Below are 72,089 nucleotides of genomic sequence, written 5' to 3'. Positions count from 1 at the left end.
GGTTTTCACGTGAATAACATGCGTAACATGGATGGAATATGGATAAGAAGGTTATTATGGTTACTGTGTGCTAAAATATGGTGGGGTCGTGAAGAAATGCATTGCGCTAAAGGTGATACAAGCAGGGTTCTTATTTTATTTTTCTTTCTTTTTTATGAATGTGAGAGAGGGATACCAAATGTGATTGGGCGGCTAGGTTTTTCTTTGGCAATACAATCATGCTATACATGTTAGGGTTTCTATTTTAATAAAATTCCAACATTTCCTTTAATGAGTTTATCAATGAAAAAACTAATAAAAAAATAAATTGAATCAAATCAAATTACATTTAATTTAAATAATTAAAATTTATTCGAAACAAAAACATAAAAAAAAATTTATTTATTTCAAATATTTTGACAAAAAAAATTAAAACAAAATGACTCAAAATGAATAAAAATCAAACGCAAAAATGCTAGAAAAAAAATTGAATGCACCAAAATGATCAGCGCAAAATAAACTTCTCAAAAACATATAGGTTTTGATCAAAGTTTAAAATAAAAATGATCGATTAAAAAGCTCAACCTAATCAAAATACGACCGAAAAAAGGATTTTAAAAAATAAAACAAGCATGTCATGTTAAACTATGAGAATCATAGATTAATAAAATTGAAGTCTGCAAACTCGATCTCAAAAAATTTTGCATGCTTATTTCACCTACATTTGAGGATCGATTCGACCGGTCTATCTGTAAATCTGAAAGTTTATTCTAGTCGATATTTTAGGCATTATACAAAATGAAATGCATGTTATGCTATGCAGGTGATGTAAATGTTATGGTAAATATATCGATTTATTGAATGAGGGACAAATGGGGGATGGCAGTTTTCCTTGTTTAAGTATCTTCAACATAGAACACAAAGAATGTGACTTTTCATATGATTGCAGTGGAAGATAGTTAGTTAAATATTAGAAAGACCCGAATTTGGTCCCTAGATGCAGATGAAATGATATAAGATCCTATGAATGCATGAAGGACTTCTTTCTTTTTTTGTTTTCCAGAGATATGATGTGATACAAGATGAACCCTAGCATGAAGTTTTATGATGGATGAAGAATGAACGATGAACTTGTGGGGAATAATGAAAATATGGTAGCAATGATCCTTAGAAAATGAAAAGGGTGGAAATGGTGAAGGACTCACGGGGGGTAACAACATTTCAACTTGGAGGTTGAGAAAATAAATACATCATCGACTCGGGGGGGTCTAAGACAAATCAAGGTAACAAATTAACTCAGAGGTCAAAGAAGCATCAAGATAAAATAACATCAACTCAGGGTTGGAAGATATTTAAAGACAAATAGCATCGACTCAGAGGTCGAGAAAATAAGGACATGATATTGACAACTCAGTGGTTGGGAAAGGTAAAGACAACGACATTGACTCGGGGGTCGAAAATAAAGACAACACCAACTCGGGGGTCGAAAATAAAGACAAAACATCAACTTGGTGTTGAGGAAATAAAGACGACATCGACTCGGGGTTTGAGAACAAATCAAGACGACAAATCAACTTGGGGGTTGAAAAATAAAGACAATAACATCGACTCGGGGGTCGAAAACAAATCAACTCGGGGTTGAGGAAACATCAAAACAACATCGACTCGGGGTCGGGAACAAATCAAGAAAACATCAACTTAGGGATTGATAGGCATTGATAGTCAGTTGTGAAAACATCCTAAAAAGGAATTTTTTTAGGAGAATATTTACTATGGGAGAGTTCTGCAAAGGAAAAGTTATAAACAAGATCTTTTAAGGTAACCTCTGCTTGGGGAGGAAATCATCAGACGTGTTGGGGAATATCATCATCAGAAGGTCGATGGAAAAGATTCACTAGGGGGATCCTCGGAATCTATATGGAGAGCTCAGTAACGGCCATGACATAACCTTGCCTATATCCACCCCTACCATATTGAGGGTATTGCACACCCGCACGTTGCATATACTTTAGCAGATCATCCATCCCTAAATGCAATCGTGTCATTTGTTCGCTAAGGTCCGCTATTGCTAGCTGGAAAATTTCGGCTAAGGGAAAATGCCAATTTCGACCAGGGGGATCCATCGAAAGCTCATTGACAAAAGGTTATAAGAGGGTGTCAGTCGACACGGGTAAGCTTCGGTCGAAGTCGAAAGGTTTTTAAGGAGAGTGTGAGAACGTGAGCACGTAAAGAAGACGTGGGTAGTTATACGCTGAGATTGGGGAAGTGGACTGATACGTGGCACCTAAAGAAGGTTTTGTAACCCCCGACGGTTACTTTCTAATTAGTATTTAAGCCAATGTTAGGTGAGAATTCAAAAGGTGGCAATTTGAACATTTGCAGTAGGGGTAAAGCTTGAAGTACCAAAGCGTTTACGAGAAAAAAGTTACTCTCCTCACAAACAATGTATTTTTCCTCCACTTTATAATTACAAGTCATTTAATCTTCGTAAAGTTTACCTTTTGTCTTGTTTTAACTTTACTATTTATCGTTTCTACCTGTCATTTTATCTTTGTTATTTCATTGACTCGTCAAGACTCTCGTTTACACCCTTTTCAACCAGTCAGAAACATTGTTTACCAAATAGCCATACACACAAAACACTAAGTTCGGGACTCTTTGGTCGGTCCCGCAAGTAACCCTTATATAGGAAGGCTATAGATTATTGCGCAGAATAATAAATTGGCATACCTGGTGGGACCTCAACAGTGTTAAGTTATATGCGATTGCGCAGTGGAAATATGACATCTCCTAGACCCCACGAAGAAACGTCTTCGGCGGGAGACACAACGACGCCCCAGGCCGTGGACACCGGCTCTAGTACGACATCGACAGGTTCAACAGAATTTGTGGGACCAACTCTGATGCTATTGTAAGACCTTAATTTTGACCCTAAGATCCCTCATGGCATCATATTATTGCTCATTGCATTTTTCCTCAAGGATCATAGCATCTTGGTTCCTTAACCCTTGGGTTGGGACTTGTGTGAGTTGGTTTGATACCACTAAGCATGCTTGAATTGTATATTATTGCTTTTCTTATTTTGTTTACTAACCAAAAGCACAAAAATATGTCACTAACTCTTTTTGTTTTGAAGCCCAAGTAATCATGAGATCCCTTGCTACTAGGAGGCTCCTATGCTCAATGAAATGGCTAGAGGAAGATGAAAGCAAGCATGAAAATGGTCGACAAAGTTCCTAATCATCATATATGTCTCCCAAGTATCTCAATTTGCTAATTTTATCAAGATAACCCAAAGGGCTTGAGGATTGTTTCCCAAGGAAACCCTAATTCAGCTGTGCATTGACTGTGCCTTGCTCATGAAGCAACCTCAACCTATGATCAAATTCAATCAAGTTAAGTTCTTTAATTTATTATTTTATGCATATATAAGCCTATGTGAGTATCCTAAATCATTTATTCATCAAGATTTGAAGTTTGGACTTGAGAAGTTGACCAGTCAAGTCATCTAACTATTCTGAGATCCACTGAGACCTAACTTTTGATGTGTTTGTCAAATGAAGATGAACCCAAGAGACAAAATGTTCTTAAGAACCATATGAACAACTTTCATGTTCATCAAAAATCCATTTTAAACTTTTAAGGTCATCATTCATTTCAAACATTATAGGTCATTTTGATTGAAACCCTAATTTTGGGTCAACTTCCCAAGGACCTAACTCCTTCATTTTGTATGATTTTGAGGTGATACCAATTGAATTGGAAATCTTAAGATTTCTACTTCAAATGTTATTTTGGACAAAATTGCATAATCCTAAAATAAACACATGTGATAATACAAAACATTATAGGTCACTTTGGACCAAAACCATTGAAATGTGAAAAATGTCAAACTTCAAGTGCCCATAACTTTCTCATAAAAAGCCCAAATGATGCAAATTTTGAGTTTAAATGGATCATATTAAAAAGATATACAACTTTGATGTTGGAGGTGTTTCCATTTGAGGCTTGCATCACTGTAACATAGGGGCTTGAAGTTAACCATTTTGGCAAGTTTTTCAAAGGCATGTTTTGTACCTCAAACTTCATGACCAGTTTTCACAAATTTCCAAACTCCAAATGGATTTTTTCCCAACTTAACTTTTGTTCCTTGTGTCAAGACCTTTCCAACCATTACTTACATGCTTATGTTTGGATTTTCCATGAGTGACTTTCGAAGAGGGAAACATTTAGGCCCAATTATGAAATTCACATTGAATCTTGAAATGCAAGCTATTGCAAGGCAAATTACACGTCTAAATCAACTCATTGTGCTATGAGCTTGCAAATCCACCAGCTTTTGGGCCTCACATGCGCCTGTATAGGCCCATGCATGGAGGACCCAATGATCATGCACACGAGTTTGGCACCTCATTGCTTGCACTTCAGCTATAAATAAGAGCCTTGCCTCATTCATATTTCACCCAAAAATTCAACCTGAAGCTCTGTAGAAATTCAAACCCAACCACACTAGAGGAATTCTGATTTTATTTTCTCAAATTCAAACTTGAATTTCAACTTCCTTGGTTGATCTTCAGGTTCCAATTCCTAAACCTTACATCATCATCATCTCAAGATCAAGTTGGAAGCAAGAATTGGAGCAGATCGTGTTGTTTAAAGCTGCGCTTCAAAGGTTTATGATTAAACTGTTTTGATCTATATCTTATCATATGTTGTGAATTGCTTGTGTTCATTTGGTTTTCTGAAGTCCTCATGTGAGAGGCAAGCCAGTGGTGGCTTTGATTTCATGTTTTAGAACATTTCAGTTTGAACACCTGGAAATTCAAGCTCAGATTTCTCATTCCATAGAGATCTTGAGAGAAATCCAAGGTTACAGGGGTGATGTACATCACCCTAGCTTCATTTTGGTATAAGGATCATGCATTTTGGTTGAGGTTTGAAAACCTGCAACTGGTGGCCGGAAACAGTTAGTTCACTGGAGAAGACGGTGGTTTCCACCACCGTCCCCACGTGGAATCATCTGGCCCCTAGAATCTCCTTCCAGCGTTCTAATCCTGGCCTTTTGTTTATTTGACTTTTTTAAATCCAATGTGTTTCGCGCTTGACTAATGCCTACCATGAGCGTGCGCTTCTAGACCATTAGTTGTTACCACGTCAATTAATGAGTTCCATCCAACACTCCCCGTTTTTTCATATTTTTCTAATTTCTGTTTTATTTTCTTTTATTCCATTTATTTTCAAAAATTCATAACTCTTTTATTTGGAATCATAAAAATATGGGACCAATTGCAAAAAAATTCTTAAAAAATATAGTTTCATAATCTGATTTTTAATTATATTTGTGATTCCACTTAATATTTTTGTGAATTATTTTGTTTTTAATAGTTTTTAATTCATTTTAAATACTTTCTGATATTCAAAAATTCCAAAAACATTTTCTTAACACATATGGATGATGATAAGTCTATGAAAAATATTCTCATCAATTTCTTAATTGATTTGAGATTTATTTGAGATTTTAATTCATTTGTGTTATTTTTCTTTGTTTTTAATTGTTTTAAAATAGTTTCTGTTTTCAAAAAATGTTGAGAAAATTTGTCAAACCTTGTTTGACCATGTTAGACTTTTGATGATTCAATTGGACTTATCCAAGTTAATTTGAATTGAATTTGAAGTTTGACCATATTTTAATCATTTTAATTTTGCATTTATTTTAATTCCAAAAATACCAAAAATATGTTTGACCTTTATTGACTTCTAATCTTCATTTCACTTCTGTTTACCATTGGTTGATGTTGATTTCATTCACATTTGATCATTGTGTTTTGTTTATGACATTTGAATTCTCATTTTGTCCATTTCATTTCATCTTCATCTTCTTCTTTTTTTTATTTCGGCCAATGAGTTAATGATTTGTGGTTAGCCTTGACATATGAGAGGCTTAACCTTCTTTGATCCAAATCAAATTCAACTTGATCAAAGATCAAGTGAGTTGCTTTGTGTCCAAGATAGGTTTCTTCTTGGTCAAGCAAAAAACCTAAAATCCATACAAGGTCTTTCTTCTTTTCTTTTGGCATGGCAAGTTGTAGGAGCTTGTCTTCCTAGTCATGATCTCTAACTTGTGTTTATTTGCCTATAGTTTTATTGATCGGCCTCAGATAGGTGTGACTACAACATTAGTCCACTTACGATTGCTTAACATAGCGCTAAATTGCCTTATGGCACACTAACACTAACTACTAATTACTAACTTTTAATTCAAGCATTTAATTCTTGCAATTTACATTAATGCAATTTAATTTCTTGCTCATTTATTCATATTATCTTTTCCCTTTGCTCACTTGAGCTCATATTTTATGTTTATGCTATTTCCCTTTTGCTCACTTGAGCTCATGATTGTGTAAATACATTGTGGCTTTGTGCTTGTTTTGTGATTGTTTGTGTGAACCCAATGCAAAAAGGAGAAAGGACTTAGAATTAGGATATTACCTATGCTTAATGGAGTTTAAGAGCAACTAGGCCTCATGCCTTTAGAATGCTAAACTTGTTGAAGAGCAACTAGCCCTCATGCCTTTAGAATGCTAAAATCTTGAAAATTGACTTCAAAGGACTTCTAATCTAAACTCATTCTTTGTCCATCTCTCTTATTGTGTTGTGAACCTTTTGATTGTTTGTTATTGTGTGATAGAGATTCCAAACATGAGATAGTAAGAAGGACCATTGTCATGAATAGCCAAGTTAAGAGAGACAAGCCAATTGGAAGATCCTAAGAGCTTGATTGAATATTTGTTTGATTCCTTGAGTTGATTGCTAAGTCCAAAGGAAAGGAGCATCTTGAATCATCTTTATGATCTCAAGAAAGGAACTCCAAGGGTTTTATCTCTTCTCTTATCTTTGCATGTTTAGGAATAGCACTTCTCTTCTTCTCTCCACTCTAACCCAAGTCAAACTCATTTGGTGCAAACATTGACATTGTTTTGAAGTTAGAAACCTAGGAATTATGCCTTTGATTTTTCAAACTCTTTTCATTAATACTTATTTTGAATGAACCTTAAGTCAACTTTGACTTCTTTTTGTGAATACTTCTAACTTGTAAATAGAATTCACTTCAAGTGATTTTTGTGGTTCCAATGGCCACCTTTGTTAAAACTTTTCATAAACATTAGTCATAGGTTTGAGTTATCATAGTGGTTGATGTAAACCTCACTTTATCCTTAGTGATTGGACTATTAGTCTTCCATACTTATTATAGGGTGGATCCCTCACTAGTATGTTGAAGCTCTCCTCACATGGTGGATTGTTGGTTTAGGTTGAGTTTTCTCCCTTTGATAACAAAAGACCTTAAGGCTTTTGATCAAATCAATACACCAATCTTTTGAGATTTTTACCCCGAACTACGAGGTTTTGATCCTACCTTTGTGATGGTACGTAGGCAATGGGTTCATCCATTCAAACAACAAAATTGTAAATAATATGTATATTCTTTTCTCATCTCCCCAATCATGTTCGCACAAATATTTTCACAAATACCAACCTACAATACACACTTGCAAAAAGGGCTCCCTTAGAGTACTAAGGATATTTTGGGTGCGCAAAACCTTCTCATTGCATAACCAACCCCCTTACCCAGATCTCTGACATTTTTATTAGTTTTTTATTTGATAAAACTTCTTACTTGGTTTTTGTTCGCTTTCTAACCTTTCCTTTGGATAAATAGAAGTGCGGTGGCGACTCGAATTGTATGATTTACTTTTGATTTAGTCAATAAATCTAAAGGTAACAAATACCCCGCTACAGTAAAAGTGGCGACTCTGCTGGGGAGTAGTCTTCCTAGTGGGTTTAGGCTACTTTTTGCTTTGGTTGTATTGTATGTTTATATTTATTTTTGACATATTTTTGTGCAAATTTGGGATGGTTGTATTGTTTGTAATGTATGAATTACTTGATATATATCAATTGCTTGTGTGCTTGGAGGTCTCTTCTGAGATGAGTTCTATACCCGAACTCGAGTGCACTTATGATAGGAGAATGGGATAGTCTTGTTGACTTGTGGGGAGTTATTCCCTAGCAAGTTGACTTGCAAGCCCAATCACTTGGTGGAGGTCTTGTTGGGATCAATAATGTCACACGAGTAATCGTGGTTAGGCATTACTCTTTCCAATATATACCTTAGAAGCCAAGGACCTTAGATTACCTAGCCCATCTTGGCCTATTTTAGGACGTAGTGCGAAGGTCGTTCAAGTGTAAGATTTGATACGATTGTTACGCAATACTACACTCATAAGAGTCTCTCTTGAGAATATTTTTTGGAATACGAGTAGTCGCTTATCCGAAAGATGAGATGATGACTATGGGAACCTCTTGTAGAACATGATTGTCAGGTTTAACCATAGTACACTACCTTTAGGTGGTTCTTAACCGATACTCCATGCTCGTGACTTGCAACAAACCCTTGATTCGCGGTCGATCCGTTCTCGTATATCCTTAATATCAATGGAACTTGGATGTTGATAAGGTGTAAACCATAATCCACCAAAATGGATGATTGATATTAAGGATGACGTGATCCATCCCGTGACCTTTGTGTGGCGTGACTTGCTTGATCCTTGAGTGTGATTGCTGCATCCATGCATTCATGCATTCATTTGCATCCACATCATCAACAATGAGAAAATTTTCAAGGAACTTAAGAGGTCTATTTGCAAATTTTCATACATGGATAAGCAAAGAAGGAATACGAAGAAGTACAGTTTCAGACAACCCGACATGAAAGAGTTAATGAGTTTGGCATCTTATGTTCAAAGCTCGCCATGGGAAGCTTCTGTCTACTCAGGTGGATGAAGGTCTGATGAGTGTGTTGGTGCAGTTCTATGATCCTCTATACTGTTGCTTCAGTTTTCCGGATTTCCAGCTTTTGCCTACACTTGAGGAGTATGCCTATCTTGTGGGTATACCTATCCTAGATCTTTTGCCGTTTAGTGGCTTGGAGAGAGTTCCTTCTTCTCAAGAGATTGTTGATCTGCTTCACATAGATGTATCTGATATTGGTGCTCATATGACTACCAAAGGTGGAATTCAAGGTCTCCCATCTGATTTTCTCATTGCCCAAGCTACTCTGTTTGGGAAGGCCATGAGTGAGGACGCCTTTGAAGCCATATTCTCATATGTGGATGTGAACGCTATTAGGATTTTCTCTACTCTTAATCCCGTTCCGACTCTTTTGCGTGACACTTATTTCTCTTTGCATATGAGGAATGCAAAGGGTGGTGGTACCATTGTGTGTTGTTTGCCTCTGTTGTATAAGTGGTTTATTTCGCACTTGCCTCAGACGCTCGCCTTCAAGGAGAACAAAGGATGTCTACGATGGTCCACGAGACTTGTGTCTCTCACTAATGATGATATCTTTTGGTATAACCGTGTGTATGATGGTGTCCAGATTATTGATTCTTGTGGTGAATTCTCCAATGTGCCTCTTCTTGGTACATGTGGTGGAATTAACTACAACCCTGTTTTGGCTCGCCGTCAACTTGGGTTCCCCTTAAAGGATAAACCTAACAACATTCTGTTGAAAGGTGTGTTCTTTCAAGAGGGTAAAGATCCCCAGAACTTGAAGGGAAGGATGGTCCGCGCTTGGCACAAGATTCATAGGAAAGGAAGGAAAGAGCTTGGTCCGAAGAATTGTATTGCTTTGGAACCCTACACCTCTTGGGTGAGGAGGAGAGCGCTTGAGTACCTCATGCTCTACGACTATCCAAGACCTACCCCTATGGTTATGGTTGGTACTTCAACCCTCCCTTACCAAGGAGTAGAGGAGTTTAGAGATGAAGACCGTTCGCTTGCTTGGGTCCGTGAGCGAGAAGAACTACTTCAACAGCTTAGGGATAAGGATGTTGTGATAGAATTTCTGGAGCATCAGGTTATTGAAGAGTCTGATGATGTGGTTACCTCTCTTCTTCCTCAGTCATCCAAGTTTTGAAAGAGGAAGTATGATCGACTCGCCAAGGAGAAGGCAGATATGGAGGCAGCCTATGAGAGAGAGGTGAAGAGGCTTCGTGCAGCTTATCTTCCGGTCTCGAGAGCTTTGGACGATTATTTCTAGGGTTCCATAGGATGTCATTTCTCCTTTCCTCTTGTATTATATTTGATTACCAAGATTGTACTTCTTTGGTGCAAAAAAAAATTCCCAAATATTATTGATATGAATATTCCATTATATGTCTAAAAGATTAATATTTCCAAATATTTGCAAATAGATCTCTATAAAGTTCCTCTGATTAAAAATAAATCATATGCACAAGCATTGCATGCATCATGTGCACAAGCAGGTTTCGTTCAGAGCTTCTTGATTAATGGTCTAACTCTGTGTTCTTCATTTATTTCAAAGACAAGTTGACGCACCGGTATAACACCAGGGCAAATCTTCCAAAGTTGATGGATCATCTTGAACAAGAGAATCGTGAACTGAAAGAGGAAGTAGCTAGGCTGACTGCCATGAATGGAATCTGTGCTGGCTGCTCAGAGTCAATCGTCTCCAACTCCTGCAACTCCTCCCATGAGGACGGTTATTTTAGAGGTAGCTTCCTCTACTGTGCCTGCCGCCACAGCTCACTTTGCGCCGACTATGCTAGCCGGGTTCCCCTGGGGAATGCCTACCAACTTCATGCCAGAAGGTCTTGCTCCAACCTTCGCTTCTCTGCCGGCATCTAGCCCGGTCCATGCTGTGCCACCTGCTGTTGTGCACACTTTACCTAGAGTCGAAGACACCATCTACCATTCTGAGCCATCTGAGGGCCCAGATGTTTATGAGAAAATGGATGCGATGAACGACCAATTCCTTGAGCTGCGCAAGGAACTGAAGACTCTATGAGGGAAAGACCTCTTCGGTAAATCTGCTGTTGAGTTGTGCCTTGTGCCCAACGTCAAAATCCCTGTAAAATTCAAAGTGCCTGACTTTGAAAAATATAAGGGAAACACCTGCCCTCTCATCCATCTTGTGATGTACGCTCGTAAGATGTCAACACAAACTGATAATGATCAACTTCTCATCCACTACTTCCAGGACAGCCTGTTCGGTGCCGCTCTCAGATGGTACATGGGTATGGACAGCGCGAACATCCGCTCCTTCAACAAACTTGGCGAAGCTTTCGTCAAGCAATATAAGTACAATGTTGATATGGCTCCTGATAGGGACCAGCTGAGGGCGATATCCCAGAAAGAGAGGGAGGCTTTTAAGGAGTACGCCCAGAGGTGGCGTGAGTTGGCCGCTCAAATTGTGCCACCACTCGAAGAGAAAGAAATGACGAATATCTTTTTAAAGACTTTAAGCTCTTTCTACTACGAGCGGATGATTGCCAGTGCTCCCTCGGACTTCACCAAAATGGTGAATATGGGGATGAAGCTAGAGGAAGGAGTCCGTGAAGGACGCCTGACCAGAGGTGAAGGCTTTTCTGCAAAGAGATATGGGGGATTTGAAAAGAAGAAAGAGGGAGAGGCACATGCCGTGTCTTCCCATATTAAACAAAGACCCTCTATGAAGAGGAAGATTGCTCGTCCTGCCATCAGCCAACACCAGGTGGCTCATATAGCACCTGCCTTCTGAGAAGTTCAACAATGAAATTCTGGTATAAGATATAAGATGTCGAAGGTAATGTCACGACACTAATATCTGTTAACACACAATGGATAAAGATACAGAATGGTAAAGCAAATAACACAAGCAATTGTTAACCCAGTTCGGTGCAAGTCACCTACGTCTGGGGGCTACCAAGCCAGGAAGGAAATTCACTAAAATAGAATTAGTTCAAAGACTCTCTGTATACTTCAACAAGTTACAGTCTTTCTCACCTGATCTCTACCCGTGTAATTTCTACCTAAGCACTCTTAGATATGAGAACCCTCTCACTTCCCTACAATATCACACTAGTGATTTTAAACAACAATCCCTTGAGAAAAGAAAATACTTTTCAATTACACACTCTTGATTTTACTTCACATTTTCAATCAAGAAGACACACTCTTGATCTTGCTTCACAGCTTTGATCAAGAAGACACATACTCTTGCTTAACAGCTTTAGAGTGACAAATTACAACCACAAATCAGTCCAATTCAATCATCAATGGATGACTTGAATGACCTACAAGGCTCACGACTAAACAGACACAAACCCTAGCTCTCTCTCTATATTTCGCTCAGTATTGGTTGTGTGTTCAAACAGGTTTTCTAAGTCCCTTTTTATAGAAGCATCCAGCTGGGCTTGGACATCTTGAAAACCCTAAATCTATTTTCCAATCAAATCTTTTTATAACAGCTGGTTAGATCTTCTTTGAAAATAAGTAAATCTGGTTGTAATCCATGATTGAATGCTCCAGCTAATCAGATCTTCAATCATACAAAGATTGCCATTAATTGTGCAATCACAAAACACCAGACATTCATACTGAATGTTTTGTGTACAGGATGTCATGACATCGGGTCTGACATCCTGGAAAAATCCTGCATAATCCAATAATTCCTTTTATAACTTCCAGCAGGTACAGCCATATTAGATGCCATGACCTTGTGTATGTCATATGAAACAATCCTGCATGAACATGTCTTTCATTTAAGCTTCAGCAAGTACATCCAATATCAGAAGCCATGGCATTATATGTGGCATTCTGAAACAATCCTGCATGAACATGTTCTTGAACTCCAGCAGGTACATAGGATATCTCATGTTAAGACATCACACATAACATCTTGTGAACACTCTTTGTTTTACCAAAATTGCTGCCAACACTTAGAATCAACAAACTCCCCCTTTGGCAAATTTTGGCTAAAACATATATCTGTCCTTTTTGTTCACAAGGTAAACTATCAGCAGTTAAACAACATAACAGTAGTTTAATCAGCAGCAGAAGCAAAACAATTACTAGCTATGGCTACTAGTAATGCACACATGCACAAGGGTACTTCTCCTCCCCCTACTTCTGTGCAACAGAAACATAATTACTAGTTATGGATGCAACTAGTAAGATACACAAATGCACAAAGGTACTCCTTCTCCCCCTAAGTCTGTGCGCACAAGAAACAGTCTCCATGAACATAACAGCTATTGTAACTCCAGCACCTGTACCAGCCAGAATGTCATTCTGACATCTACTTCAACAACACCACCTGTGCACCATGTCAGACATCCTCTTTGACATCTGTAAACAGAACAACATTCTATTTTAACACCTGTGCACTTCCTTTAATAATAGCTGTCCTCCAGCTATATACATCTCACAACTTCCAGAACAGGTTCCATATCAGCACTTCTCCCCCTTTTTAGTCAAAATTGACCAAAGGTGACCCATCAGACAAAATAAATGTTTATTAGCCTAGCAGAGAAAGTTAGATCAGATGTTATAACATTAAGCATGTTAAAACATAATATTCAGGAAGTACAAACCATCATTATACACAGTTGTGATAGCTGAGATAATGAACAAATCCAAGGAACTCTTGAAGAGCCCTAAATATTACACAACAGGCATCAATGAGGACTGCCACAAATTACATTTTCCAAAAAAACAATAAAAACATCAGCCTTCCAAACAGCAGACCAGCTTCCATCAATCTTTCCAGCACACCTCACAGACTTCACCTTACCAGTCTTCAACACAGGCAGGAACCATTAATCAGAAGAAGAAGTATCACCTTCACCTTCACCTGTATCTTCACCTTCACCTTCAGAGTCTTCAGAGCTTCCAGAGCTGCCATTGGATTGGGATTTTGATCTTGCATTTGAATCCTTACCAGCCTTCTCTACTTCTTCCTTTTCCAGGCTACAGATAAGAACTTCTAAAGCTTCTTTTCTATCCTTGGCCACCCTTATACCATTATCCAATTCCTTGCAGGTTTCTTTTAGTTGATCAACCAAGCTCCCTTGAGATGTAGGCTCCCTTCTGGCAGATGTCATGACATCATTGACATGACTTCCCTCAAACAGCTTATAATGAATGGATAGAGGGGACTTTCTCTTGCTTGGAATGTCACTTGTACTCAGGATGCCTGGTTGTTGGCTCACGATAATGCCACAAATAAGGGAGGGGAAGGCAATGGGTAACTTCACAGCATTTGTAGAAGCATGTCTGATGGTTTGATCAAATATGAACTTGCCAAAATCATAGTTAACCCTTGTTCCAATTGCATGAATGATTCTTCCAAGACTAATGGAGATGGTAGAGACATGATTAGTAGACACCCAATTAGCTGAACCAATCTTGTGTAAGATGGCATATTTAACAGTGAGCTTCCCAGCTGATAAGTGATTCCTACTAGGACATTCCTTAACTTGGCCAGCTGTGATAACCCTACATACCTCATTGTCTGTAGTCTCTAGGTCCACTCCTTAATTAGTTCCTCTTCCTAGGAACTTGTTGATAATACTTGGCGAGAATTTCACACATTTTCCCCTTATAAACACCTTGCAGAACTCCTTGTTGTTCTTTTCATAAATATCCTCAGGGATATTAACAATAAACTCTTTTACCAACCCCTCATAACATTGGGGTAGAGCTACCACAGTCTTCATTAGTCCAGCATTTTGGATCAACTCAATTACTTCCTTTACCTCTACAGCCTCTTTCCCAAGCTCTCTTTCAATAGCTACTCTCCTCTGAATGATGAATTTCCATTTTGCTGCACCATCCTCTAAATGAAAGGAGATATTGTCTAGGTGCACAGCAGCAACCTAGCCAGGAGACTTCTGAACAGCCTGCCTTTTTGCAGGGGAGATGTCTGGGACATCGTCTTTGAAATCTTCCTTAGAGTCAAAGCTATCTCTTTCTTTCCTCTTCCTAACCTCAACTTTGCTCCAAGATTTTGACGGTCCTATACCAGCAGTCTTTTTCACTCTTCCTGTTCTCATTTTAGCCACACTTTTCCCTTTCCTAGTTCTCAGTTTCTCAGCTACACTAGGTTTTACAAGATTAACCAAAGGATCATCCTCTTCTTCAGAGCTTTCTTCCTCTAAGTCAATAACCTTCTCCTGAGACATATTCGCTGGTTTCTTGCTAGGTAGGGTTTTACCTAGAGAGCATAGCCCTTCAGCAGAAACTTCCTTTTCTGATCTAGATGAGTCATCATCTTTATCAGCATGAGGTTCCTCCTCAGAAGAGGGGTCCCTTCTGGACAGAGGAGTAGAAAGCCCTTTGACTTCATGCCCTTCACTTAGAATCCTAGTGACTAGGTTCCTTATGGCACAATCAACATAATGCATGTCTTTTGGAAGAGAGGAGTTACCAGAGGTATTACCTTGCTTATCTCCAGCCTTGGAGGAGGGACCTGGGGTGTCGCCTGGTATCATGCAAAGTGGAGTAACGTCCATCACGTCTTCATCTACAAACTCCATGGAGGGAGTCTTTGCATGGTGAGAGGATTTTGAACCAGATGATGATGGATGTTGAGACATGTTGTAGAACTTTTGAGAAAAGTTTCTTTGCCCTAGCTGAGCTTCTCTGAGAAGTTGAATGGAAATGGAGGTTGTTGTGTTTAGGTAGCGTGTGCTAAGGGAATAGATACTATTTTCAATGCTAGGGAATGATTTGTCATTAATGTGGCTCTTTTTAAAAAGGCAGACACTATTTTTATTTCTTTTATTTTTCCATTTTAATTGCCATAATTTCACAAGAGTCCAAATCCCTAATTTTCCTCCCTCATATTCAATTTGAATTTCACCCAAATTCCTTGCAACCCTGTCTGCTAGTTCCAGCCCATGCTTTAGACCTCTGAATTTATCTTCCACGAATTTTCTAATGAAGTGATAATGGCAAAAATAGTACTTTGTCCATCTGTGCTGAGTCTGATTTTTGGACCTAGTTTCAGCATTCAGGTTGTCATAATACAATGTCATGACATCGTGTGTGACATTGTATGCAATCATCAATAGTTTCATCCAACCCAGTTGAGCCCAACTGCTTCCATCTTCTATACCTTTCATATGTGTAGAAGCAGGTGTCATTCCAATCTTCTCCATATTTTTCTTGGCCTTTTTGTTTCTAGATAAAGTCACATGTGGCCTAGTCCCAGCAGTTCCATTCTGCCTATGACTGGTCATATGTCCACCTATTTGATCTGACCTCTCAGTTTTTTGAGCCATCATAACCTTTTTTCCTCTGAGCTTCTGGTGTGACATCTTTGTCTGACATTTCCCACAGACTTGTTTTTCATCACTCTTGAGAGCATCTATACTCATCCAATACTTTAAGGATAATCCATTTGAGAGCTCCACCTGTAGCAGTTGTCTTTGGTCCTGATTCCTTTCATAATCACTTCACTATTTTTGTCAAAGATTAGACATTCAGTTTTGGTGAAGTTAACCTTCAGACCTTGATCACATAGTTGACTGATGCTTATTAGATTTGCAGTCAAGCCCTTAACTAGTAGAACCTTGTCAAGTTTAGGAACTCCAAGACCATCAAGCTTACATGTTCCCTTGATTTCACCTTTTGCTCCATCTCCAAAGGTTACATGGCTTATGGCATGATGATGCAGATCAGTTAGCAGGTCTTAGTTTCCAGTCATGTGTCTGGAACATCCACTATCAAAGTACCATTCTTCTTTGGCTGAGATTCTGAGGGGAATGTGAGCTATCAGACTAGTAACATTAGTCTTAGGAATCCATTGTTTCTTAATTATAGGCCTGTGCTGTTTGGGTCTGGATTGATAGTGATCTGATGATGAGTATGCCTAGGATAACCATACAGTTTATAGCAAAATGACTTCAGATGTCCAAACTTCCCACAGTGATGGCATCTCCATCTCTGGTGTTTCTCTTTCTGTTGTTTTCTCCTCTGATGTTGGAACATATGATGTGACACCACAGGTTTACTTTTATTATGCATGCACTTAGGTTTGGCTTGAGATTTGGCACCAGTGTAACTGCTCTCAGGTTTTGAGTCATTATACCCAATTCCAGATTTGTCTCCTGTTACTTGTCCAGTTTGGAGAATCTTGTCTAGAGAGTCAGATCCATTGCTTAACATCCTTACATACTTGGTCATCTCTTCTAGTTTAGAATTTAGAAACATGACTTCAGTTTTAAACTTAGAGATGGTTTTCACATGGTTTGCCTTCTCTCTTTCCAGTTGTGCTATCTTCTGACTTTCAACTTGTGGATTTTCAACTAGCTTGGCATTCAGACCCACTGCTTCTGTTTGTAACTTGGAGATGGTTTCCAAGTATTCTACCTTCTCATTCTCAAGTTGAGTTATTTCTGTCTTCTGGTTTAAAACTTGTTTGCTCAGCTCTACACTTTTATGACACATCTCTCTGTAGGTAGAGGCCAATTCTTCAAAGGTTACTTCACCATCACTTGAGTCTTCATCAAATCCTCATCTTCCTGTCAAAGCAGTCACAAGATTTGCAGCCTCCTCTGTATCACTCTCATCTGACCAGGTGGCAGCAAGACTCATCTTCTGCTTCTTGAGGTAGGTTCCACATTCAGTTCTAATGTGTCCATACCCATTACATTCATAGCACTTTACTTCTTTTCCTTCTTTGGGCTTCTCCTCTGACCTTACTCTTCTTTTATTGCTGATGTCAAGTGAGATGTTCTTGACATTTGCCTTGAATTTTACATCCATTTTCTTTAACAATTTGTTGAATTGTCTCCCCAACATTGCAACTTCATTGGCCCACTCTTCATCCACATCTTGACTGTTTTCCTCTTCTGTGTTTGATATGAAGGCAATGCTTTTGGTTTTCTTTTCAGTTCCATCATTCAATCCCATCTCAAAGGTTTGGAGGGAACCAATTATCTCATCTACCCTCATGTTGGAAATGTCTTGTGACTCTTCTATGGCAGTCACCTTCATTGCAAATCTCTTAGGAAGTGACCTGAGTATTTTCCTTACCAGTTTTTCATCTGTCATCTTCTCTCCTATGGCTCCTGAAGCATTAGATATTTAAAGGATACTCATGTGAAATTCATGAATGTTTTCATCTTCTTTCATCCTTAAGTTTTCAAACTTGGAGGTGAGCAGCTGAAGTCCAGACATCTTTACCCTAGAGGTGCCTTCATGAGTGGTCTTGAGAATGTCCCAAGCATCTTTGGCCACTTCACAGTTGTTTACCAGCCTGAAAATATTCTTGTCTACCCGATTGAATATTGCATTCAATGCTTTAGAGTTTCCAAGAGCAAGATCATCCTCCTCCTTGAACCATTGTTCTTCAGGCTTATTCTCAGTAGTGGTTTCTCCTTCTTTAGTAATGACAAGATGTACCCAACCTGTTAACACAACTTTCCAAGCCTTGTTATCAAGGGATTTCAGAAACGCTACCATTCGAGGTTTCCGATAGTCATAGTTAGAACCATCCAAAATTGGTGGCCTATGAACAGATCCTCCATCTCTCTCCATTGTACCAGAAAGTATTGTCCCTAGATCTCACCCAGAATCAGAGCAGGATGCCTGCTCTGATACCAATTGAAATTCTGGTATCAGATATAAGATGTCGAAGGTAATGTCATGACACTAATATCTGTTAACACACAATGGATAAAGATACAAAATGGTAAAGCAAATAACACAAGCAATTGTTAACCCAGTTCGGTGCAACTCACCTACGTCTGGGGGCTACCAAGCCAGGAAGGAAATTCACTAAAATAGAATTAGTTCAAAGACTCTCCGTACACTTCAACAAGTTACAGTCTTTCTCACCTAATCTCTACCCGTGCAATTTCTACCTAAGCACTCTTAGATATTAGAACCCACTCACTTCCCTACAATCACACACCAGTGATTTTAAACAATAATCCCTTGAGAAAAGAAAATACTTTTCAATTACGCACTCTTGATTTTACGTCACAGTTTCAATCAAGAAGACACACTCTTGATCTTGCTTCACAACTTTGATCAAGAAGACACATACTCTTGCTTAACAGCTTTAGAGTGACAAATTACAACCACAAATCAGTCCAATTTAATCATCAATGGATGACTTAAATAACCTACAAGTCTCACGACTAAACAGACACAAACCCTAGCTCTCTCTCTATATTTCGCTCAGTATTGGTTGTGTGTTCAAACAGGTTTTCTAAGTCCCTTTTTATAGAAGCATCCAGCTGGGCTTGGACATCTTGAAAACCCTAAATCTATTTTCCAATCAAATCTTTTTATAACAGCTGGTTAGATCTCCTTGGAAAATAAGTAAATCTGGTTGTAATCCATGATTGAATGCGCCAGCTAATCAGATCTTCAATCATACAAAGATTTCCATTAATTATGCAATCACAAAACACCAGACATTCATACTGAATGTTCTGTGTATAGGATGTCATGACATCGGGTCTGACATCCTGGAAAAATCTTGCATAATCCAATAATTCCTTTTATAACTTCCAGCAGGTACAACCATATCAGATGCCATGACCTTGTGTATGTCATCTGAAACAATCCTGCATGAACATGTCTTTCATTTAAGCTCCAGCAGGTACATCCAATATCAGAAGCCATGGAATTGTATATGGCATTCTGAAACAATCTTCCATGAACATGTTCTTGAACTCCAGCAGGTACATAGGATATCTCATGTTAAGACATCACACATAACATCTTATAAACACTCTTTCTTTTACCAAAATTGCTGCCAACACTTAGAATCAACAAACAACAATAACATCAACAATATCAACAACAGCATCGTCCACAACAGCAGGCCTACCAGCCTCGAAACAACAACAATACCAGCACCAACTACGATAGGAAGAGGGTCACTTTTGATCCAATTCCAATGACCTATGCTGAACTCTATCCGTCTCTGATAGATAGAAAAATGATTACTCCATGCGACCCTCCTGCTGTACCGACCAACCCTCGGTGGTGGTATAAGCCTGAATTAGATTGTGTATATCATTCCGGTGCTCCCGGACATAATGTGGAGAACTTTTATCCCCTGAAGACTAAGGTGTAAGACCTTGTTATAAGTGGGATTTTGTTTTTCGAGGACGTAGGTTCTAATGTCAAGAAGAACCCATTGCCCGAGCATGGGAAAGCTGTTGTAAACATGGTCCAGGGTTTCCCTGGAAAATATAAAGTCCTGTATGTCAGTCATATCAGGAAATCTTTGGTCGAGATGCACAGCCTGTTATATGGATACAATCATTACGAGCATGACCATGACAGGTGCCAAGTGTGCACTGTCAATGAGAGAGGATGTCGCCAAGTCAGGAAGGACATCTAAGAGATGCTGGATCAGGGTATGATCGAGATACTTCAGAATCGTAATGAGGATGAAGTTGATGTTATTTCACCTGTATTCAGAATACCAGAGCCTGTTGTTGTCAAATATGACAGCAGTAAGAAGAAGGTTTCTCCTACTCTTGTAATCAAGCCAGCGGGCCCTGTCCCGTATTCTTCAGATAAAGTAGTGCCATACAGATACAATGCAGTAATGCTCGAAGATGGAAAGGAGGTGTTGTTGCCTTCCACCTTTGTTGTGAGTATATCAGACGTTAGTGGTGTGACCCGTAGTGGTTGTGTTTTCTCGGCGCAGCCGAAACCCCGTGAAGACGTTGTAAGAACTACTGTTACTCCTGCCGGTCCTGTGGGGACTTCTTCGAATCCGACACTTATTGTTGATAAATATGCTAAAGCTCCTGTCCCTGTTGGCCAGCATGACATTTTGAAAGAGGACTGTGATGAGATGATGAGGCTCATCAAAAGGAGCGAGTATAATGTTGTTGATCAGTTGCTTCATACTCCATCAAATATATCTGTCCTATCTTTACTGATGAATTCTGAGCCACACCGTGAAGCTTTGCAGAGGGTGTTGGACATGGCATACGTGGATCACGATGTCACAATTGAACAGTTTGATAGAATTGTTACAAACATAACTGCTTGTAACAATTTGATCTTTTGCGATGCTGATCTTCCCGAGGAGGGAAAAGACGATAATTTGGCTCTACACATTTCCATGAACTGCAAGGATGATGCCTTGTCTAATGTGTTGGTAGACACTGGATCATCGCTGAATGTGTTACCAAAATCCACTCTGGCCAAACTTTCTTACCAGGAGCCTCCCATGAGGCAGAGTGGAGTGGTAGTGAAAGCTTTTGATGGATTGAGGAAAACTATGATCAGTGAAGTTGAACTCCCGATCAAGATTGGACCTAGTGATTTCCAGATCACTTTCCAGGTCATGGACATCCATCCATCATATAACTGCTTGCTTGGCAGACCATGAATTCACGAGGCAGTCGCCGTGACATCCATCCTACACCAGAAATTGAAGTTTGTCAAAAACAAGAAGTTGGTGGTGATATGGGGAGAGAAGGCTCTCTTGGTTAGCCATTTATTTTCCTTTTCCTATATAGATGTTGAGGATGAGGTTAGGACTCTGTTCCAAGCCTTATCTATTGTTGAGCCCTCAAGGAAAGGACCTTCTTCATTTGCTTCCTACAATGATGCGAAGTTGGCCATTTAGCATGGTGCAACTACTGGTTTAGGACAAATGATTAAGCTGGAAGATAATAGATCCCGGGCTAGCATAGGGTATTCTTCAGGCATTTCCAATGAGCGTGGGTTGTTCCAAAGTAGAGGTTTCATCCACACTGTTGAAGACCAAGAGGCTGCAGCCATAGTGGAAGATGATGAAGAGGAAGATTCTGGCAACTTTGTCATCCTTGGAGGAATCTGCAATAATTGGGTCGTTGTTGATGTTCCAACAGTTATCCACAAGTCCATGTAATGTGTTCACTTTTGTTTAAAAACCCTTCTCCCATGCCAAAAGGAGAAGTGATGACATTGTTGGCACATTAATACAATGATATTCATTCAAAATTACGTGTTAAATGTTTGTTTTTCCAAGTTATTTTCCCTTTTTGCTTTTTTCATGAAATTGGTGATCACCAAAAAACCCTAAAAAAGATAATAAAATCAATCTTTCCATCTGCATAATGCTTTGCCTTGTTTGAATTCTGAAATCTCTTTTTACTCAAAATCATTATGCAGGTTGATCAAACCCATTGAACATAATGATCCAACACCATCTCCCAACTTTGAGTTCCCTGTATTTGAGGCAGAAGAAGATGATGGTGAAGAGATTCTTGATGAGATTACCCGTTTGCTTGAGCACGAGGAGAAGATCATTCAGCCGCATCTTGAGAATCTGGAAACAGTCAACTTGGGGTCTGAAGATTGCATTCGTGAAGTGAAGATTGGGGCACTCCTGGAAGAGTCTGTGAAGAAGGGGTTGATTGAATTACTACGAGAATATGTCGACGTCTTTGCCAGGTCGTATGAAGACATGCCTGGTCTAGATACTGATATCGTGCAACATTTCCGGCCTTTGAAGCCTGAGTGTGTGCCTGTGAAGCAGAAGCTCAGAAGAACTCATCCTGATATCGCAGTGAAAATTAAAGAAGAAGTTCAAAAGCAAATTGATGCGGGGTTTCTGGTGACTTCTACATATCCTCAATGGGTGGCCAATATTGTGCCTGTGCCTAAGAAAGATGGAAAAGTCCGAATGTGTGTGGATTATCGAGACTTGAATAAAGCTAGTCCGAAAGATGATTTTCCTCTACCACATATGGATATGTTGGTAGACAATACAGCTAAATTCAATGTCTTCTCATTTATGGATGGATTTTCCGGTTATAATCAGATTAAAATGGCACCCAAGGATATGGATAAGATAACATTCATCACACCTTGGGGAACATTCTGTTATCGATTGATGCCCTTTGGTTTGAAGAACGCCGAAGCCACGTATCAACGAGCTATGACTACCTTGTTTCATGATATGATGCATAAGGAGATCGAGGTTTATGTTGATGATATGATTGCAAAGTCGAGAACGGAAGTTGAACATGTAGAGCACTTGTTGAAGCTTTTTCAGCATTTGAGGAAGTCCAAACTCCGTCTCAATCCGAAACAAGTGTACATTTGGAGTTCGTTCCGGCAATTTATTGGGCTTTATTGTCAGCGAGAGAGGTATTAAAGTTGATCCTGCCAAGGTCAAAGCAATACAAGAGATGCCTGCGCCCAAAACTAAGAAGCAAGTCTGAGGTTTTCTTGGCCGCTTGAATTATATTTCCATATTAATATCCCACATGACTGCCACATGTGTGTAAGAACAAAAATAGTTCTACAACAGATTCCAGGATTTTGATGATAACAAAGGATGAAACCAAAAATGGCACTCTAACGAAAAGTCTCTAAGTGTGCAGGACTCTAAACAAGAAGAAAGGAATTTGATCGCGTCATCAGATACAAAATCAAATCAGATATAAATTACCATAAGATCAGAAGCATCTGAAGTAGAAACGCGCTCTAGAAGTTCTGACTCTGAGCAAAACAACATATCAGATTATCAGAAGCATCTGAAGAAGAAGCGCGCTCTAGAAGTTCTAACTCTGAGCAACGGTATATCAGAAATTCCAGAAGTCTCAAGATCAACTGAAGACAACACTGGAAATCTAAAAGATGAGGACTATCAGAAGCTCTGAAGCCACATCTCAAGATCTCAGTCTAACAGAGTAACACAGACTCTGATAATGGTTTTCCTTATCCAGAAAGAGTAACGGCAACTTCAACTTCAAATGGAAAGAAACTATAATTGGAAAGAAGTTATTCAGGGAGACAAACTTGTTCTGGCAAGAAACAACGAAGTTATGGCATTAAACTCTCATCAAGACTAAATATCTGCCATTACTACAAACGGTCGTTTTTCACCTCTATATAAAGAACGGCGAACCTCTTTGAGAGATACACCTGAACGCACAGAATTACTCTACTCTCTCTCTAATCTTTCACGAGCTTTTGCTCATAACGTGAAATCTCTTATCTGCTCTAATTGTTGTAATACTTGCTTTATCCTAGAAGCACTCTAGATTACAAATTCTGTTTTTACCTTAATTGTTTTAAATCCTCAAGTGACTCTGCGCAGTCTGTATACTTGAGAGTACTAAGAGATCTTTCTCTTAGACGTTGGTTGTAATAATCTTTCAAGATTAGTGGATTAAGTCCTTGTTGAAGGCGAAATCACCTTGGCCGGGTGGACTGGAGTAGCTTTGTGTTATAAGTGAACCAGTATAAAATCCTGTGTGATTTTATTTTGCAAAAAGCGCTTATTTTCCAAAACAATTCAAACCCCCCTTTCTTGTTTTTCTCACCTTCAATTGGTATCAGAGCTTCGGCTCTGTTATTGATTTTCCAATCAAACACTTAACCGTGTAGAGAGATCCATAACGAGAAAAACTATGGCCCAGACAAACGAAAGAGACAGTTACAATGTTAAGCCTCTTGTCTTTGATGGAGAGAAATTCGATTATTGGAAAGATAGAATTGAAAGTTTCTTTCTAGGCTATGATGCTGATCTCTGGGACATTGTCACAGATGGATACAAACCTCCTGTAACAGATGCTGGAGTTGAAGTTCCAAGAGGTAAGATGTCAGATGATCAGAAGCGTGTTTTCAAAAATCATTACAAGGCCAGAACCATACTTCTCAATGCTACATCTTACAACGAGTATGAAAAGATCACCAACAGGGAAACAGCTAAAGACATACTTGACTCTCTGAGGATGACTCATGAAGGAAACTCTCAGGTCAAAGAAACAAAGGCTCCGGCTCTTATCCAGAAATATGAAGCCTTCAAAATGGAGGATGACGAAGCCATAGAGGTAATGTTCTCTAGATTCCAAACTCTTATTGCAGGTCTCAAAGTTCTAGACAAAGGATACACAACTGCAAACCATGTTAAAAAGATAGTCAGAAGCTTGCCAAAGAAGTGGAGACCCATGGTCACTGCTCTGAAGCTTTCAAAAGATCTGAACAACATCAGTCTTGAAGAGCTTGTCAGTTCCCTCAGAAGCCATGAGATAGAACTAAAGGAAGATGAGCCTCAGAAGAAGAACAAGTCTGTAGCATTAAAGTCCAGATCTGAAAGACGCAAATCTGACAGAAACAAAGCATTCCAGGCCGAAATAGAAGATGCTGATGACTCTGAACAGGAAGATTCTGATGATGAAGAAGAATTGTCCCTCCTAACCAGAAGAGTTAAACAACTCTGGAAAAAGAGGAATAATAACTTCAGGAGACCAAGACCCAGAGGGGATCGATCAGAATCAACGTCTAAAGGTAAAACTAACAAAGATGTTACTTGTTATGAATGTAAAGAAACAGGTCACTACAGGAACGAATGCCCAAAGTTAAAGAAAGACAGCTCCAAAAAAGAGAGCTTCAAGAAAAACTCCCTCAGAACCAAGAAGGGATTAATGGCCACCTGGGATGATAGCGAATCTGACTCATCAGAATCTGACTCTGATGAACAGGCCAATGTGGCGTTCATGGCTACCACATCCAGGAACACTTCAGATGAAGAATCTGAATCAGAAGAGGTATTTTCTGAACTCTCTCGATCTGACCTAGAATCATGCTTGTCAGAAACTCTTAGCTCATATCAGAAACTAAAACAAAAATTTAAAGCAATAAAAGGCTGTCTTGAAGAAAAATTTGAAGAATTTGGCAAACTTGAGATGACAATTCTAGAACTAAAAGATGAAAACAAAGTTTTAACATCACTAAAAGATGCAGCAAAGAAAAATTGTTTAAAACAAGAAGAAGCATTATCTCAAGCACCACAAACTTCAAATACGATAATTTATAAATACGAAAAAGCCTTTCAAAAGTTTCTGAAAAATGGGATAGGAAGGAGTGTAATGGCATCCATGATTTATGGAGTCAGTCAGAACAATAGAAAAGGAATTGGGTATGATCCTAAGGAAGATAAAACTTCTCCTAGTGACCAACTTAAATCTCCATTTTCATATCACTATACACACACACAAGAGCAAAAATTTGAAAATGCTAGAAAACCCAAAGTGTTAAGAAACTCTGGGAAAACTAATCAGAAAGGACCCAAGAGACTCTGGGTACCAAAAGATAAGATTGTTTATGTTGCAGATATCTTATGCAGCAAAGTTCAAACACCAGTCATGGTACCTGGACTCTGGATGCTCGCGACACATGACGGGAAGAAAGTCTATGTTCCAAAGCCTGGAACTTAAAGACGCTGGATTCATAGGCTTCGGAGGAGATCAGAAAGGAAGGATCAGAGGCTCCGGAACTATTGGTAATGGTACTCTTCCCTCTATATCTGATGTCCTTTACGTAGAAGGATTAATGCATAATTTGTTATCCATAAGTCAATTAAGTGATAATGGTTATGATGTGATCTTTAATCAAAAAATATGTAAAGCCATAAATCAAAACAATTGTTTTGTCCTATTCACAGGCAAGAGGAAAAACAATATTTATAAAATTAATCTTTCTGATTTAAAAGAACAAAATGTGAAATGTCTGATGTCTGTTCACGAAGAGCAATGGGTATGGCATAGACGCTTGGGTCACATTAGCATGAGGAAACTATCTCAGCTAAATAAACTCGAGTTAGTCAGAGGCCTACCTAAACTGAAGTTCTCTTCAGATGCTCTATGTGAAGCATTTCAGAAAGGAAAATTTTCAAAAACATCTTTCAAAAAGAAAACTATTGTTACTACCTCTAAGCCTTTGGAACTTCTTCACATTGATCTATTTGGTCCTGTGAAAACAGCATCAGTCAATGGAAAGAAGTACGGACTAGTCATTGTTGATGATTTTAGTCGCTGGACATGGGTGAAATTCCTAAAACACAAGAGTGAGTCTCACTCTGTATTCACTAGTTTCTGCTCCAAAGTGCAAAAAGAATTTGACTCTAAAATTGTCAGAGTCAGAAGTGATCATGGTGGGGAATTCGAAAATAAATCCTTTGAGGAATTATTTGACTCTAATGGAATATCCCATGATTTCTCCTGCCCTAGAACTCCACAACAAAATGGAGTTGTAGAGAGGAAGAATAGGACACTCCAAGAGATGGCCAGAACTATGATCAATGAAACTAATGTGGCTAAGCACTTTTGGGCCGAAGCTGTAAATACAACGTGTTACATTCAGAATAGAATCTCCATAAGACCTATTCTGGAAAAGACTCCCTATGAACTGTGTAAAGGAAGGAAACCAAACATTTCATATTTTCATCCATTTGGATGTTCTTGCTTTATTTTAAACACTAAAGAACATCTGAACAAATTTGATTCCAAAGCACAGAAAGGTATCATGTTAGGATACTCAGAACGCTCTAAAGGCTACAGAGTATACAATACAGAAACCAAAATTGTGGAAGAATCAATTCATGTCAGATTTGACGATAAGCTTGACCCTGAAAAGTCAAAGCTAGTTGAAAATTTTGCAGATTTAGAAATCACTCTTGCAGGATCTGACAAAGCTCCAGAAACAACTGCCACTCAGAATTCTGAGGAAATTAATCCTCCATTAATCCCAAAGAAAGCTAAAAGTCGCCACAACGTATCCGAAGAATTGATTCTGGGCAACAAGGACGAACCTGTCAGAACCAGATCTACCTTCAGGACTTCTGAAGAGACTCCTCTGGGACTAGTGTCTCTGATCGAGCCTACGTCCTGCGATGAAGCACTTCAAGATAACGACTGGGTTCTAGCCATGTAAGAAGAATTAGATCAATTCACAAAGAATGATGTCTGGGATCTTGTTCCCAAGCCTAGAAGCACTCACGTTATCGGAACCAGATGGGTATTCAGAAACAAGCTGAACGAGAAAGGAGAAGTCGTCAGAAACAAAGCTCGACTAGTAGCTCAAGGTTACAGTCAACAAGAAGGTATTGACTACAATAAAACCTTTGCTCCAGTCGCAAGGTTAGAATCTATTCGTCTTCTTGTATCTTTCGCTATAAACCATTCTATTAAATTATATCAAATGGATGTCAAGAGCGCATTCCTTAATGGTTATATATCAGAAGAAGTGTATGTCAACCAACCTCCAGGTTTTGAAAATCCAAATTTTCCAGAACATGTTTTTAAACTTAAAAAATCTTTATATGGACTTAAAAAGCTCTCAGAGCTTGGTATGAACGTTTAAGTAACTTTCTTCTGGAACACAATTTTATCAGAGGGAAAGTTGACTCCACACTCTTCTGTAAGAACCTTAACAATGATCTCATGATATGCCAGATATACGTTGATGATATTATTTTTGGTTCAGCTAACGCCTCTGTTTGTCAAGAATTCTTTGAGTTAATGCAGGCAGAATTTGAAATGAGCTTAATGCAAGAACTAAAGTTCTTTCTGGGAATTCAAATTAACCAAACCTCAGAAGTCACATATGTCCATCAAAGCAAATACATAAAAGATGTTCTGAAGAAATTTGACATGGCTGAATGCAACTCTGCAAAGACTCCAATGCATCCAACATGCATTCTTGAAAAGGAAGAAGTCAGTAAAAAGGTTTGTCAGAAGCTCTATCGTGGTATGATAGGCTCCCTTCTCTATCTGACTGCTACTCAACCTGATATTCTCTTTAGTGGTTGTCTATGTGCCAGATTCCAATCAGATCCTAGAGAAACTCACTTAACAGCAGTTAAGAGAATTTTCAAATATCTGAAAGGAACTCCTAACCTGGGCCTGATGTATGAGAAAACATCAGAGTATAGACTCTCGGGTTACTGTGATGCAGATTACGCAGGAGATAGATTGGAACGAAAAAGCACATCTGGAAATTGTCAGCTCTTAGGAAACAGTCTGATATCCTGGGCCAGCAAAAGACAATCAACTATCGCTCTATCCACAGCAAAAGCTGAATACATCTCAGCATCACTGTGCACAACTCAGATGCTCTGGATGAAGAATCAGTTAGAAGATCTGCAAATCTTCGAGAGTAACATTCCTATCTTTTGTGATAATACTGCTGCCATTTGTTTAAGTGAGAATCCCATTCTACACTCCAGAGCCAAGCACATTGAAATAAAACATCATTTTATCAGAGACTATGTTCAGAAAGGGATAGTAACATTGAAGTTCATTGATACAGATCATCAATGGGCAGATATCTTTACTAAGCCTTTAGCTGAAGATAGATTTCTCTTTATCTTAGAAAATCTGAACATTCAAAATTGCCCTGAATAAATTGTGCCTCTGAAGATGTAAAATGAGACTCTGACATAAACAAATAAAATTCTACCTCTGACTCTAATACTTCTACCTAGTTAAGAAGATATCTGAGTTAGAAATCTCCAGGAACCATTCGTTTGGTATTCCTGAAGATCAGATAAAGCAAACACGTGGAGTGACTTGCGTCTAACCTTGGAACTTCTAGACAGCTATCTAGCAGTAATCAAGGAACAGACTCTTGAGATCTCCTCGAGCAGTGTGCAAACTGTTGGGATTAGACATTCATTAATGAGCCATAATCATTTCTCCCTCCAAACGTGCTAACTTGGTTTTTGTGCTAAACTCTGATTTGCGTGTCGTTTTGCATGCGTTTCTTTTGGGTATTTAAACACTCCTCTCACACTTTGCACACACTTCACTCTCACTCACTCGTTCAAACCCAGTTCTCTCAGGCATTTCTGCAAACAGTTCATCTTCATCCCAGTTCTTCATCAACAATGGATTCTCAACAACAATCTGTGTTCAACTACTCTCAACAAATGAACTCCATCAACGCAGCTCAAAGCACAAGCAATACTACTCCAACCGTTACAGGCGTAACTACTACACCAGTATACAAGGAGCCTCACATTCTTGACTGTGAGCCTCATATTAATCTTGCAACTCCTTTCGAGAAACTGGATGTGCTGTGTGAATCCCTGGTGGATTTTAACAACATGAAGAGAAATGGAGTAGACCTCACTGAAGAACTTCATCAACAAGGTTTGGGAAACTACTTTCAACGCCTCTACAGTCCAGTTTACCCAAATCTTATTAAGGAATTCTGGAGGTTTGCTGATGCTGACGATCATTTCATCGTCTCCTACGTCTTGGGTGTAAAAATTGTGATAACTGAAAAGTCAATCGCTGCCTTGCTGAACATGGAAAAAGCTGGAGGAAGAAGAATTTACAACATAAATCCCAGGGCGAAATACATTGCTCATGAAATCAACCCCACAATCTTCAAACTCAACACAGAAGGCAATCCCTCAAAGTACAAGGAACTACATCAGAATCTCCGGGTGTGGCTCAAAATCATCCTGGGAACTATTCATCATCGCCCAGCATCAAACTCATCAGATTACATCAATACAAATCAGAAATGTATTCTGTATTGTATTCATAAAGGTCTGAAGCTTTGCCTCCCAACACTCCTCTTCAAATACCTCAGAGATTCTGTACGGGAAACCAGGAATAACATGAAACCCAGAACTTACATTCCTCTGGGAAGACTCCTCTCAGATGTGCTGATAGAAAATGGTCTCGTGGACCATCTGGTAAAACACAAACTCATGGAAGACTTGGCAATAGAAACTGGAAGGCCTCTGAACTCTAGGAATCTGAAGAGCATGGGGATTCTGGAGAAGATTCACGTTAAACCTACTCTGGACACCACTTGGGAAGCCTTAAAAGATCAGAGGGATATGCCAAATGGTCTATGTAGGTTCTACAGGGAAGAACCCAAAGAGGCAATTCTCCACTATCTCCAACGTCTGAAGGATGAAGGAGTGGACAACTCAGATTTCAGATTAAGCGAACTGCCAGATTCAGCTCTAGACTTCGTGAGGTTTAAAAGAGGTCCATCTGAGAAGACATCAAGGGCGAAGAAAGTGAAGCTAGGGGAAACCTCTGAATCAAGATCTCCAGCACCTCTGCAAGAGTCTTCTGGTAAGTCTGCCTCTCCTGCTCCCTCTATACAGCAATTTGCTTCATCTTTTCCTCTACCAACACCCATCTACACCACATCTGAAACCCCTCCTTCAACAAGCAGAACATCTCAACCACTACCAAAATTCAACCTTGCCAATACCTCCTTACCCCTATCTGAAGCTGAAGAAATGAATCAAACCACTTCCTCATCCTCAGCCCCATAATCACCTCCCTACTTTGTCATTTCCTCTGACACAGAACCCTCTGACCCCGCTTCTCCCACTCTAGCCCAACTTCAATCTCTAAACCGTAATCCACAACAACCACAACAACCTCCACCTGAACCTGAAGTAACTTCACCACCCACAGAACAACCAACCGTCACTACATCTGAAGTTCAACCCTCTGACCTTCATACCTCTGACATTACCCCTCCAAACACTTCCGCAGAACCTCCAACTCTCAACCTAAGCCCTCCAAACTCTCCACCTCAACCATCTGAACCAGAACATTCCCTGCCAACCCTAGAGGAAGCAATTATGCTGTTTGCAGGAGCATCAGTTGAAAAGGTCAAGTCTCTGACCATCAACTCTGGTATCAGTGATGATCCTGACTCTGTTAGGACACACTGGAACAAAGTCATTGGCTGGATGACATCTGAGGCCTTTAAACTGAAGCACATCTCTGAGCAAGTCAGAAACAACTTTATCAGAGACGCTGAGGAAAGACTACAGGAGCGCTTGGCCAGAGAAGCTGAAGCAGAAGCCAGAAGGATAAAAGAAGAAAGAGAAAGACAAGAAGAACTTCAAAGGGTATGGGAAGCTGAAGCCAAAGCTCTAGCTGCTGCTGCTGCTGCTAAAGCTGAAGCAAAGGCTGCTGCCGAAGCTGAAGCTAAAGCCGCTGGAGAACAGATTGCTCTGACTCAGGGGGAGTCCTCCACTTTTGCCCCTCTGGTTCTCAAGACCCTTGAGGAGCTTCAGCAAGAGTAGAAGGAAGTCCGGGCCAGATTGGATCAATAGGACACAGTCAACGCCAACATCCAGAACCTGCTGACTCAACTGCTTCAGAGAATACCTCCTCCTCCCAACCCTTAGGCACTTAGAATTTTTTGCTTGTTGCTTTGCTTGTCTTTGTCTCTGATGTTTTTTTTTGTTTCTCTTATCTGAATATATATCTATTTTTTTTCCTGCTTATTATTTTGTTTAAGTCTTTTTGATTCTGACAAAAAGGGGGAGAAATCAAATAGCTCTGATGAAAAATTGCCTAATACCTTAAGCACTCTGCAAACATACTATTCTATAAAATATATCCATCTAACACTGGACTTAAGATATTGCAGTAGGTATCGAGAAACTTCATTGCTTGGAAGCTCTGGTAAGAACTTCTGAACTACCTAGCCTATCTCAGGGGGAGCCCACTTCTATCTGATCTGATAAACTCTTTTTTTAATGTTTCATCTGTCATTTGAGTTTGTTTTGTCATCATCAAAAAGGGGGAGATTGTAAGAACAAAAATAGTTCTACAACAGATTCCAGGATTTTGATGATAACAAAGGATGAAACCAAAAATGGCACTCTAACGAAAAGTCTCTAAGTGTGCAGGACTCTAAACAAGAAGAAAGGAATCTGATCGCGTCATCAGATACAAAATCAAATCAGATACAAATTACCAGAAGATCAGAAGCATCTGAAGTAGAAACGCGCTCTAGAAGTTCTGACTCTGAGCAAAACAACATATCAGATTATCAGAAGCATCTGAAGAAGAAGCGCGCTCTAGAAGTTCTGACTCTGAGCAACAGTATATCAGAAATTCCAGAAGTCTCAAGATCATCTGAAGACAACACTGGAAATCTAAAAGATGAGGACTATCAGAAGCTCTGAAGCCACATCTCAAGATCTCAGTCTAACAGAGTAACGCAGACTCTGATAATGGTTTTCCTTATCCAGAAAGAGTAACGGCAACTTCAACTTCAAATGGAAAGAAACTATAATTGGAAAGAAGTTATTCAGGGAGACAAACTTGTTCTAGCAAGAAACAACGAAGTTATGGCATTAAACTCTCATCAAGACTAAATATCTGCCATTACTACAAACGGTCGTTTTTCACCTCTATATAAAGAACGACGAACCTCTTTGAGAGATACACCTGAACGCACAGAATTACTCTACTCTCTCTCTAATCTTTCACGAGCTTTTGCTCATAACGTGAAATCTCTTATATGCTCTAATTGTTGTAATACTTGCTTTATCCTAGAAGCACTCTAAATTACAAATTCTGTTTTTACCTCAATTGTTTTAAATCCTCAAGTGACTCTGCGCAGTCTGTATACTTGAGAGTACTAAGAGATCTTTCTCTTAGACGTTGGTTGTAATAATCTTTCAAGATTAGTGGATTAAGTCCTTGTTGAAGGCGAAATCACCTTGGCCGGGTGGACTGGAGTAGCTTTGTGTTATAAGCGAACCAGTATAAAATCCTGTGTGATTTTATTTTGCAAAAAGCGCTTATTTTCCAAAACAATTCAAACCCCCTTTCTTGTTTTTCTCACCTTCAATGTGCGCCTATATTCAAGCTCCTCCGGAAAGATCAACGTCATGATTGGACCGAGGATTGCCAAAAGGCCTTTGACAATATCAAAGAGTATCTGTCCGAGCCTCCGATTTTGTCTCCGCCTATTGAAGGGAGACCATTTATTATGTACTTAACAATTCTTGAGGACTCCATGGGTTGTGTATTGGGTCAGCAAGATGAATCAGGGAAGAAAAAGTATGTTATATACTATCTGAGTAAGAAGTTCACTTATTGTGAGTCTCGATACTCAATGCTTGAGAAGACATGATGTGCTTTGGCTTGGGCTGCTAAGCGCTTACGCCAGTATATGTTGAATCATACGACTTGGTTAATATCCAAAATGGATCCAATCAAGTATATCTTTGAGAAGCCTGCTTTAACTGGGAGGATTGCCCGTTGGCAGATGCTGTTGTCTGAGTATGATATTGAGTATCGAGCTTAGAAGGCTATTAAAGGTAGTATCTTGGTTGACCACTTGGCACATCAACCAATTGAGGATTATCACTCTGTTCAGGACGACTTCCTGGATCAGGAGATTCTGTATTTGAATATGAAAGATTGCGATGAGCCTACGCTCGATGAAGGGCCAGAGCCTGGTTCCCGATGGGGTATGGTGTTCGATGGCGCTGTTAATCAATATGGAAACGGTATTGGGGAAATAATTATTACTCCTCCGGGCACATATTTTCCTTTTACAGCAAGGCTAACTTTCAAATGCACGAACAATATGGCAGAGTATGAGGCCTGCATTATGGGTTTGGAAGAATGTATTGATCTTAGGATCAAGCATCTTGATGTTTATGGTGATTCGGCCCTTGTTGTTAATCAGATTAAGGGTGAATGGGAGACAAATCAGCCTGGCCTCATCCCATATAGAGATTATGCGAGGAGGATTTCAACTTTCTTTACTGAGGTTGACTTTCATCATATTCCTCGAGATGAAAATCAGATGGCAGATGCTCTTGCTACCCTTGCTTCCATGATTGTGGTGAAATATTAGAATGAAGTCCCCAATATTACTGTGATGCGCTTGGATAGACCAGCTCATGTATTTGCAGTTGAAGAAGTGAAAGATGATAAGCCATGGTGTTATGATATCAAATGCTTTCTCCAAAGTCAGATTTACCCGCCTGGGGCATCTGTTAAAGATAAGAAGACTTTGAGAAGATTATCTGGCAGTTTCTACCTCAATGGTGATGTGCTTTATAAGAGGAATTTTGACATGGTTCTGCTCAGATGTGTGGATAGATACGAAGCAGACCTATTAATGACTGAAGTCCATGAGGGTTCATTTGGTACTCATTCCAATGGACATGCCATGGCAAAGAAGATGTTGAGAGCAGGTTAATATTGGCTGACAATGGAGTCTGACTACTCCAAGTATGTGAAGAAATGTCACAAGTGTCAGATTTATGTGGATAAGATTCATATTCCCCCGACACTTTTGAATGTGATTTCATCACCATGCCCTTTCTCCATGTGGGGAATTGACATGATTGGCATGATAGAGCCAAAGGCCTCGAACAGTCACCATTTTATTCTCGTAGAAATTGATTACTTCACCAAGTGGGTTGAAGCGGAATCATATACGAATGTGACCAGGCAGGTAGTTGTGAGGTTTATCAAGAATCAACTCATATGCCGTTATGGTGTGCCAGATAAGATCATTACTGATAATGGATCTAACTTGAACAACAAGATGATGAAAGAGCTGTGTAGCGAGTTCAAGATTGCACATCATAATTCTTCTCCTTATAGACCCAAGATGAATGGGGTTGTTGAAGCTGCTAACAAGAACATCAAGAAGATTATCCAGAAGATGGTTGTTACGTACAAAGATTGGCATGAGATGCTGCCATTTGCTTTGCATGGCTATCGTACATCTATCCGCACTTCAACAAGGGCGACCCCTTTCTCTCTTGTATATGGCATGGAGGTTGTGCTCCCCATAGAAGTTGAGATCCCATCAATAAGAGTCTTGATGGAAGCCAAGTTGACTGAGGCTGAATGGGTTCAGAGTCGTTATGACCAACTGAATTTGATAGAAGAGAAGAGACTAACTGCCATGTGCCATGTGTAGCACCTCAAATTTGCACCTATCATTGTACATACCATCTCATATTAGGTCATAGCATATCATGATACATTGCATAGCATTGCATTGTCCCCAGTTGCCTCAAGAGCAAGCAAGTCAAGAATTAGGTCAAACTGATCAGGAGATCAGACAACCAAGCAAGCAAGGTTGTCTCTCAAGAAGCCAAGGCCCTAGGTTTGTCTAACAAGTTCACATGACTAGAAGGCCCATTTGAAGTGTTTAAGTCAAGGGTTGAAGGCTCAGAGGTCATCAGTTCATGTACAGACAGTCAAAAACCCTAGAAAGTCAAAGACAGTCAACAGTCAGTCAAAGCAGTGGATGGTGGCCATTCCTGTGGAATTTGGGCACCATGATCAATAATCAAGAGTCCATACAACTTGGGACATCATTTGAAGTCAAGGTCTCAAGGAATTAGGGTTTGGAATTCATCAGAAGTGCTTCAGTCATCCAAAACCCTAGATAAGTCAAAGTTGGTCAACTGTGGTTGATTCTTTGGTTTTGATGGATGGAAATGGTTTGAGGGAGCTTATTCATGTCCTAATAGGCCTCATGTGTCATGGCAATCAACATCATTGAAGAATTTGAAGCCAATCAGAAAATTTCCCAAAATAGAAACTGGACCTGTAATTTTAACTGCCAAAAATGGAAACTTCTTGATCCTCAACTTGCATCATGATACAAGCTTCAAATGAATTTTTTCCCAACATGAAAGTTGAAGATCTTGTTCTCCCATTTTCAAAAAGTCCAAGAAGTCTCAATTCCCATGAATGGTTTGCAAGATATGGTCAAATCATTTTCACATTTTCTTGAACTTCAAAAGGCCATATCTCTCAAACCATTTGGCCAAATTTGGTGGGGTTTTTTCCTACAAACCACATTTTTCCTCCTCTTTACAAAAATATAAATTTCATCCTCCAAAACCTTGCCAATCAAAATGGCATTTTTGGCCTTGACTTTATTCATTTCAAGTTTGACCAACCATTGACTTTTTGAATTAAGGCTTTTCACACCATTTGGCCAATTGGGAAATGTTTGATGTGTTATTTGAGACATGTTTTAAGGCCCAAATCATGCAGAACTTATACCTCCATGTGCATATTTTGGAAATTAGCAAATGATGCATTTTGTTCCTTTTAAACAAAACAAGTTTACCACTCCATCAGCAAACTTAAAACAGCACATATGAGGTCCATTTACAGCATGTTTCAGGGCCCAATTCGTGTACAACACCACACCTCCATATCCTCTTGTGCAAGATTAGCAAGTGTGCAATTGGATTAAAATGAACAAAGCTTGATTACCATTCCATTAGCTGACGATAAACAGACCAATATAAGTGAATTTTCTGCCACTTGCCAACCCTAGATACAGCCTCCACACGACAGAAATACCCTCATTCTCTCATCTTTGCATCTTGCTCATCTTGCATTTTTCTGCAAAAGCATTCGAAAACCCTTGAGCACCCTTGGTTGTTCCATGATCTAGACAACATTTGGAAGCTTGTTCAAACATCATTCATCACCTGTATTGCAGCACCAAGTTCTGTTTTCTTCAAGGACCTGAAATGGCAAATCAAGATTTAAAGGATTCTAAGCATCACTGAGCTGGTTTTCTTCAAGCATTCAACATCTCCAAACATTGTGGACATCTGTTTGTGCCTGTATCACTCAAACAACCACTGCATCTCACTTTTCTTCAAAATCAAGTACCCTTAGTTGCTTAAGTTCTCTGAACTTGCTTTGCTTTGCTTTTTAGCAAATTGCTTGAGGTATAATCTCTTTTACTTCATGTAGTCTGGAGACCTGGCCTGTTACTTGGCCAGGCAACTGTCTGAAGTCCTCCTTAAGAGGCAATGCTTGTGTATGTTTAATTTGTCCTTGTACAGAGTCAAAGACCTCCTAAGTGAAGAGGCGATTGGCAGAACCAAGGGATAAGCAACCTATCCCCTGCTATTCAGTGTGTCTTCTGTCTTGCTCACACCATTGTGTTGATGCATTTCAGATAAAAACCCAAGATCTTGTGCAATTGCACAGTTGAGTCAGTATCAAATGTGTAGAAGGGTTCCCACTTTCTGAACCCACACATTCTTGTCAAATGCTCTCCCTGGCCAGGGATAAGAGCAATGAGGCACACCCCTCATCTCCTTTCATCTGCTTCACCTTGGCTCTCAATGTCAAGGTTAAGAGCACACTTACCCAGTTCCAGAGGTTTGTTTGTTGAGGTTGATATGACCCCTCGACTAAAACCTAACCCTTGTGTGAGCCTCTTGTGTGTATATAGTGTGTGCTACCTGTGCTTGTATGTTTGTTTGACTTGCTTCCTGTGCAAGTTAGGTTTAGTTTAGAGTAACCCTTGTTTTCTCTCGCCCTCATTGCGATCGAGCCTTATCCTTTCTCTCGCCCTCGTTGCGATCCTTTCTCTCGCCCTCGTTGCGATCGAGACCTTTCCCTTTCTCTTGCCCTAGTTGCAATAGAGACCTTTGTCCCTCCGTAGCCGAACTACGGCAACTCTGATTCTCATGTTCAGATGAGATACGTAGGCACGAGATGCGATTTCTTGTCGAGTTTGACTAACAACTAACACTAATTCTTTTCTCTCGCCCTCGTTGCGATTGAGACCTCCCCTTTCTCTTGCCCTAGTTGCAATCGAGACCCTTGCTTCCTATGCAAGCCTTGTCTAGGATAGGTTGGCCCTTGTGCCATTTAGCTAGAAACCTTAACTTAGGGTTGACTTTGCATGACAACATCTAGGCTCGAGTCGTAGTCTCCCTAGAGTTGTGTCTCCCTCTGTTATCTGGTTAGGCTAGTCCTTTGTCCCTGCGTAGGGGAACTACATCGCCCTGATCTTCATACCAGATGAAGTATGTAGGCAGGAGATTGAGCTGATCTCTCCGGGCGCCCTTTTTCTTTTTCAACCCTTTGTGTCTTAACCACCCTTGTGTGTGTTCTGGTTGGAGTCCGACATAAGTCCAGCGATTGGCAGTTGGTTTCCTGTGTTTGTTTTGGTTCGGATGCTGATGTAAGTCCAGTGATTGGCATTCAGGCTCCACGTTTGCCTCTTTGTGTGCGTTTTGGTCCGGATGCTGACATAAGTCCAGTGATTGGCATTCAGGCTCCACGTTTGCCTCTTTGTGTGCGTTTTGGTCCGGATGCTGACATAAGTCCAGTGATTGGCAGTCGGGCTCCACGTTTGCCTGTGTGTTTTGTTTGCTTGTGTGCGTGTTCGCCGAGCTACGAATGCTCTGATTCTTCTCTCGTCCGAGAAGATACGTATGCATAGGATGCGATATCCTAGCGAGCATGTGTCGTCTCCCCATTCCGAACTACTTCGACTCTGATGTCTATGCCTGATAGACTAAGTAGGCCCAGGATGCGACATCCTGCCGAGTCCAGTTTCAGTCAGTCTCTTGCGCTTCTTTCAGCCAGTGTGTGTGTGTTTGAGCAGTGTTTAGCAACCAATTTTCCTTTCTAGTGTGCGTGGATCCCGTAGAGTACTACGGATGCGTGGGGGTGCTAATACCTTCCCTTCGCATAACCGACTCCCGAACCCATTCTCTTTGGTCGCGAGACCATGTTCTTTCCTAGGTTTACTTCGAGCGTTTCCTTTCCCTCTTTTGGGATAAATAACGCACGGTGGCGGCTCTGTTGTTTCTTTCTTTTCCCGCCGGTTTTTCGCGTAATGCGACACCATGGCCAGTTGTATCAGCAAAGGATGAAAAAAGCCTTTGATAAAAAGGTCAAGCCTCGTGTGTTCCGAGAAGGTGACCTCATGCTCAAGAAAGTTTTGTCTTTCGCGCCCGATTCCAGGGGCAAGTGGACTCCAAACTATGAAGGTCCATATGTTGTTAAAAGAGCCTTTTCAGGCGGTGCTTTGATACTCACAACTATGGATCGGGAGGATTTCACTCGTCCTGTGAATTCAGATGCAGTTAATAAATACTTCGCCTAAAATAAAAACAGAATAGCTCGCTAAGTTGAAAACCCGAAAGGGCGGCTTAGGCAAAAATGAGCGTCTCGGTGGATTGAAAACCCGAAAGGGCGGTCCAGGCAAAAGTTAGAGACATGAAAAAAAATGATGAATACATATCCCGCTAGATTGAGTACCTCACCCTGGGGAAATCTAGGCAAAAATTAGGGATTTGGCAAGTAACTGCATTCTGACAAGACTTCGTTCTACAACTGTCATCTGTCAAAGATTCTCGCTCAGTCACCGTCAACTGAAGCTTCAAATACATCGAATTCAGAGTTGGTGGAGAAATGATCATTATGTTCAATGTAGCCTTTTTTCCAATATATATCACCAATTCCAAATTTGTAAAGATCCATGGAGTCTCGCCATTTGCGGACTACCATTCTATCAAATAAATTTGAGCCTTTATCCAATTCTTTGCACTCTTATTTGTTTCTGCTTAACAAATGTTTGCATGTTTTAATTGATAAAATATCATTGTTTTAAACAAATAAAGTTTTTATAAACTGTTTTTAAACAAAGTGAACATTCACAATGACTGAAAGGATAAATGGAATGTTTTCAGTGCTCTCCCAAGGATAGTACGATCTCCAAAAGGGTAAGACATTTGTTCGTAATCTGGCATGTTTGTATCCTCTTCATTATCTTTCAGGTTGTCTCCTCAGCGAGCGTAGAGAAGGATGATACATCATCAAATCCCAGAGAGTCTGGAGTTTTGGCCTTGTCTTTTTAGAGACGCGTATGCCTCTATCTCAAGCATCCTTAACTCCCCAGGGAGTATGGGCCTAGCATTTATGTTTTATCAATTATATGGTTGTCATCCCTTGAGTGGACTGACCTAAAATTCCTTATAGATTCATAAAAGTTGATATGCTATCTATTCATGAGGAAGTTGGTCTTCCCCCAGCATAAATGGAAATCTCCAGCAGAGTGAGCAGGAATTCCCAGCATGAATAGAAATCCTCGACAGAGTAGGAATGTGTTCCCTATAAAGCTATCTTTCAGATATCTTCTCAACAGTATTTGCCTAGAGAAGTTAGTGAAGGGTTTATTCCCCTTTACATCCCTAACATGGCGCATGTTGATGGATAATTCAGCCAAGACAATTCCTCTGGAGATACTTGTAGTTATCCCCAGCGGGTTAGCTTGCAGTCTCTCCTCAGGGAGTTTGCTTACAACTCATCCTCAGTAGGGTTGCTCACAGCAGATTGTCCCTGGTTGGATCGCCTACACTCTATTCCTCAGTGGAGTTGCCTTATCAGAACCTAGTATTTGTTTTCCCCTCCTTATATGAAAGTTTCCTCTAAGTTGAGTTGGTGGTGAAGATGTTTATTTCCTTCCCCAACGGAGCAAGAGGTTCTCTCTCCTCTTGGCAGAGATATCTCTCCAACAGATAAGAAGAAGTGTGTTGATTGTTGGAATTTTTGTATGGTGGTTGTTCCCCACAGAGTTTCATATCATCCCTTGATAAGTTTCCCCAATAGAGTTTCTTCTATGATGAATTTTATCCATGTCGGCTTCCTCAGTAGAGTTTCCTCTACGTCGGATCTTTTGCCTGTTCAGCAGTAAATCCTTGGCGGTGACTCTGTTTGTTCCCCAGCTAAACTTAGCCTGATCCTAGATTGACATTTGGCATCCCCTCCAAGTGGAAGATATTTTCCAGTGTTGAAGGATCTTGAGGAAGATGTATTGTTTCCTTCCCTAACAGAGCAATTTGTTCCTCCTCCCGATAGCAGAGATGTCTCTTCAGCAGTTAGAAGAGAATGCTTAATTGATGTGTTTCTGTTTGGTGGTTGTTCCCCACAGAATTTCATATTATCCCCTGATAAGATCCCCAGTAGAGTTCTTCTATGACAGATCTTATTGATATCTCTGCATGTTTCCAAGAACTATTGGAATGTTCCCAGCAGTCGGTAGTTGAGACTTTACCTTTCCCCAACAGTGGTCTTTATCCCTAACCGTAATTGGTGTCTCCTGGTATTTGATGCTCCCCACCAGATTTGATTTCTCCTGTGGGCCTGGCCTTTCTCTTTTGAGATGTTATACTGGATGTCCGTCCATTGATTCTCAGACTTGTTTGTGTTAGATATGTCTGTCTGTCAGCATTAATCATACATAAACCATGTATATACATGCATAATCATATCATTCAGATATTCATGTTGCATTCTTTGCCATTTATCTTTGCTTGTTATCTCCTGCTATTGGTGAAATGTTCTTCCCCAAGCAGATTTTGATGTCTGATCTCTCCATATAGAGTCAGCCCCATAGGCATAAAGTGTATATCTGTCCTTCATCATTCCCCACTGAGTTATGTCCTCGTGAATGATTATAGTTTCAGTTTCCTCCCTAATTATGTATTGGGATGGAATTACTCCCCTGAGTTATATCCTTATTGGGTTGAGTCTTTTTTGATTGTGTCTCTCTAGTTTGTTCCTAGATTGACTCCTTTCTTGTTTTTCCCCTGCAGTTTCCTGTGGTTTAGTTGTTCAATTGCTCAGTAACCAGTAATTTTTCATTCTTTTCCCCAGTGGAACTTTGTGGCCTACTACCCAGTAACCAGTAGTTGTAAGTCCTATTTCTGTGGGTTTTTTCCCAGTAACTGGTAGATGTAATCCCCTCTCTGTTGGTTATCTTTATCCAATATTCGGTATTGATATTCCTTCATTTTTGAGTATACCACCCAGTAACCGGTCATATATCTTTAGGATCATTGCTTTTCAATGTATCCCCATCGAGTCATCTTTCATTTACCCTTTGTTCGGTAATGATTGTTTCTCCTTTGGATTGGTCATCATTTTATACCCAGTAACCGGTATCCCGATGTCCTCTCTTTTCGGTCGATTTATCCTTTATTAACCCAGTAACCGGTTGTGGATAATATTTCATGCGAGTATGTTATCTACGTTCTCACGGTAATAGATAATATATCTCATGCGCTCTTCAGTCGAAGACTTTTTCTTCCCCAGTTGAGTAAGACTCGTATTTCCTTATGGAGTCGAGTGTCCATCCTGTAAGTCGAATTTGCTTTTTCAGCCCTCCCTTCGGATGATGAGTGTCTTGGATATGTTCCCAATTCACGCTTCGTTGGTCACCTATTATATGCCCAGTAACTGGTATCCCTGGTGTTCCTTCCTTCTGCTCCCTATTATGACTTTTTTGTCCCCTGTGGAGTCATATTTTCTTGAGTTGAAATATGCCTTTTAGGTTTTCCTCAGATGTTTTGGACGATTGATATCTCTCACCCTTATACCGGTGTTTCGATCACATGTCTCTCTTTGAGTTTATTACCCAGTAACCGGTAATATCTCGTTGTTTCTTCCTCAACTGAGTCCTTTATGTACATTCCCACCCGAGTCCGGATTTTTATCCGAAGTATCCTTTGTGGATAGTTTTGTTGTATTGGCATATTCCCTAATACATGCATCTTTGCGTCAGCTCGAGTCTTTCCATCGATTTATTTTCATGGAATCCCTTCGTGTCTCCAGCAAGTTCTCAAGTCGTGACCTGCTCACGCATTTTACCCTTATTTTTCCCCAGAGTCTCTGTCTCCCTAGTGAGTGTATTACTCCTGCGGATTTTCAGTTTCTCCTGATTTCTTTTCCTTTGTGGCCATATTCCCCCACAAAGTATTAACTTTTGCATGCATACATCTACATCATGAGGTATCTTAGGGACCAAAATTCGTCTCTTTGTTATTATTTAAGCCCATTCTACCCCGTCGAGACAAAGATTTTAACCTTAATATCCCCGGCTAGAATGACCTTAAATAAGGGCATCTGTAAGACCCTAATTTTGACCCTAAGATCCCTCATGGCATCATATCATTGCTCATTGCATTTTGCCTCAAGGATCATAGCATCTTGGTTCCTTAACCCTTGGGTTGGGACTTGTGTGAGTTGGTTTGAGACCACTAAGCATGCTTGAATTGTATATTATTGCTTTTATTATTTTGTTTACTAACCAAAAGCACAAAAATATATCACTAACTCTTTTTGTTTTGAAGCCCAAGTAATCATGAGATCCCTTGCTCCTAGGAGGCTCCTATGCTCAATGAAATGGCTAGAGGAAGATGAAATAAAGCATGACAATGGTCCACAAAGTTCCGAATCATCATACATGTCTCCCAAGTATCTCAATTTTCCAATTTGATCAAGATAACCCAAAGGGCTTGAGGATTGTTTCCCAAGGAAACCCTAATTCAGCTGTGCATTGACTGTGCCTTGCTCATGAAGCAACCTCAACCTATGATCAAATTCAATCAAGGGAAGTTCTTTCATTAAATATTATATGCATATATGAGCCTGTGTGAGTATCCTCAATCATTTATTCATCAAGATTTGAAGTTTGGACTTGAGAAGTTGACCAGTCAAGTCATCTGACTATTTTGAGATCCACTGAGACCTAACTTTTGTTGTGTTTGTCAAATGAAGATAACCCCAAGAGCCAAAATGTTCTTAAGAACCATATGAACAACTTCCATGTTCATCCAAAATCAACTTGGAACTTGTAAGGTCATCATTCATTTCAAAACATTATAGGTCATTTTGACTGAAACCCTAATTTTGGGTCAACTTCCCAAGGACCTAACTCCTTCATTGTTTATGATTTTTAGGTGAGACAAATTGAATTGGAAATCTTAAGATGTCTAATTCAAATGTTATGTTGGACAAAATTTCATAATCCTAAAAGAAACACATGTGATAATACAAAACATTATAGGTCACTTTGGACCAAAACCATTGAAATGTGAAAAATGTCCAACTTCAAGTGCCCATAACTTTATCATAAAAATCCTAAGGATTAAAAATTTGAGTCTAAAGTGATCATCTTGAAAAGATATACAACTTTTATGTTGGAGGTTTTTCAATTTGAGGCTTGCATCATTGAAACAGAAGGGCTTGAAGTTGACCATTTTTGGTAAATTTTGCAAAGGCATGTTTTGTACCTCAAACTTCATGACCAATTTTCACAAATTTCCAAACTCCAAATGGATTTTTTCCCAACTTAACTTTTGTTCCTTGTGTCAAGACCTTTCCAAACATTACTCACATGCTTATGTTTGAATTTTCCATGAGTGACTTTCGAAGAGGGGATAATTTAGGCCCAATTATGAAATTCAGATTGAATCTTGAAATGCAAGCTATTACAAGGCAAATTACACGTCCAAATCAACTCATTGTGCTATCAGCTTGCAAATCCATCAGCTTTTGGGCCTCACATGCGCCTGTACAGGCCCATGCATGGAGGATCCAATGATCACGCACACGAGTTTGACACCTCATTGCTTGCACTTCAGCTATAAATAAGAGCCTTGCCTCATTCAAATTTCACCCAAAAATTCAACCTGAAGCTCTGCAGAAATTCAAACCCAACCACACTAGAGGAATTCTGATTTTATTTTCTCAAATTCAAACTTGAATTTCAACTTCCTTGGTTGATCTTCAGGTTCCAATTCCTAAACCTTGCATCATCATCATCTCAAGATCAAGTTGGAAGAAAGAGTTGGAGCAGATCGTGCTATTTAAAGTTGCACTTCAAAGGTTTATGATCCAACTGTTTTGATCTATATCTTATCATATGTTGTGAATTGCTTGTGTTCATTTGGTTTTCTGAAGTCCTCATGTGAGAGGCAAGCCAGTGGTGGCTTTGATTTCATGTTTTAGAACATTTCAGTTTGAACACCTGGAAATTCAAGCTCAGATTTCTCATTCCATAGAGATCTTGAGAGAAATCCAAGGTTATAGGGGTGACGTACATCACCCTAGCTTCATTTTGGTATAAGGATCATGCATTTTGGTTGAGGTTTGAAAACCTGCAACGGGTGGCCAGAAACAGTTAGTTCACCAGAGAAGACGGTGGTTTCCACCACCGTCCCCACGTGGAATCATCTGGCCCCTAGAATCTCCTTCCAGCATTCTAATCCTGGCCTTTTATTTATTTGACTTTTTCAAATTCAATGTGTTTCACGCTTGACTAATGCCTACCATGAGCGCGCCCTTCCGGACCATTAGATGTTGCCACGTCAATTAATGAGTTCCATCCAGCGCTCCCTGTTTTTTCATATTTCACTACTTTCTGTTTTATTTTCTTTTATTCCATTTATTTTCAAAAATCCATAACTCTTTTATTTGGAATCATAAAAATATGGGACCAATTGCAAAAAAAATCTTAAAAAATCTAGTTTTATAATCTGATTTTTAATTATTTTTGTGATTCCATTTAATATTTTTGAGAATTATTTTTGTTTTTAATAGTTTTTAATTCATTTTAAATACTTTCTGATATTCAAAAATTCCAAAAATATTTTCTTAACACATATGGATGATGATAAGTCTATGAAAAATATTCTCATCAATTTCTTAATTGATTTGAGATTTTAATTCATTTGTGTTATTTTTCTTTGTTTTTAATTATTTTAAAATAGTTTCTGTTTTCAAAAAATGTTGAGAAAATTTGTCAAACCTTGTTTGAGCATGTTAGACTTATGATGATTCAATTGGACTTATCCAAGTTGATTTGAATTGAATTTGAAGTTTGACCATATTTTAATCATTTTAATTTTTCCTTTATTTTAATTCCAAAAATACCAAAAATATGTTTGACATTTATTGACTTCTAATCTTCATTTCACTTCTGTTTACCATTGGTTGATGTTGATTTCATTCACATTTGATCATTGTGTTTTGTTTATGACATTTGAATTCTCATTTTGTCCATTTCATTTCATCTTCATCTTCTTCTTCTTTTTTTATTTTGGCTAATGAGTTAATGATTTGGGGTTAGCCTTGACATATGAGAGGCTTAACCTTCTTTGATCCAAATCAAATTCAACTTGATCAAAGATCAAGTGAGTTGCTTTGTGTCCAAGATAGGTTGCTTCTTGGTCAAGCAAAAAACCTAAAATCCATACAAGGTCTTTCTTCTTTTCTTTTGGCATGGCAAGTTGTAGGAGCTTGGCTTACTAGTCATGATCTCTAACTTGTGTTTATTTGCCTATAACTTTATTGATCAGCCTCAGATAGGTGTGACTACTACATTAGTCCACTTACGATTGCTTAACATAGCGCTAAATTGCCTTTTGGCACACTAACACTAACTACTAATTACTAACTTTTAATTCAAGCATTTAATTCTTGCTATTTACATTAATGCAATTTAATTTCTTGCTCATTTATTCATATTGTCTTTTCCCTTTGCTCACTTGAGCTCATATTTTATGTTTATGCTATTTGCCTTTTGCTCACTTGAGCTCATATTTTATGTTAATGCTATTTGCCTTTTGCTCACTTGAGCTCATGATTATGTAAATACATTGTGGCTTTATGCTTGTTTTGTGATTGTTTGTGCGAACCCAATACAAAAAGGAGAAAGGACTTAGAATTAGGACCTTACCTATGCTTAATGGAGTTCAAGAGCAACTAGGCCTCATGGATTTAGAATGCTAAACGTGTTGAAGAGCAACTAGGCCTCATGCCTTTAGAATGCTAAAATCTTGAAAGTTGACTTCAAAGGACTTCTAATCTAAACTCATTCTTTGTCCATATCTCTTATTGTGTTGTGAGCCTTTTGATTGTTTCTTATTGTGTGATAGGGATTCCAAACTTGAGATAGTAAGAAGGACCATTGTCATGAATAGCCAAGTTAAGAGAGAAAAGCCAATTGGAAGATCCTAGGAGCTTGATTGAATATTTGTTTGATTGCTTGAGTTAATTGCTAGGTCCAAAGAGTTATTTGCTAAGATCCTAGGAGCTTGATTGAATATTTGTGATCTCAAGAAAGGAACTCCAAGGGTTTTATCTCTTCTCTTATCTTTGCATGTTTAGGACTAGCCCTTCTCTTCTTCTCTCCACTCTAACCCAAGCCAAACTCATTTGGTGCAAACATTGACATTGTTTTCAAGTTAGAAACCTAGGCATTATGCCTTTGATTTTTCAAACTCTTTTCATTAATACTTATTTTGAATGAACCTTAAGTCAACTTTGACTTCTTTTTGTGAATACTTCTAACTTGTAAATACAATTCACTTCAAGTGATTTTTGTGGTTCCAATGGCCACCTTTGTTAAAACTTTTCATAAACATTAGTCATAGGTTTGAGTTATCATAGTGGTTGATGTAAACCTCACCTTATCCTTAGTGATTGGACTATAAGTCTTCCATACTTATTATAGGATGGATCCCTCACTAGTATGTTGAAGCTCTCCTCACATGGTGGATTGTTGGTTTAGGTTGAGTTTTCTCCCTTTGATAACAAAAGACCTTAAGGCTTTTGATCAAATCAATTCACCAATCTTTTGAGATTTTTACCCCGAACTACGAGGTTCTGATCCTACCTTTGTGATGGTACGTAGGCAATGGGTTCATCCATTCAAACAACAAAATTGTAGATAATATGTATATTCTTTTCTCATCTCCCCAATCATGTTCGCACAAATATTTTCCCAAATACCAACCTACAATACACACTTGCAAAAAGGGTTCCCTTAGAGTAATAAGGATGTTTTGGGTGCTTAAAACCTTCCCATTGCATAACCAACCCCCTTACCCAGATCTCTGACATTTTTATTAGTTTTTGATTTGATAAAACTTCTTCATTGGTTTTTGTTCGCTCTTTAAGCTTTCCTTTGGATAAATAGAAGTGTGGTGGCGACTCGAATTGTATTATTTACTTTTGATTTAGTCAATAAATCTAAAGGTAACGAATACCCCGCTACAGTCGTGTCATCTCAAAACGCCGACACCGACAACCATTGGAACTATGGGGCAACATATGCCCAATTACATGGCTCTCATACACAGAACGTTGGGAATGCTGACGGAGTTTATGGCAAACATGCATAACTTAGGTTTGACTTACAGTGATACCTCATCATCGCCATTCCCTCGTTATCAGGGGTTTGGACCTTTTGAAACCCCATTTGGTCGCCCCTCAGGGTTCGGAATGACGTCTCAATCAGTCCCAACATTTACGTCAAGCTCTGTTGTCGTTATGAGACAACAAATGGACAAAAGTAACCACGAAATGGTACACATGTTGACTCAGCAAATGGGTACTATTTTAAGGCCTTTGATCCAGGATTCGACGCAGAGTTATCAACAGTTGGTGACCCAAATGACCAGGATTGGAGACTTTTTGGGAGCACCAAGGGCTCAAGTGTGTCATAACCCTACGCCTCATCCTCGACTAGAGACTCTGGTTCGACATAAGGAGATGACAGAGGATACGATCGAACAAGAATACCAGGAGTTCAAACACATCCCAAGGGAGGTACGAAGGCCCCCCGTGGTACTGGTTAATGGTAACTAGGATCCCGACCAGGTGGTTCGACAAGTTCGACATGATGCAGTCATAGGGGAACAAAACCTAGAGGCTATCGTCGAACGGATCATAGTACGGAGTGGAGTAAGTCCGTGCCTCCAACGGCCGACATACTCCTCGCCTTTACCAGATTTTATCCTACAGACAGAATTGCCAAGGGGATGGAAAGTCCCTAAATTTACTAAGTTCGCGGGGGATACTGAAGAATCCATTGTCGAACATGTAGCGAGGTACCAGACCGAGGCTGGTGACATAGCAAACAACGAGGACTTAAAGTTGAAATATTTCCTAGGTTCTCTCACAAAAACTGCGTTTACCTGGTTCAAAATGCTACCCCTTCAGTCGATCCAAACATGGACATAGTTGGAAAGGTTGTTCCATGAACAATTTTACATGGGACAATCAAAGATCAGTCTTAAGGAACTAGCAAGCGTTAAGTGAAAGGTCACTGAGTCACTTGACGATTACCTGAACAGGTTTAGACTGTTGAAAGCGTGATGCACTCAAGTCTCTGAACACAAACTAGTCGAAATGGTGGCTAGGGTCTAGATTATTCCATACGGAAGAAGCCGGACACCCAGTACCTTAGGGATATGGCCCAATTGGCCGATAGGGTTAGACGTATCGAACGTTTGAAAGCGGGAAAGTCTAAGGCAGGTTGATATCATAAAAAAGAGAAAGTGTCCTGCATCGAAGTCGAAGGAGACTCTTCCGACGACGAAGATATAATCAACAGGAGTGAGGTCAACATGGCGGAACTCAAGCCCGAACCTCCATATACATGCAAGGTTTTGAAACCATTGAATGGAAAAAACCATGTCGAACCAGAGAGAACAGATAAATACGTCGTTAAGACATATACGTTCGGCGTGTCTAAATCCGACGAGATCTTTGATCTATTGGTAAAAGATGGACAGATTATCGTCCCTTTGGGTTTAAAAGACCCTCCCCTAGAATAGAAAAAGAAAAAGGGATTTTGTAAATTTCATAATTTCCTTGGTCACAAAACTCACCAATGTGTTCTTTTCATAGATTTGGTGGAGAAAGCTCTGAAAGAAGGAAGGCTCTAGTTTGGCGAAAGGCCAAAAATGCAGGTGGATTCTGACCCTTTGAAGGTGGAATAAGCATTGTATGTGGAGCCTATAGACTGCATGATGGTGGAGACTACTGATGGTCTCATTGAGGTTCTCAAAGCAACCTCATTGGCTGAATCATTTGAAGTGATGATGGTCAAAACTACTGAAGGTTTCAAAGTCAAAGACGAAAGGAGGCCTGAGTCGGCCTATCCCCATCCGGGTGAAAGTTTGTCTGACTTCCAGGAGAAGTGCAAGGGGAAAGGATAAAAGGCTCTGTTATGACCAAAGTGCAGCGCGGTATTCGACGAGTAAACCGTCGAAAGACTAGAGGCCGACAAAAAGACCAATAAGGAGGAAAAGTTTGTTGTCCCACGATATGTGTTCGACATACATGAAGCTCCTTGACGAAATGAAGAGTACATGAGACAATTTCAACATCCCCTCCCGAAGACATTCATTCCTCCCACTGATTTTCCACAGGAGAAGTGGATAGAACCTAACAATCAGAGAGGGGGCAAGAAACTGAAACGGAGGGTGTTGGAAAAAGAGGCAACGTCTCCAGAGAAGAGAAGAGGCTACACAATCTCTCCCAACTACAAAGAAAAGAATCTTATGACTAGGACACAGTGGAGACGCCACCAGCAAAACAAAAAAACTGGGAAAGATGTTACCACCCCACAATCGAAGAATTCGAAGACTGTTGGACAAAAGGAACAGGTGTTAGAGGTCAAACGACTTGCAAAAATGGTGGCCAACCAGACAGTGGCCATGACTGTCGACTCGACAGGAAAGAAGGCAGTGATAGCCACTCGGGAAATTGGATTGTTCGTCAGAGATTGAGGGACGACCACGAAACGAAGAAAGATCGAAGGGGGAGGGGCCAGAATATTCTCCCCAACCAGAGGAAGGAGAACCTGGGTATTCTCCTCAAGAGAAGAAAAGGTTTACAAGCAAGCAAAGTGGAAAATAGCAAAAAGGAAAGAAAAAGAGAAGAAAATGGAGAAAAATAGAGAGAATGGGCCACCACACCAAATGGGATTGTGGCGATCATCACTTGGATGTGTGGCGCCCACCACATGATCCAAAAAGGGTGGTGGCGCCCGCCACAAAGCATGAAGATTGTGGCGCTCAACCCTAAAAATGTGGCGCTCGCCACGGAGTCCAAGACTAGGGTTGTGGCAACCTCCACAACCCAATTTTCCCTACTTTTTATCCATGATTTTAGGCACGAATCCGCTCACATTTGGCTACAATTTATGGAAGTGGAAAATATATAAGGAGGGTTGTTTCTCCTCGTAGAAAAATATATCTCTTCCTGCTTTCGATCGTACGCTTAATTTTAGTCAGATTTTATTTTCTTTTAGTTTCCTAGGCAGTTTTTCTTACTTTGTAAAAGTGATAGTTTCTCCACATCGGGGACTATTGCAATTTATTTTACGCATTTGAATTCAATTGTAACGGTTACTCATTGCCGAAGCTTGCCGACATTATTTTAATTGAAGAATCAAGATTCAGTTCCATTTCTCAGTTCGTAATCCAGGTTTTATTTTGATTGCTATTTTATTTATTTATGCCTTATTGTATGTTTGATTTTCCAAATACCATGTTTGCTACTGGATCCATGTCCGGCTAAACCCCTAGGTATCGGTATGTAAAGATCGTCGAAATGACGGGATTCGTAAATAATTGGTGTTGGTCTTTATAAAACTTATTTTCCCGGTTTTAGTTTCTTATTTCATTAAAAATTGTATTTCGTGCAAGAGAACAAAACAAACAAAGGTTACGATCAACAAGAACGAGCGTTTGAGGTTTTAACCAGATAGCTGAAACTAGGCATTAATCCTAAACTGAGCGAGAGCGCTTTAGGATTAATTAGACGTTATTCATATTCAAAAATTACTTTTAAATTCAAAATAAGACCGTGAGAGCCAATCATTCTGGTTTAACAGCATGGTCAGAGTCAATAAAACGAGAGCGTGAGACTAAGTCTTTTTATAAATAATTTCTACTGTAGAATATTTTGACCAATAAGATTACACTAATTATCTATCGAATCTCCGAAGTTTGATATGTTACATACTGATATCCCTTTATCAAATATCTTTATTAATATTATGTTTAAGTTATAGTTATTTCTCTTCATCCCTCCGATCTTAGAACGATCATCAACCTTAGATTTACATAGTAATATTAGATAACAATACGTTCGATTATTAGTCCTTGTGGGTTCGATAATCTTTAAAACTACGTGATCCAACTGTGCACTTGCAGTCACGATTGCCATAGACTTACTAAGTCGCGATCAAGTTTTTGGCTCCGTTTCCGGGTGCTAATTTAGTCAATATCGTAACTCTAGTGTTTCCCAGTATAGACTAAGGCAAACAACTTTATTTCCCTTTCTACATTTGTCGAGTGTATGCCAAGTACTCGCTCTCAAGGCGAGAAGTTAAAGCTATCGCTCAACGAACCTAAGCATTATCTTAGATTAGAAAACCGGATATGAGATTTGATACGAGAACATCGTATCAAGCTAAATCTTCCTGATCTTAATATCCCAATTCCTGAACTAGTTATTCAACCAGAGATGGCCGAAGGACTGCAGAACCGTCCTCTTAAGTACTATGTAATCCCTTCGCAGGATGAACCACATAACCACATTGCTGCCCCTGCCATCGAGGCTAATAATTTCGAGCTAAAACCTTCGTTGTTGTCATCCGTACAGCAAAACCAATTTTCAGGTAGTCCCACGGAGGACCCGAACCTATATTTGTCAGTGTTTTTGCAATACGCAGACATAGTGAAAGCAAATGGTGTCATCCCCGAAGCTATAAGACTATGTCTTTTCCCATTCTCATTAATAGATAAAGCTAGAGCTTGGCTCCAGTCTCTACCATCCAACTTTGTCACTACGTGGAACGAGTTGAAGAAAGTTTTCTTAGCACGATATTTCCCACCTAGTAAGATGGCTATGCTAAGAGCCCAAATAAACGGGTTTAAACAAAAAGATATGAATCACTTTTTGAAGCTTGGGAGAGATACAAAGACATGATGAGGCTTTGTCCATATCACAGTCTAGAAGAATGGTTGATCATCCATACCTTTTACAGCGGTCTCTTGTACAACACAAGATTGATGATAGACGCCGCCGCAGGTGGCGCACTGATGGATAAACCCTACAATGAGGCCTATCAACTTATCGAAAGTATGGCCCAGAATCATTACCAGTGGGGAAGCGAAAGAACCTCCGTAGAGAAACCTCCGACGAAAGGTTGCATGTACGAATTAAGCAGTCTTGGACATGTCAATGCCAAGGTAGATGCTCTTACTCAAAAGATAGACAACTTGACCATACACCCGTAGCTATTGTGGTTGTCGTAGCACCAAACTACGAGATATGCATAGTTCCAGGGCATGCTGCCCCAGAATGTCAACTCCTAACAGGAACCTCCACAGACCAGGTGAACTATGCTCAAGGAAACCCTTACTCAAACACCTATAACCCAGGTTGGAAGAACCATCCTAATTTTTCGTACAAAAACAATTGTATGTACCTAACCAAGCACCTGTTGTACCACCAGAATATCATAAAGCTGCCACAAATACTCAAAATGCTCCTAGGAAGTCGAACCTAGAAATAATGATGGAAAACTTCATAGCCACCCAAGCCCAAACAAATAAGGATTTCCTAAATCAAAACATACAAACTAGTGAGCAAATCAAGCAGTTAGAAAACAAGGTAGACACGTTAGCCACCCATAACAAAATGTTAGAAACACAAATCTCGCAAGTGGCTTAACAACAAGTACATATCGATGCTCCTGCAGGCACATTTCCTGGACAGCCGCAACCAAACCCGAAAGGTCATGCAAATGCTATTATACTACGAAGTGGGACAGAACTAGACGGGCAGACCGATCCTAGAATTCAAAACCCATCCATGCACCAAGAACCTGGTAAGGAAACTAAGAAGGAAGACGATCAAGAGGAAGATAAAAGCTAAGAGGTCGTACAGAAAGAAGAACCTTATGTGCCTCCACCACCATATAAACCCCCGGTCCATTATCCTCAAAGACTTGTTAAATCTAAAAGTGTAGGGAAATTTAAAAAATTCGTAGAGCTTCTAAAACAATTGAATATCACAATACCATTTACAAAAGTTATCACTCAAATGCCTTCATATGCTAAATTTCTCAAAGAAATCTTATCTAACAAGAAGAAGATAGAGGATAACGAAACTATTACACTTACTGTTGAGTGTAGCGCCATAATACAAAACAATATGCCTCATAAGCTGAAAGATCCAGGTAGTTTCTCCATACCCTGTGTAATCGGAAAGTTTGTCATAGACAAAGCACTATGCGACTTAGGACTCAGTATTAGCTTAATGCCCTTGTCCGTATGCGAAAGGCTAAAAATGGGAGAACTAAGACCTACGAGGATGTCCGTACAACTTGTAGATCGTTTTGTTAAATTTCCCGTAGGTATGCTAGAAAACATTCCGGTGTGCATAGGACAATTCTATATTCCTACTGATTTTATAATCATGGATATAAAAGAGGATTCCAACATCCATATCATATTAGGAAGACCATTCCTAGCTACAACCGGAGCTATTATAGATGTTAAGAAAGGCAAGCTAACCTTTGAAGTGGTGAGGAAAAAGTCGAATGCATTTTGACGCAATTCCTAAAGGCACCAGCTATAGACGATACCTGTTGTCTACTAGATGTCATCGCCGAATGTATAAGATAAATGGAGAATGAACAAACATCATACTCTGAAATACTGAAAATTCCAAGGCCTCCTACTTTTGAAGATGAAAATTGGAGTAAGGAATACTAAGATGATAGCCTAAGCGAATGCCTAGCACTAACGCCCGATCATATGCCTTGCCCAAAGAAACCAGCCCTAGAACTCAAGATGCTACCCAAAAATCTAAGGTACGGATTCCTAGACACTGAACTCGAGCGACCTGTAATAGTCAATGTAGACTTAGGGCAGATAGAGACCGAAAAGCTCCTACACATTTTGAGAAAATATCCAACTGTTTTAGGCTACAATATCTTAGATCTAAAAGGAATAAGCCCTTCCATATGCATGCATCGCATAAAGCTAGAGGAAGACAGTAAGACCTCTAGAGAACATCAAAGAAGGATAAATCCCATTATGAGTGATGTAGTAAAGAAAGAAGTGCAAAAGCTGTTAGAAGCAGGTATTATCTACCTGATATCCGATAGTCAATGGGTCAGCCAAGTACATGTCGTACCGAAGAAGGGAGGCGTCACAGTTGTCAATAATGAAAAAGGAGAATCTATAGCACAAAGAATGGTTACTGGAAGTAGAATGTGTATTTATTATAGAAAATTAAACAAATCCACTCGGAAGGATCATTTTCCTTTACCGTTTATCGATAAAATGCTTGAACGATTGGCTAAGCATTCTCACTTTTGCTACTTAAACGTTTATTCAGAATTTTTCCAAATTCCTATTCATCCTGACGATCAAGAGAAAACGACCTTCACATGTCCCTATGGTGCATTCGCCTACCAACGAATGCCATTTGGACTGTGTAATGCTCCCGCAACATTCCAAAGATGTATGATGTCAATTTTTGCTGATTTTATAGATGACATCGTGGAAGTCTTCATTGACGATTTCTCTGTATGAGGACAGAGCCTTGAAGGTTGTTTATCGAATCTTGAAATGGTACTTAAAAAATTCATAAAAGTGAACCTCGTGCTAAACTGGGGAAAATGCCATTTCATGGTCCGACAAGGGATCGTACTTGGACACATAGTATCCGATAAGGGGATTGAAGTCGACAAGGCCAAAATAGAAGTTATAGAAAACCTTCAGCCTCCGAAAACCTTAAGAGAAATTCGAAGCTTCTTAGGACACGCCGATTTATATCGGCGATTCATTAAAGATTTCTCGAAAATCACCAAACCTCTGACTGGCTTATTTATGAAAGACGCTGAATTCATCTTTGATGACAAATTCCTAGAGGAGTTTGAAAAATTGAAAACAGCTCTTATTACCGCGCCTATCATGCAACCGCCCGATTGGAGATTACCCTGTGAAATCATGTGTGACGCTAGTGACTATGTTGTAGGCGCAGTCTTAGGACAAAGAAGGGATAAAAAACTTCATGCAATATACTATGCAAGTAGAACCCTAGACCCTACACAGATGAACTACGCCACCACAGAAAGGGAACTTTTAGCCGTAGTGTTCGCTCCGGATAAATTCCGTTCCTACCTAGTCGGAGCAAAGATAATTATCTATACGGACCATGATGTAATTAGGTATCTGTTAAACAAAAAGGACGCCAAACCAAGACTTCTAAGGTGGATCTTACTATTACAAGAGTTTGACCTAGAAATCAAGGATAAGAGGGACACTGAAAACGTCGTGGCCGATCACTTTTCAAGAATGAAAGATATTGAACCTGAACGAGTGCCTATAAATGATGATTTCCCGTACGAAAGACTCATAGCCCAACTGGAAAGTAATACAGCTAAATATGCGTTAACCCATAAGGATACCAAAACAAACGAGGCAATGGAAGCAATTTACACTAAAACCACATTGCCATGGTACGCTGACTTCGTCAACTACTTAGCAATTGGGGTGCTTCCACCAGACTTGACTTACCAACAAAATAAAAAATTCTTCCACGATCTTAAACATTACTATTGGGATGAGCCTTTGCTTTTCAAGAGAGGCGCCGGTGGAATTTTCCATCGATGTGTCCTCGAAGATGAGGTAGAAATCGTAATCTCCCACTATCATTCTGCCCCCTATTGAGGACATGCAAGCACCTCAAAGACTTGTGCTAAGATCTTGCAAGACAGCCTCTTTTGGCCCATCTGTAGATAGATGTCCACATCGCAATCATTAATTGCGACTGGTGTCAACGCACTGGCAACATATCTAGACCCGACGAAATACCACTTAAAGGCATTTTGGAAGTAGAAGTCTTCGATGTTTGGGGAATCGATTTTATGGGACCATTCCCATCTTCTTTTGGTAACAAGTATATCCTTGTTACAGTCGATTATGTATCAAAATGGATTGAGGCCATAGCCTCTCCAACGAATGACACACGAGTGATAATTAGACTCTTTAAGCGTATAATCTTCCCTAGATTCGGCGTGCCGAGACTTATCATCAGTGATGGTGGCTCCCATTTCATTTCAAGGATTTTTGAAAAGCTATTACTGAAATATGGAGTCCGACACCGCGTAGCAACACCCTATCAACCACAAACGAGTAGGCAAGTATAAGTCTTGAACCGAGATATTAAACAAATCTTAGAAAAGACGGTTGCCACCTCTAGGAAAGATTGGTCTTCAAAATTACACGAAGTCCTATGGGCATATAGGACAGCTTATAAGACCCCAATAGGAACCACACCTTTTAAGCTAGTTTATGGAAAATCATGTCATCTACCGGTAGAATTAGAACATAAAGCATATTGGGCCATTAAGACCCTTAATCTCAATTATACTGCCGCAGGCGAAAAAAGAATATTAGATATCCATGAACTAGAAGAACTTAGACTAGATGCGTATGAGAATGCCCGGATCTATAAAGAAAGAACTAAGAAATGGCACGACAATCGCATATCAAGTAAAGAGTTTAAGGAAGGCGACAAAGTACTTCTGTTTAACTCCCGCCTCAGACTCTTTCTCGGAAAAATTCATTCTAGGTGGTCTGGTCCCTTCAAAATTACCAATATCTTTCCAAATGGAGCGATAGAGATAAAGCGAAAAACGAGCGAACCATTTATAGTAAACGGCCAATGTTTGAAACATTACCACAACATTGACAACAATGATTTTATCAAAAATCTTAAGCTTACAGAGATGCCGGCTCATTCACAAGAATAACATCTATTCTATTTCTGTCGAGCTTACGACAATAAACAAAGCGCTTGGTGGGAGACAACCCACACTCTATCTTTAACTATTTAATTTAATTATCTGAATTTTTGATTATTACTATTGCTTATTTTTCATTCTTTCTTTCTTTCTTATTTCTCATAAAGTCAACCGGTATCTTTCTTTAATATTGACCATTACTAACTTAATGTTGTTATCTACTTGATTTTATCTAGCTACTGACCATCACAATGCAACAAGTAGATTACATGGACATAGTCTTCAGAGACAACGCTCAAAGAAGACGTTTTAAGGCTCTAGCTCAGAGAGAAATGACACTAAGCTTATACCCAGATGAACGCACCATGACCAAATTAGGTATAAGAGACAGTGTTATGTTCCTAATTAACCAACTAGGCTGGGACACTTTTGCTATCAAACGAAAATTTAGTTCCTACAGTAGGTTGACTTTAGAATTCCTAAGCTCCCTAGTTTACCTGCCAAACCATGGTATGAGATTTAACAAAGGCCTCATCACCTTTACGTTGTTTGATAATTACTACCGCTGCACCCATAGAGAAATATCTGAACTTCTAGGATGCTCTAATGGTCCTGATACATTTACCATTACCCAGGAAGACAGGCTCGTAGACCTTGAGTTAGATAACTTTTGGGGTAGCATAACAGGAAACGACCATCTTGAGCTGGGCCTTATGCATTCAGAGAACATACATAACCCTGCCATTCGTTATTTTCATAAGATCCTAGCTCACACCTTATTTGGAAAGGAACAGAACAGAACCTTTGTGTCGAAAGATGAACTCTTTATAATGTATTGTGCATCACAGATCCGACCTGTTAACGCCGCTACATTCATGATAGCTAATTTGCACCGTATAGCACAGGAAGACTATGGACCAATCTTAGTGGGAGGCTTAGTGACCATGATAACCAATGCCATCGGACTGAGACAACCACTTATCAGGCTCAACCCTTTAGGTGGGATACGACCAATGAATATTGAATTTTGCTTCAACACCAGTATCATTAGGAACCTAGATCTGAATGTGTTTGAATTTCTAATTAACCGCCGAGTAGTACACCTATTTACCCTGCCAGACTATAGGACGAGCGTACATGATAGGAACAACTGGCTCTATGATTTGGATGGACCACTAGATGCACCACCTTCTCCTCCAGACACACCCCAAATCTACGACCACTATGACAATTATCTCTTTGACGTTGAATCACATGCCCTGGTTATACCTGCTGCACCTCTCACCGATCATATTGCTTCCATCGAAGCTGTTCAAACAGACGTCAAAAATCTGAGAAGCGAGCTGAGCACCTTGCTCGTGGAGTTCCACAGCTTTATGGATGTAGTGACAGAGAACATGGATCACATTTACCAGCACTTCTACTCGTTTTTTCCTCCTACCAGCAGCCGCCATAATGGCTAATTTATTTGAATATTACGGATTCACTGACATTTATTTTATTTTCTTGTTTGGAATTTTATTGTTGTTTTTTTTACACATTGGGAATTTATTTAATTACTTCATTTCTTTTTATTCCAGTAGATGAATTATATCATATTTTCCCATCTACCCCATTCTTTTATTCTTCAATTTTGCATTTTAATGTCACTTTACTATATCTTGTTTCTCATTCATACCAATATATTATGTTGGTTTTCTTCTAAATGATTATTAAACCATTATTTTATGCCGGTAAATTAAAAATTCAAATGAAAATGGTTGTCAAAGCAATAAAGAGACCCACACATGGGAGCAAACAACACTGCATATGGCGCCTGCCACACACAGGCTGTAGCACCCATGTGAGGACTGTGGTGCCCGCCACAAGCCCCTAGTGGCGCCCTCTCCGAACATAAAAAGTGGCACCGGCCACTACATTGCCTTTCGCATGCATGCTACTGTGCACTATTTGTCACATTAAATCCTTTAATTGCTTTGTCCCTTGCATGCTTGACAATGTCTTAAATCCTTTTCAACCATTTTCAAATTCTTTGACCAAGGCATTGAAGACCGTAAATGAAATTTATTTCATTAATCAATTTCCAACCACCATCATCTTTATATAAAACATCAACATAACATCACCAAACCACACCTCTCATAAGCATAATTCTCCTCTCTTGCTATATTCTTACTACACTATACAAGAAGTGAAAAATTCATCATGGCATAGATGAGGGAATACAAAATAGTGTTCAGAAACAGCGAGCCAGGTGAGCTACAGGAAGAGACGTACACGACTCTAAGCGCAAGAAAGATCGAATCAACAAGGTATGTCGATGATACCTGTTTATTTTCCTTAGGAATTTTAGATAGTGTTAACTATATGCTAGACACTTAAAATTTAAATCATTTCCTATCTCTTAAGGACCCTGTCTATGCTCAATTAACACTGGAATTTCTAAGTTCGTTAATTTTTAGTCTCACACCCAACACAAACTGTTCTAGTGGGACTGTCCAGTTTCGATTGTTCAACATCGAATATGCCCTTACATTTTCCCAATTAGCGGACCTGCTACATTTTCCCCATGGGGATGGCGTAGTAAGTGAGGTCCCAGATATTGAGGGTTGGCAACGCGCCTTTCAACCATTTTGGAGGGTAATAACCGGTACAGTAACCCATAGTTTTGAAGGAAACAGAGCCACTTTAATTCACAACCCGGCTATTCGATATTTCCGCAAAATATTGGTATCCACCATTTTCGGTCGAGCAAATTCTAACAAGGTGAACGAAAAAGAACTCTTTTATTTGTACGCCACATTTTTGTCACAAAAGGTGAATATCGTCCCTTTTATGCTATCTCACATGCAGGGCATTGTCAATGAGAAGAGAGACCCAATTTTTTTGGAGGTTTAATAACCTCCATAGCCAGAGTCCTAGGACTCGAAGAAAAATTCTCCAGGCTAACCCCGCTCCCGCATTATGCCATTGACATAGACATGGCAAAGAGCATGAAATTGGTAAAACGAAAGGGAGACGGTAAGTTTAATTTAATAATTGCAAATAATGTCTTACAAGATTTCATCCTCCCAAATCCATCTCGCATAGATGTGCGAAACCCGGAAGAATATTGTTATATTAATGATTCGGTGCCTAACCAAGTCCCCGTGCACATTCCTGGGAATGTAGCTGCTGGCGGGGACACCGATAAGGATTACATTCCGGAGCAAGCTACTCCCGCTACTGACCCACACACCACACACATGTCATCTGAAAATGTTGTAGGTACATCCTCCAACCAAAGACCCAGAAGAAGAAATGTGACACCATCCACTCTTGATGAGATCTATGTTGAACTATTGCGGCGTAGCGAATTAGAAGCTCAGCACGACCTACAAATCCAAAACATGGAAGCTCAGCAAACTAAAATGATGCAAATCCTTCGCCAAATGCAGCATGATCAACACGTCTACGCTTTCAGAACCGAATCGAACATGTCTGGCTTGATCGATGAAATGGAAACATTGACAATACGTATGGAAGACCTACAAGACTATACGCCACCTCACCAGCCAGGAAATGGTGGACATGCACGTACACGTGGCAGAAGGTGCCAGTAGAAGACTACCCAGGTTCTACCTTTCTTTCCTACCTTATGTCGTTGCATTTGGGACAATGCACGGTTTAAGTATGGGGGAGGAAGCTTTACCGCTTTTATTTATCGCTTTCTAGATATATTTAAATTATTGTTATTTTATTTTTCTTAAGTGTCAGTCAAGTTAAATATCAATGTGTTGTCGAGTCTTTATGCGTGGTTTCCGTTATTTACTAATTCTCCTATTTGCTTAAGCCATACAAAAAATTTTGCAAAAATCTAGACTTAGAGATACAGTACATCTTTTGAAAATTCTAACCTATAAATCAAACTAAGGTTGAATTATAGAGATTTGGAAAAACTTTATAAGATCGGTATCGTTTTAACACCTTAAATCTCCCAAATATTAGATCGGTTTGAGTACTTGTCATGCCATAGCCTTAAATTCTATCCTTTAATATTCCTTAAGTAGTTTATGTAGCAGTCAGCACCATCCTAAGCACACACTACGCAAGAAGTCGATGCAAATAAGTGTATTATCTCAAGCTTAAAAGAAGAAAAGACTACGAAATGTATGAAAAATGTGGTTCCTTCTAAGTTAGGTGACCCTCACCCGGTCATTTAGCCCAACGGTATAACCATCTTTAATTATTATTTGAGCCAAAGTGCGAAAAAGAAAGAAATAAATAATGATGAGATCATAGTCACTAACAGACTATCTTGCTATGAATGTGAAAGGATAACAGGCTTAATGTGATTGCGCCAGAATGAAAAAGGATAAAAAGAAGGTTTAGTAAGGTAGAGTTAGGCATGACAACATGATTCAAATTGGTTTGTATAGGAGGGAGACTTATGATTGCAATATTATGACTATGTGTTCCAACGATACCCTTAGTGTGTAAGTGAGTACCTGTTAATGCAATTTTTAACCAAAGTAAAGTTTATAGACTAGAATGAGTATCCGAACGCAACTGTGTCTTTTAGAAGCCTTGATACTTCATGCTGCAAAGATATTACCAAACTTTTTATTCATATACGTAGCATTTGTTTGAGGACAAGCAAAGGTTTAAGTATGGGGGAGTTTGATAACGCGAAAACATATCGTATTTTTGGCTTCATATGCATTTATTTTTACTTGATTAACACTTATTATTATGCAGTATTTTATGTTTATTGCAGATATTTATCGAATAAAAGGTTTACAAGCAAGCAAAGTGTAAAATAGCAAAAAGGAAAGAAAAAGAGAAGAAAATGGAGAAAAATATAGAGAATGGGCCACCACACCAAATAGGCTTGTGGCGCCCATCACTTGTACGTGTGGCGCCCGCCACATGATCCAAAGAGGGTGGTGGCGCCCGCCACAAAGCATGAAGATTGTGGCGCTCAACCCTAAAAATTTGGCGCTCACCACGGAGTCCAAGACTAGGATTGTGGCAACCGCCACAACCCAGTCTTCCCTACTTTTTCTCCATGATTTTAGCCACGAATCCACTCACTTTTGGCTAAAATTTAGAGAAGTAGAAAATATATAAGGAGGGTTGTTTCTCCTTGCAGAAAAATCTATCTCTTCCTGCTTTCGATCGTATGCTTAACTTTAGTCAGATTTTATTTTCTTTTAGTTTCCTAGGCAGTTTTTATTACTTTGTAAAAGTGTTAGTTTCTCCACATCGGGGTCTATTGCAATTTATTTTACGCATTTGAATTCAATTGTAATGGTTACTCATTGCCAAAGCCTACCAACATTATTTTAATTGAAGAATCAAGATTCAGTTCCAGTTCCCAATTCGTAATCTAGGTTTTATTTTGATTACTATTTTATTTATTTATACCTTATTGTATGTTTGATTTTCCAAATACCATGCCTGTTACTGGATCCATGTCCGACTAAACCCCTAGGTATTGGCATGTAAAGACCATCGAAATGACGAGATTCGTAAATAATTGGTGTTGGTTTTTATAAAACTTATTTTCCCGGTTTTAGTTTCTTATTTCATTAAAAATTGTTTTTCGTACGAGAGTACAAAACAAACAAAGGTAACGGTCAACAAGAACGAGAGTTTGAGATTTTAACCAGATAGCTGAAACTAGGCATTAATCCTAAACACAGCGAGAGCGCTTTAGGATTAATTAGACTTTATTCATATACAAAAATTACTTTTAAATTCAAAATGAGACTACGAGAGCCAAGCATTCTGGTGTAAGAGTATGGTCAGAGTAAATAAAATGAGAGTGTGTGACTAAGTCCTTTTTATAAATAATTTCTACTATAGAATATTTTGACCAATAAGATTACACCAAATATCTATCGAATCCCCGATGTTTGATGCGTTACATACCGATATCCCTTTATCAAATATCTTTATTAATACTCTGTTTACGTTATAGTTATTTCTCTTCATCCCTCCAATCTTAGAATGATCATCGACCTTAGATTTACATAGTAACATTAGATAACAATACGTTCAATTATTAGTGCTTGTGCGTTCAATAATCTTTAAAACTACGCGATCCGACTGTGCACTTGCAGTCATGATTCCCATAGACTTACTAAGTCGCGATCACACAACGACATGGTGGAAGAGCAGAAAACAATGTTTGAAAGGCCCAGTCCTGGGATGGTGTACCATCTAAAACCATTGTTCATCAAAGCTAAGATGGATGGCGTGGCGGTGAATAAGGTTTTTGTCGAAGGAGGTGCTGCAGTCAACCTAATGCCCTATACTCTGTTCAGGAAGATAGGAAAAGTCGATGAAGATCTCCGACAACACAACATGGTCCTTTCAAATTATGAAGGGAAGACCATCAATATAATGGGGGTGGTCCAGGTCGACCTCGCGGTAAGCACAACAACACGTTCAACATTCTTTATGGTAATAGACTCAAAGGCCAACTTCAACTTACTCTTGGGTCGAGAATGGATCCATGGAATAGGGGTTGTTCCCTCAACGGTCCACCAAAGGCTCATAATCTGGAGAAAATACGGCATCATAGAGAATATTGAGGCCGACCAAAGCTATTACTGGGTCAATGACAGGGGTTCCAAGAGGTCGTTTGACCAACATTTGGCGAACATAGCACCGTGTGATGATGAGTCGGGATCCTATACTTCCATCAATACAGGTCGAGTTCTGAACTTGGACCCTGATCATGGTTTCATCTGAGATAACGAGGAAGACACAGGATCAGAGACGGGAATCCCACATACGGGGTGGCAAACAGTCGTCGAAGATGATCGCTGAGTCAGAAAGCCTGGCTCAAATTTCGGCTTATTTGGCTGAAAATAAGAGGAAGTCGATTCTAGAAAGGAAGAGACTCCAGAATTTAGCATGTGAGGCCGAAAGTCTAAATGATGGTCGAATAGACCAGACAACAACTTCAGAAAGCCGAAGGCTCGATTATATCTATGACAATGAGCCTTTGGGGTTCGAAAAGAACCTATAAAATAAGCCTCAGAAGATACAGGCACAAGATCCCCTCGAATCGATCGACCTGGGAAATGGGACCATAAAAAGACCAACCTACATAAGTACTAAGGTGGGGTCAGAGATGAAGGCAAGGTTAGTCGAGGTGTTAACTGAATACAAAGACTGATTTTCTTGGGATTGTGACGAAATGTCGGGTTTGGATAGAAGTGTAGTAGAACATCGACTGCCTATCTAACCTAGGAAGAGGTCGGTGAAGCAACATCCTCGACGATTTGCTCCGAATGTCAATTCAAAGATCAAGCAAGAAATCGAAAGACTCCTAAAATGTCGTTTCATAAGGATGGCAAGGTACGCCGAATGGCTGGCCAAAATAGTGCCCGTCATCAAGAAAAACGGATCTCTTAGCATTTGTATAGATTTCAGGGATCTAAACAATGCCACGCCAAAGGATGAATATTCAATGCCAATGGCGGAAATGTTGGCCGACTCGGCCGCAAGTTTTAATTATATCTGAGCCTACTTGATGGATACTCTAGCTACAATCAGATTCTCATTACCGAAGAAGATGTTCCTAAGACAGCGTTTTGATGCCCTGGTGCGCTGGGGACATACGAGGGGGTCGTCATGCCGTTTGGTTTAAAAAATGCAAGAGAAACTTACCAAAGGGCCATGAATGCCATCTTTCATGACTTAATTGAGAAGTTCATGCAGGTATATATCAACGACATCATGGTGAAATCGTCATCTCAAGAGGGGCACCTAGATCACCTTCGATGCTCATTTGACAGAATGAGGAAATATGGATTGAAAATGAATCCATTGAAGTTTGCTTTCAGGGTACACGCATGTGACTTCCTGGGATTTGTGGTACACAAACGAGGTATAGAGATCAATCAGAACAAGACGAAGGCGATCTTAGACCTCAAAAGCCCATCTACAAAGAAACAGCTCCGATCTTTGTTAGGGAAAATAAACTTCTTAAGAAGGTTCATATCGAACTTAAGTGGCAAAACAAAGGTGTTTTCACCACTGCTTAAAATTAAGAAGGAAGGTGATTTTCACTGGGGTCCTGAACAACAAGAGGCTTTCGACGCGATCAAGGGGTATCTTACCAAGCCTCCTATCATGTTTCCCCCTAGTAGAAATAAAAGTATGAGTTTATATATTAATGCATCTGATACAACTATAGGGAGCATGTTAGCCCAAGAGGATTGTAATGGTGTCGAAAGGCCCATATATTACCTCTGTAGAATGTTGGCAGATGCTGAAACTAGGTATAGTCTCATAGAAAAACTATGTATGTGTTTGTACTTTGCCTGTATGAAATTAAAACAATATATAAAGTTAGTCGATGTTTATGTTTCGTCTCACTACGATATTATTAAACATATGTTGTCTAAGCCTATTCTACATAGTAGAATTGGGAAATGGGCACAGCCGTTGACAAAGTTTTCTCTAACTTTCAAGCCTTTAAAGGCCATGAAAGGCCAGATCGTGGCGGATTTTATAGTGGATCATGTCGTGGTCGAATCATCCCTAAATTTGGTCGACACCGCGCCATGGCGTCTCTATTTCGATGGTTCAAGTCACAAAGACGGAACAAGAATCGAGGTTTTGATATTATCCCCTTAGGTAGGCCCTACGAAGTTTAAGTATAGGATCGACGAGAAGTGTTCTACCAACGAAGCCGAATACGAGGCCTTAATAGTTGGCCTTTAGTTATTGAAATAGTTGGGAGCCAGTCGAATCGAGGTAAGGGGAGACTCAGAGTTGATAATAAAGCAAGTCATGCGTGAATATAAATGCATCAAGGGGAGTCTGCTGAAATACTTTGTGACTGCAACGCGGTTGCTAGAACATTTCGAAATTGCGGACATAAGACATATCCCTAGGAACGAGAACCAAGAGGCCAACGAGCTGGCCCAAGTCGCTTCAGGGTATAAGATGTCGAAGTCGAAGTTTCAAGAAATGATCAAAGTTACGGAAAAAATGGTGTCAAGTACACTCCCAACAGAGGACGTCCTCGACGAGAACGTCAGTCGTGGTAAAGAGCCCGAAGAAGAGTGTCGAGAAACCTAGGGAGTCGAAGAGGTGGGGGAACATGAATTTTTATCTATCAACAGTTCATCACCGACAGATTGGAGAAAGCCGATCATCGACTACTTGGAGAACCCAGTCGGAGGTACTGACAAAAAAACCAAGTATAGGGCTCTAAGATATGTGTGGCCAGGCAACGAATTGCTAAAGAAGACACCATAAGGGTTACTACTCAAGTGTTTGGGAGATACCGAAGCATATTTGGCCATCTACAAAATGCACAGTAAGGCCTATGACGCCCACCAAGCAGGCCATAAAATGAAGTGGTTGTTGTTCCGACAAGAGGTTTATTGGCCCAGCATATTGAAAGATTGCATTGAGTTTGCCAAAGGATGTCAGGAATGTCAAAGGCACGCGGGTATCCATCATATGTCGGCAAGTGAGTTGCATGCCATTATCAAACCATGGCCCTTTAGGGGGTGGGCATTAGACATCATTGGAGAAATTGGACCGGCTTCATCGAAACAACAGAAGTTTATCCTAGTCGGGATATACTATTTCACCAAATGGGTCAAAGTTATCCCTCTAGTAAAGGTGGACCAAGAGGTGGTAATCAAATTAATTTAGAGGCATATCGTGTATAGGTTTGGTATACAAGAAACCATTACGATGGATCGAGGGTCAGTATTCGTGGGACAAAACATGCAGGAGTTTTCCAACGAGACGGATTTTAGATTGGTTACCTCTACACCTTAATATGCACAGGAAAATGGCCAGGTATAAGCAGCCAACAAGGTAATAATAAGTCTGATTAAGAAGCACGTTTGTAAAAGGCCAAAGAATTGGCACAAGACTTTGGACAAAATTTTGTGGGCGTATCGAACGTCCCCCAAAGAGGCGACGAATTCGACGCCATTTTGACTAACGTTTGGTCATGATGCCATATTGTCGGCGGAGATATGTTTATAGTTCGTCAGAATCCAGCGCCAAAATGAACTTCAGTAAGAGTAATACTGGAACATGATATGCGACGAGTTGGCCGATTTAGACGAAGAAAGGTTGGTTGCAGTCGAAATGTTGATCCGAAAAAAGGAACGCGTAGCCAAGGTATACAATATAAAAATAAAGGGAAAAACCTTTATTGGTAATGACTATGTGTGGAAAGTAATTTTGCCCATGGATCGTCGGGATCGAACCTTGGGTAAGTGGTTACAAAATGGGAAGGACCATTTCGAGTAACTCGGACATACAATAACAATGCATATGAAATTGAAGAACTTGGAAGGGATCAAAGGGTATTAAGAGTAAAAGGAAAATAGTTGAAGAAATAAAAACCTATGCTACAGGAAATACGGATCCAAACATAAAGTTTCATTGATTTTGGAGAAAGTGTCCATAAAGGACATTACAATTATGGTCGACAGACCTACAAAAAAATTGAAGAAAAATTTAGATGCGGAATCTAGATTTGAAATCCTCAAACACGACCATCTCATGCTTAATCCTATTATCCAAATAGATTTTCTTCCCACGTAGATACTTGATGTCGACTTCAATTTTGAGGGCTCTCTCCCCATGAGATACCCCTCTCATGACCTCACTGTCGATCGCCTCCTGCTCAGGGATCCCTTCAACCGTCTCCAAGGAAGCCTTATACGTTTCCACTTCGGCAATCGTTTTGTGAAGCTCCGTGATTTGGGCTTGGTAATCAGAGATTTGTTGATCGAAGACTTCCTGCTGTCGGAGACGTTCTTCCTTCTTGTGTTCGAACTCATCAAGCTCCCGTTCACAAGCCTCACTGCAATCCCATTCGACCTTCGCCTCATTGAGTTTCATGTTTATTTAGAGGTCAACATTGTGTCGGAGGTTCAGATCCTTGGTGAATTGAGTGAAGAAAGCCTCGAACTCGACAAAATACTTCACCATTGAGGCTGGAAGGTCACGAAGGGCCAGAGAATCTAGGAATTTGAAGATATCACGAAAGACCTCCCCATGTTTCCTAAGAGTATCCGAGAATCCATCGTCGCAGATTGACGCCTTCAGCTGCTGAAGGATGAAGACAACCTCTGCATGAAGCTCTGAGGAATCATCGACAACAGTTGATGAGGGTGGTGCGTCAGTTGACAACAGGCGAATTTGTTGTAGTTTTCTCAAGTCCTCTACATGATTTCAGTGTTTGATTAGCCTTATGTCGTCCGGAGTCAGAAGGTTGATTGTTGCATTTTCATCCGGAGGTGTCAGAGAAGCAGGAGGTTGAGGGCCGTAGGAGAATCAGGTTAAAACTCAGTTTGTTGTTGTGGGCTTAAGGCAGCATCAGCGAGGGGATGTTCAGTCGAATCCCTGACTTCGGTCTCGACCTCAATCGGGGAACCCAGAGGTCCCTGAAAAAACACAAGTGGTAGATCACAAAGCAGAAGGAAACCCCATGAATGGAGAGAGAAGTATGAGCCAGTACCTGGAGGTCGACAAAAGGCGAAGCAGTAGGAGTCCTTTCTGAATCCCAGGGGGGTGGAACCTCTTCGAATTCTTTTTGGATGGTCGGGCGAGCCCTATGGTCCACCTTGGTTAGAGTTTTTTTAGACAGAGCCTTCTTCCGCCACGTAGGAGTAGGTGGAGTCTTGGGCGGAGCCTTCGACGGAGAGAAAATGTGGGAGTGTGCACTCCCTTCTGAATCTTCGTCTTCCGCCACGGGCGCCTCTTAGGACACCTGAATATGGAGACATATAAAGAAATGTTTAAAGAGGAAAAGTTTCAGCTGAAAAATGGTTCGGAAAAAGAATGGGTCATACCTGTGGAGGAGGGGTCGAAGGCACCCGTTGCTTTTTCAGAGGTTTTGCCAGAGGCGGTTCAGCAACCCGCTTTCGACCCTAAATAGCAAAAAACCGACAGATTGGCAGAACACCAAGTAAATAAAGTTAAGTCAGTGTATAGGTACCTTCTTAGGGGCTTCGTCAATGTCGGGCTTTTGGATTTTTGGGTCGGGAGCAATAACAGACGGAGGAGGAGGCTCTATATCGCTGGCGAGGGTGGAAAGTGCATCGACCATGTGCTGGAGGAACTGGTCGCTGGCAAAGGAGAAATTTAAGTAACAGTTCCACCAATCATCAAACTCAGTGGTCGTCAGAAAAGATTGCTGGAACCGAAAAACTGGGAGTTCATAGCGGTTGTTGGATCGACAAAAACGAAGGCAGGCCCTGTGGTCATTAGCCGTCAGTGATCGACCAGACTAAATGATGTCGGTATCATGAGATACTAGAGACTTTTGGACCATTTGGATCAGGCCAAGTTGGCGAGCGATAAGGTTCGACTGGTGGCTCATGAAGCCGAATCCCTTCGACCCTGGTTCAATCCTGTATGACAGTAAAGTTGGAGACAAAACAGCCCTCCATATAGCATTCGACTGTGCTGCAGTTTGGGGAGAGCTTCCAGGGAAAGGATCCTTGAACCATTTGGGGCCGAAATTCCTGTCAGTAAACGACGTCATACCAGGAGCGAACTTGTCCGCTTTAATGAACATGTTGAGATATTTCATGAAGATGCTGGCACTGGGGGTTTCCTGACAGGTCTTTGTTCAGTCGCATAATACGTTCCGACGTGATGTATCCTAGTTGATACTCGAAGGTAGCGTTTAGCCAGTGTTGCATGAGCCACAAAGGACCTGACAAATTCAAAGATTTAGGGGTTTTGGCGAGGAGTTTCAGCTTCAAGGTTGCCAATCCTAGGTCCTGGTACAAAGAAGCCAGCAGAAGTTTTCCCAACGATATGTGTCGACCCTCATGTATCTGGATCGCCAGGGCAATATAACTCTGGGCTAACTGCAGTGACCCGGGACAGAAGACATAATAAGAAATCCATAGGGTGAGGAAAGTTATGTGTTCTTCATCAGACACTTCGATAGAATCTTTTTTGTGATGGTGTTCAATGTAATTCAGGAGGCTGGCCCAACCAAATGTGAAGGTATTCCCTGTCGACAAAGTTGGGTCGAAGGTCTCCCCTAAGGGTGAAAGGCCAGTAATTTCCACCGCGTCGAAGAGAGTAGGCGTCAGCATCCCACATGGAAGCTGGAAGGTGTTGGTTGAACCTTACCAGAAGTAGAGAGACGTTAGTAGCATGCAGGGGTTAACACGATGGGCATATTTCCAGATCTGAATGAGGTCGAAGATCTCAGTGCTCCTCCACTAGTCATGGCATTTGCGTTGGACTTTGAACTGGTACAAAAATAAACTGGTAGTATGGGAAACCATAAAGGTAAATGAACTTTGAACCAAAGAGTAAACAGGAAAAAAACCAATAAGTTAGGGGCCTAAGGCATGATGTCACTATATTGGAATGACCAAAAACAAAGAGAACTAAATGTCTGGAAATAAGCCAAACAACTCTTGGTTCACAAGGTGGACTCCGATTAAATCGTCCTAAAAGGATAAGTATGGAACATGTTCATCTAAACGTATCGCTTGAGAGATTTCAAGTCTCATCAGTCAGGCTCAATACATAATCTCACCTGAAGGACTTGGAGTCTCATCGAATAGGATTAATCAAACTTCTCACCTGAAGGACTTAAAGTTTCCTCGGGCGGGATCCAACATAAAGTCATACCCAAGTTTAGCCCAAGAGACTTAACTAAAATTAATTTATAAGGGCTTGATAGAAGTATTGATTGAGAAGTCTGACACGTTACATTAGGGACTTATAGTCTCATTAGACATACCCTCTATATAACTTAGCCTGAGAGATTAAGAGTTCCCTCGGAAAATTTTAAACAAACTCCCCGCCTAAGGGACTTAGAGTTTCCAGTGGCGGAATCCATTATTAAGTCTGGCTTGAGGGACTCAATTATTATGTCTTGCTTTAGGGACTCGATTATTAAGTCTCGCTTGAGGGACTTTATTATTTAGTCTCGCTTGAGGGACTCGACTATTAAGTCTCACTTAAGAGACTTGACCATTAAGTCTCACTTAAGAGACTCGACCGTTAAGTGTCACTTAAGAGACTTGACCATTAAGTCTTGCTTGAGGGACTTGACTATTAAGTCTCACCTAAGAGACTCGACCATTAAGTCTCTCTTGAGGGACTCGACTATTAAGTATCACCTAAGAGACTCGACGATTAAGTCCCACCTAAGGGATTTGTTACAAGTTATGTTTGAAGGACTCTGGAACACCCTAAACCTCGAACACATAATTTCAAAAACATGTGGAATAAAGACTACAAAATGGTGCTACATTTCTTAGCATAACATCTTCAAATTCTCTCATAAATAGAAAATTGTTTCATTAAATCATAAAATAGTTAATTCAACAACTCGCAGAAAAAAAGAATAAGGTATTCCCAACCCAGTCTTACACTATTGGAGTGACACATGGAAAACTAAACAACGCAGAATAATAAGCAACAAAGAAGGCAAACTATATCATCCTCCAAAACAAGCAACAACTAATGCTCCTTAGTCTCTACCTGAGTATCTGCTCAACATGTATATATGA

At 39.9% G+C, this 72,089-nt stretch overlaps 1 protein-coding gene and 1 non-coding gene across 2 annotated transcripts; both read right to left on the bottom strand.

The window, feature by feature from the left end:
• Window positions 1-52,652: 52,652 nt before the first annotated feature.
• Window positions 52,653-52,758, bottom strand: LOC127109442 (small nucleolar RNA R71). The gene has a single exon (XR_007796730.1). It is a non-coding gene; the product is annotated as a small nucleolar RNA R71 (small nucleolar RNA).
• Window positions 52,759-68,882: 16,124 nt separating this feature from the next.
• LOC127103556 (predicted GPI-anchored protein 58) lies at window positions 68,883-69,652 on the bottom strand. The gene is made up of 4 exons (XM_051040807.1): window positions 69,542-69,652; window positions 69,396-69,473; window positions 69,062-69,301; window positions 68,883-68,987 (listed from the first exon to the last, which is right to left on the bottom strand). Exons 1-4 carry the CDS (start codon window positions 69,650-69,652, stop codon window positions 68,883-68,885), a joined length of 534 nt encoding a protein of 177 aa, XP_050896764.1.
• Window positions 69,653-72,089: the final 2,437 nt, after the last annotated feature.

The sequence above is a fragment of the Lathyrus oleraceus genome, chromosome 7 (assembly GCF_024323335.1).
Source record: "Lathyrus oleraceus cultivar Zhongwan6 chromosome 7, CAAS_Psat_ZW6_1.0, whole genome shotgun sequence".
In the NCBI taxonomy this organism is placed as follows: domain Eukaryota; kingdom Viridiplantae; phylum Streptophyta; class Magnoliopsida; order Fabales; family Fabaceae; genus Lathyrus; species Lathyrus oleraceus.
The sequence above is the reverse complement of the archived record's forward strand: the minus strand, read 5'-3'. Positions and strand labels throughout refer to the sequence as shown.

Bases quoted from the DNA above. Each gene is read 5' to 3' on its own strand.
- LOC127103556 (XM_051040807.1), bottom strand. From the start codon at position 69,652: ATGGTCGATGCACTTTCCACCCTCGCCAGCGATATAGAGCCTCCTCCT. The intron at 69,302-69,395 runs GTATGACCCATT...GTGTCCTAAGAG, and splicing joins CTTCGACCCCTCCTCCACAG to GCGCCCGTGGCGGAAGACGA. The intron at 68,988-69,061 runs GTACTGGCTCAT...GTGTTTTTTCAG, and splicing joins CGCCTTTTGTCGACCTCCAG to GGACCTCTGGGTTCCCCGAT.